Raw genomic sequence first — 72,089 nt, 5'->3', positions numbered from 1 at the left:
ATCACGCACAACGATTCTGCTACTAATCTTGATGGATATCAGTCAGTCAGATAAATCGGCTAACGTCGATGACATGATCTCGGATGCTAAGGCTCACAGCAATAGCTACGCCATTACAAATAGGTGATTTCCTGTGGTAGAACAACTTGTATCCTTCACCAATATCTTTAGCCTTGGAAGCAGTCCACTTCGTTCCTTGGATGCACGTAGTGTCTATGTGCCGGTTACTCAGTACATCAGCAAGTTCGCGACTTCGACTCTTCAGAGTACCAATGTTGATGGATGCCATCCTGATTTGTTGGACTTGCTTCTTTAGTCCATCCCGTCTTTGAGCGGGTAGCCCTTGCCTGTTTCTCACACCATTCGTGTGATAATGAGCGCGTCACCTAGAGCAGTGTATGTGCTAGCATTTTGTACCTCAGTATTTCGTTAAGCCAGTGCATTTAGATGTAACAGATGTTTTTATCAACCGGCTTGTTGCTGTAAGCCTGACGTTGAACCCTACTACTTGGGTAGATCTTGATAGGTGGGGCTATCTTGTGATATGGCATGGGAATGTTGTGTGTTGAATGTCCTGCCATATTGTTGGACGTATCATGATGCTACATATTTCTTTCGATTTATCGGAACTCTTTATCTCCCCTGTGGATGGAGTGAAAGGCTACAGTCATAATCTGTATTCCCTGCATGTCGTAAGATTATGCTACTTAGAGGGGAATAACCAAAGAATATGTACTCGCTCCCTCGTCTTCTAAGCTCCATAACAAATCCATGATTCTATGTTTTTCCATGCAGCGGAGCTGTTTCGAAGTTCTAGAAGTAACCACATTGAGCGCTTCCAGTTCGGATACTTGATTCTAGCTAATGCAGGTCTCACTTCTCTGTAAATCTTTGATTGGCACAGTTATCAATCGTTCGTGAGCAAGAGTAATTGGAGGATACGTTTCAAACAAAATGAAACTTTCTGGTCGAGCAACGCGTTCGTCCTACCAGGTAAAGATGATAAAAATATTGATAACTATTACCAGCACTGCTTAGCATGTTCATATTGAGCCAATGACACGGTTATTTTGCTTGAAAAATCGCTGTTGAATGCGATTATGTTTCTGTATTAGGTTATGAACGTTTCGTCCAACAATGTCCGAATAACATATAATATTCCTACCTTAAATTAAATTCATTGACTTCGGATGGGGTACAGTGGAGCACAATATTAAACCAAGCCAATCGGGCAATGGTAGAATACATCCACAGATCCCCTACCTTTCGTACGAGGTGTGTAGAAGTTTGGGGTTGGGGGTGAGCTCTCAATTTGGGAGCATGGTTTGGCGACCACGGTTCTTCTAGCTGAGTCTGGCTTTACATATCCTCACTTGTACCAGGCTCTTCTGAATTCTGAATTTCAGGAAAGCCTTGTAACTGGCGCTGTTTTCGTCGACTTGACTGCTGCTTACGATACGATCACTCAGCGACTTCTGATACACAAGCTGTTTAAAATGAGGGAAGACTTCAAACTTACAAGATTTATTCAACGCTTAGTACTGAACAGGAGATTCAAAGTGATATTTCAAGGTAAAGAAAATTGGTTGGCGGAACCAGAAAAATGGTTTCACACAGAGTAGTGTCATTGCACGAATTGTCTTCATGATGTACACTAATGATCAGCTTATTGGACTGAATACCAGGCATTCCCTATTTGCTGACGTTCTTAGTGTTGGAACTCAGTCCAGATCAATTTGGGAAGTAGAATCCAGGCTGCAACAACGGCAAGTAGATGCTGAAACTGAGAAACTCAAAAAAGAGGTGTACAACTGTCCTCTTCTCTATGGTCAGGAAGTATTAAAACAGCGTCCCAAATCACGGAGGAGTTTCATTAACAACACAGGCCAGCACCAGCCACACTGGCAGCGTCAGTCCACATTATCAGACTGGAATCGGCCAACAGAAGGAACTCCAGCACATATTTCGCAACCTGGGCCTGTCTGGGAGTCCCTGAATAGGATAAGAACATGAATGCCTAAACCTAAGGCTTCACTTAAAAGAATGAAGAAAGATCTTCAGCATCTATTTTACTGTCCAAACTCCCATATGAAAACCTGTGTGTATGTTGGGTATTCAGCCCGAAGGCTGATATGATCCTCCACAGCTCCGCCACCAGCTGCCATAGATGGCCTAGGCATCACTGAAGAGGCGTACTAGGGAAATAAGGAGTGAGGGTGTTCTCTGTTGCTTTCCTCACTGGGCTAGGAGTTGTTATTACATAACAGTCTACCAAGCCCACTGAAATGCCTGCACCAACCGACCCTATGGGCGATATTTTCACACCATTCATAACAGGGACTGGCTGTAGAACAAATGGCATTACCAGCATCACTCATACCTCAGTCACTTTCATATTGTCAAAGCCAAGGATGAGACTGAGACAGGTCAACGAAAGTAACAAATTTATTCTAGCCTATACCAGAAGACATAGTACACTGTAAACACTACATCTCGCCAGCAAAGAGCTTGAAGAATTCATTACAGCCAGTGATAAAGTTGTTGTGGCTGCTTCATACTGGAGTGCTTTCAACATTCAAGGATACTTGGATACGATCATCATCATCATCATCATCATCATCATCATCATCATTCAATTACTTCCCAACTCTTATTATAATCTTATCACTTTTATAATCATTTCACCCCTGTGGGTGGGGGACGCATATGATGAATACACCCACGGTATCCCCTGCCTGTCGTATGAGGCGACTAAAAGGTAAAATAAAACATTACTAAAGTAAACTAAACTAAAAGGGGCCCCAGGGACTCTGGCCCCAAGGGCTCTGAACTATGGAGCGTGGGTTGGCGACCACGGGGCCCTCAGCTGAGTCCTGGCATTGCTTCCACTTACTTGTGCCAGGCTCCTCACTTTTATCTATCCTATCCGACCTCCCTTGGTCAACTCTTGTTCTTTTCCGACCCCGACGCTATTAGGTTTGCGAGGGCTAGGGAGTCTTTCATTTTCACGCCCTTCGTGGCCCTTGTCTTCCTTTGGCCGATACCTTCATTTTTCGAAGTGTCGGACCCCTTCCATTTTTCTCTCTGATTAGTGTTATATAGAGGATGGTTGCCTAGTTGTACTTCCTCTTAAAACAATAATCACCACCACCCTAGGGACTCCCAGTTTGGGAGCGTGGTTTGGCGACCACGTGGCCCTTAGCTGAGTCCTGGCATTGCTTCCACTTACTTGTGCCAGGCTCCTCACTTTCATCTATCCTGTCCGACCTCCCTTGGTCAATTCTTGTCCTTTTCTGACCTCGACGGTATTGGATTATTCGAGGCCTAGGTAGTCTTTCATTCTCACGCCCTTCGTGGCCCTTGTCTTTCTTTGTCCGGTACTTCATTTTTCGAAGTGCCAGATCTTTTTTCACGCCTGTGGGTGGGGGAACGCAGACGAAAAATACACCTACGGTATCTCCTGTCTGCTGTAAGAGGCGACTAAAAGGGGCGAGCAAGGGATGATGGAAATGGAACCATGAGATTGCTTGTGATTAATGCCATTAAATGAGGAACGCCATGGGTCGACATTGCCTGCGATTACAGTAGTACCATTATGTGAGGAACACCATGGGTATGGGCGTTGCCTGTGATTAGTACCATCGTGTTCATTCCACCGAGGCGGGGGAGCGGGCGCACGGCATCACGGACCGGCGTCCGCGCGGGAGGCACCGCTGAATTGCGTTGGTTGTTGGTTCCGCTGTATTGAGAACGAGTCTGCGTACGTTGCCTGTGATTGGTACCATTATGTGTGAACCTCCACCCCCTGTGGGTGGGGGCGATAAAATAACACCCACGGTGTCCCCTGCATGTCGTAAGAAGCGACTAAAAGGGGCCCTAAGGGCTCTGAAATTGGGAGAGTGGGTTGGTAACCATGGGGGCACTTAGCTGAGTCCTGGCATTGCTTGCACTTACTTGTACCAGGCTCCTCACTTTCATCCTTCCTATCCGACCTCTTGGTCAACTCCTGTTCTTTTCGGACCCGACGGTATTGCGTATGGAGGCCTAAGGAGTCTTTCATATTCACGCCCTTCGCGGCCCTTGTCTTTCTTTGGCCGATATCTTCATTTTTCGAAGTGTCGTGTTTCTTCCATGTTTTCACTCTGATTAGTGTTATATAGAGGATCGTTGCCTAGTTGTACTTCCTTTTAAAACAACAATCACCACCACCACCTTTGTTAACCTGTCTGTGGTACCATAATATGTGCCCCAGGGGCTCTGAACTTTGGAGCGTGGGTTGGCGACCGCGGGGCCCTTAGCTGAGTCCTGGCATTGCTTCCACTTACTTGTGCCAGGCTCCTCACTTTCATCCATTCTATCCGACCTCCCTTGGTCAACTCTTGTTTTTTCCGACCCCGACGCTTTCATTTTCACGCCCTTCGTGGCCCTTATCTTTGGCCGATATCTTCATTTTTCGAAGTGTCGGATCCCTTCTATTTTTCTCTCTGATTAGTGTTATATATAGGATGGTTGCCTAGTTGTACTTCCTCTTAAAACAATAATCACCACCACCACCACCACCACGATCTGAAATTTGGCCCCCTGTGGGTGGGGGCGGTAAAATAACACCCACGGTATCCCCTGCCTGTCGTAAGAGACGACTAAAAGGGGCTCCAGGGGCTCTGAACTTTGGAGCGTGGGTTGACGACCACGGGGACCTTAGCTATGTCCTGGCATTGCTTACACTTACTTGTGCCAGGCTCCTCACTTTCATCCATCCTATCCGACTTCCCTTCGTCAACTCTTGTTCTTTTCTGACCCGGACGCTATTAGATTTGCGAGGGCTAGGGAGTCTTTCATTTTCACGCCCTTCGCAGCCCTTGTCTTTCTTTGGCCGATATCTTCATTTTTCGAAGTGTCGAATCCCTTTCATTTTTTCCCTCTGATTGTGTTATATAGAGTAATGTTGCCTAGTTGTACTTCCTTTTAAAACAGTAATCATCACCACCACCACCACCGGGATCCCTTTGGACAACAAACATCATCCCAGAATATGAGGCATTGTGGATTGGGTCCACTGATTGTTTCGCATTCATGGTCATTTTTTTCATCATCATTCGTTTTAGGTTTTAGTCAGTGGATGCATCTTGAAGTTTGAATTATCGTTTCATTTCGTTGCAACTCATACCATTAGGGGCCGACGACCTAGCTCATCATCATCATCATCATCATCATCATCATCATCATCATCATCATTATAATCATTTCTTTGGTTATTCGCGAAATAGTCCAGATAAATACAACTCTGACTTCAGATTATCTCAAGATAATATAATAATATCGTATGGCGATTTCTAGCCGGCTTCAGCCCTTGTAAGGCAGACCCTCCGATGAGGGTGGACGGCATCTGCCATGTGTGGGTAACTGCGTATTATTGTGATGGAGGATAGTGTTATGTATGGTGTGTGAGTTTCAGGGATGTTTGGTACAGCACAAACATCCAGCCCCCGAGCCATTGGAATTAACCAATGAATGTTAAAATCCCCGACCCGGTCGGGAATCGAACCCGCGACCCTCTGAACCGAAGGCCAGTGCGCTGACCATTCAGCCAACGAGTCAGACATCTCTAGATAATTTAATTTATCTCTAGGCAAATTCTGGAAATCGTTAGACTACACAGAAACAATAGAAATTCTGCTGTAATTATGACCATCTTATTACTATTGTTCTTGAACAATTAAACATTTCTTGCCTGCTGTAGATAATTCCTCGAATTTATTCTGAGCAAGAAGTGAGCTATATCTCGTTAATTGCTTCCAGTGAAATGAGAGTAAATTACAAACGGAATGAGAGGAAATGGGACTTCGTCCTCGAGGATTTACATAGGTATTTCACTTTCAAGGCTGTTAGGTACGAACCGCAGTACCTCTGTTTCTAATGTATTTAGTATAACAATAATTGAAGAAATGGATTTCAAAACATGCTAAATCAATTGTTGGCGAATGTTAGTTATGCCGCTCGCTAGGGAAGTATTTATGTTCGAATACTCCGAAGTGCTTGGACATTGTTAGGAAAGCTCAAATATGGTAGCTCTTAAAATCTGTATGGTTATTTTCCGTGCAAAATTACGCATTTGATGATTTGGTAGTTAAAAATAAATGCGATAGAAAGGAAGGTCTTAAAAGTAGGACTGTTAGGCAGTACCATATGGCTGATAAAGCAGGTATGAGGCAGTTTCTAAAAAGTAACTATGATCGGTGGAAAACGGTAAATAAAAATGTAAACAGACTCTGGGATGGGTTTAAAGAAATTGTTGAGGAATGCGAAAACAGGTTTGTACCATTAAGGGTGGTAAGGAATGGTAAAGACCCAACTTATTATAATAGAGAAATAAAGAGACTAAGAAGGAGGTGCAGACTGAAAAGAAATAGATTTAGAAATGGCTGTGGAAGTAAGGAGAAATTGAAGGAACTTACTAGAAAATTGAATCTAGCAAAGAAGGCAGCTAAGGATAACATGATGGCAAGCATAATTGGCAGTCATAAAAATTTTAGTGAAAAATGGAAGGGTATGTATAGGTATTTTAAGGCAGAAACAGGTTTCAAGAAGGACATTCCAGGAATAATTAATGAACAAGGGGAGTGTGTATGTGAGGATCTTCAAAAGGCAGAAGTATTCAGTCAGCAGTATGTAAATATTGTTGGTTACAAGGATAATGTCGAGATAGAGGAAGAGACTAAGGCCAAAGAAGTAATAAAATTTACATATGATAACAATGACATTTACAATAAGATACAAAAGTTGAAAACTAGAAAAGCGGCTGGAATTGATCAAATTTCTGGGGATATACTAAAGACAATGGGTTGGAATATAGTACCATATCTGAAGTACTTATTTGATTATTGTTTGGTCGAAGGAGCTATACCAGATGAATGGAGAGTTGCTATAGTAGCCCCTGTGTATAAAGGAAAGGATGATAGACATAAAGCTGAAAATTACAGGCCAGTAAGTTTGACATGCATTGTATGTAAGCTTTGGGAAGGCATTCTTTCTGATTATATTAGACATGTTTGTGAAATTAATAACTGGTTCGATAGAAGGCAATTCGGTTTTAGGAAAGGTTATTCCACTGAAGCTCAACTTGTAGGATTCCAGCAAGATATAGCAGATATCTTGGATTCTGGAGGTCAAATGGACTGTATCGCGATTGACATGTCTAAAGCATTTGATAGGGTGGATCATGGGAGACTACTGGCAAAAATGAGTGCAATTGGACTAGACAAAAGAGTGACTGACTGGGTTGCTATATTTCTAGAAAATAGATCTCAGAGAGTTAGAGTAGGTGAAGCTTTGTCTGACCCTGTAATAGTTGAGAGGGGAGTTCCTCAGGGCAGTGTTATCGGACCTTTATGTTTTCTTATATATATCAGTGATATGTGTAAAGAAGTGGAATCAGAGATAAGGCTGTTTGCAGATGATGTTATTCTGTACAGAACAATAAATAAGTTACAAGATAGTGAGCAACTGCAAAATGATCTCGATAATGTTGTGAGATGGACAGCAGGCAATGGTATGTTGATAAACGGGGCTAAAAGTCAGGTTGTGAGTTTCACAAATAGGAAAAGTCCTCTCACTTTTAATTACTGCGTTGATGGGGTGAAAGTTCCTTTTGGGGATCATTGTAAGTATCTAGGTGTTAATATAAGGAAAGATCTTCACTGGGGTAATCACATAAATGGGATTGTAAATAAAGGGTACCGATCTCTGCACATGGTTATGAGGGTGTTTAGGGGTTGTAGTAAGGATGTAAAGGAGAGTGCATATAAGTCTCTGGTAAGATCCCAACTAGAGTATGGTTCCAGTGTATGGGACCCTCACCAGGATTACCTGATTTAAGAACTGGAAAAAATCCAAAGAAAAGCAGCTCGATTTGTTCTGGGTGATTTCCGACAAAAGAGTAGCGTTACAAAAATGTTGCAATGTTTGGGTTGGGAAGAATTGAGAGAAAGAAGAAGAGCTGCTCGACTAAGTGGTATGTTCCGAGCTGTCAGCGGAGAGATGGCGTGGAATGACATTAGTAGACGAATAGGTTTGAATGGCGTTTATAAAAGTAGGAAAGATCACAATATGAAGATAAAGTTGGAATTCAAGAGGACAAACTGGGGCAAATATTCATTTATAGGAAGGGGAGTTAGGGATTGGAATAACTTACCAAGGGAGATGTTCAATGAATTTCCAATTTCTTTGAAATCATTTCGGAAAAGGCTAGGATAGCAACAGATAGGGAATCTGCCACCTGGGCGACTGCCCTAAATGCAGATCAGTATTGATTGATTGATTGAAAGAGGAACTTCATGTAATTTTGCCTTTTGGTTGGCGGTGGTGGAATAACACCCACGGTATCCCCTGCCTGTCGTAAGAGGCGAATAATAGGGGCCACAGGGGCTTTTAACTTGGGAGCGTGGATTGGCGATCACGAGGCCCTCAGCTGAGTCCTGACATTGGTTGCACTTACTTGTGCCAGGCTCCTCACTTTAATCTATCCTATCGGACCTCCCTTGGTCAACTGTTTTTCTTTTCCGACCCCGACGGTATTAGAGCACTCGAGGTCTAGGGATTCTTACATTTTCACGCCCTTCTTGGCCTTTGTCTTTCTTTGGCGGATACCTTCATTTTTCGAAGTGTCGGTTCCCTTTCATATTTTCTCTTTGATTAGTGTTAAAAAGAGAGGATGGTTGTCTAGCGGTACTTCCTCTTAAAACAACAATTATCACCACCACCACAACCCCGGCATTTGCAGGAGTTAAAATGCGAAACCACGGAAAACCATCTTCAGGGCTGCCGACAGTAGGATTCGAACCCACTATCTCCCGTATACAGGATACTGGCCGCACTTCGACTGCAGCTATCGAGCTCGGTGGATTGGGTGAAGAAGCTACTAAAAGACATAGGAATGGTGTCCTACAGGGAAAGAAATACGGTAGTCCAAAGAGTGAAAGACAGAAAGACAACCCGTCTGTGGGTGTGAACGGAAGAATAACTCCCACGCTATCCCCTGCCTGTCGTAAGAGGCGACTCAAAGGGGTCCCAGGGGTTCTGAACTTTGGAGCGTGGGTTGTCGACCACGGGATTCTTAGCTGAGTCCTGACATTGCTTCCATTTACTTGTGCCATGCTCCTCACTTTCATCTATTCTATCCGACCTCCCTTGGCCAACTCCTGTTCTTTTCCTAACCCGACGCTATTAGGTATGCGAGGCCTATGGAGTCTTTCATTTTCACGCCGTTCGTGGCCCTTGCCTTTCTTTGGCCGATACCTTCATTTTCGAAGTGTCAGATCCCTTCCATTTTTTCACTCTGATTAATGTTATATAGAGGATGGTTGCCCAGTTGTACTTCCTCTTAAAACAGGGTTTTTTTTTTTTTTTTTGTTGCTAGTTGCTTTACGTCGCACCGACACAGATAGGTCTTATGGCGACAATGGGACAGGAAAGGCCTAGGAATGGGAAGGAAGCGGCCGTGGGCTTAATTAAGGCACAGCACCAGCATTTGTCTGGTGTGAAAATGGGAAACCACGGAAAACCATCTTCAGGGCTGTCGACACTGGTGTTCGAACCCACTATCTTTCGGATGCGAGCTTACAGCTGCGCGCTCCTAACTGCATGGCCAACTCGCCCGGTCTCTTAAAACAGTAATCACCATCAACACAACCTATCTGATTAGTGTTATATAAAGGATGGTTGCCTAGTTGTACCACCTCTTAAAACGATAATCACCGAGCTCGATAGCTGCAGTCGCTTAAGTGCGGCCAGTATCCAGTAATCGGGAGATAGTGGGTTCGAGCCCCACTGTCGGCAGCCCTGAAGATGGTTTTCCGTGGTTTCCCATTTTCACACCAGGCAAATGCCGGGGCTATGCCTTAATTAAGGCCACGGCCGCTTCCTTCCACTTCCTAGGCCTTTCCTATCCCATCGTCGCCATAAGACCTATCTGTGTCGGTGCGACGTAAAGCTAAAATAAAAAAAAACGATAATCACCACCATCACCTCCACGGTCGTGCGGAAGCTCGCTTCGGGAGCAGGTAGCGCGAGAAAGCGCTGAGAATTTTGCATAGAATAGAAGAAGATATTTCGAGTTATCAATTTAAATATAGACCGACCTTCGACACTGCACTGCGACAAGACCAGCTACAAAAAAGCCGCAGTCAGTTCCCAGTTCTAACCTTTTCCTATTCCATCGTTACGGTAAGGCGTGTCTTTATCGGTGTGATGTAAAACAAAACGAAACGAAACGAAACGAACAAACCAAACCAAACCAAACCAAACCAAACCAAACCAAACCAAACCAAACCAAACCAAACCAAACCAAACCACTGCAGATTACGAGGTATCGTGTGGTTAGCCAAGGCCAAGGGTTAGCCCGACGATCCTCTCGGCCGTTAATCTTCCCTTTATAGACCGGGGCAGCTATTTCATCTTCAGTTAGTTTCTCAGTTGTAATCACGAGGCTGAGTGGACCTCGAACCAGTCCTCCTATCCAGGAAAAGTCTCTGATCTGGCCGGGAATCGATGCGGGGCCTCTGAGTAGGAGGCAGGCAAAATGAAAAACAAAGGGGGGGGGGGAAATCCATAGAAGTTACTTGTTTGCTTTTTCCGCTATGAACACTAATGTTAGTAACATTTGTGTAGTTCATGACTTTATTTAATGAAAGCTAGTAAATCTCTCGTTTTCCGCCCGTTGAACATGTTTGACCGGACGTTACTAATTTTGAAATTAAACCTGAACTGTCCGTTCCAAAACACCACTAAAGAAATGCTCAATATTTCGCCCCGCAGGAGTCATTGAAAGATCACATAAACTACGGACAATCGATTAATTAATTAATTTATTTATTTATTCAGGATCAGATTTTCAGTATGCGCCAGGTAATTGAAAAATGCTACGAGAGGAATAGGCAGTTGTGTTTATGTTTCGTAGATCTAGAGAAAGTATATGACAGGGTACCGAGGGAAAATATGTTCACTATACTGGGGGAACTATGGAATATTAAAGGTAGATTATTAAAATCAATCAAAGGCATTTATGTTGACAATTAGGCTTCAGTGAGAATTGATGGTAGAATGAGTTCTTGGTTCAGGGTACTTACAGGGGTTAGACAAGGCTGTAATCTTTCACCTTTGCTGTTCGTAGTTTACATGGATCGTCTGCTGAAAGGTATAAAATGGCAGGGAGGGATTCTGTTAGGTGGAAATGTGGTAAGCAGTTTGGCCTATGCTGACGACTTGGTCATGGCAGACTGTGCCGAAAGCCTGCAGTCTAATATCTTGGAACTTGAAAATAGGTGCAATGAGTATGGTATGAAAATTAGCCTCTCGAAGACTAAATTGATGTCAGTAGATAAGAAATTCAACAGAATTGAATGTCAGATTGGTGATACAAAGCTAGAACAGGTCGATAATTTCAAGTATTTAGGTTGTGTGTTCTATCAGGATGGTAATATAATAAGTGAGATTGAATCAAGGTGTAGTAAAGCTAATGCAGTGAGCTCGCAGTTGCGATCAGCAGTATTCTGTAAGAAGGAAGTCAGCTCCCAGACGAAACTATCTTTACATCGGTCTGTTTTCAGACCAACTTTGCTTCACGGGAGCGAAAGCTGGGTGGACTAAGGATATCTTATTCATAAGTTAGAAGTAACAGACATGAAAGTAGCAAGAATGATTGTTGGTACAAACAGGTGGGAACAATGGCAGGAGGGTACTCGGAATGAGGAGATAAAGGCTAATTTAGGAATGAACTCGATGGATGACGCTGTACGCATAAACCGGCTTTGGTGGTGGGGTCATGTGAGGCGAATGGAGGAGGATATGTTATCTAGGAGAATAATGGACTCAGCTATGGAGGGTAAGAGAAGTAGAGGGAGACCAAGACGACGATGGTTAGACTCGGTTTCTAACGATTTAAAGATAAGAGGTATAGAACTAAATGAGGCCACAACACTAGTTGCAAATCGAGGATTGTGGCGACGTTTGGTAAATTCTCAGAGGCTTGCAGACTGAACGCTGAAAGGCATAACAGTCTATAATGATAATGTAAGTATGTATGTATTCAGGATCAGCAACAGCATAACGCCGAGTTGAAAAGATCCGTAATGTTTCACCCCGTAGGAGTCATTGAAAGAAGCTACGGACATTCGGTTCATCTACTTGCGTGAGGGGAAGCTTGTTAAGACTGTGGATGCAATCAGTAGGTTACCACCCACGCATATGCTAATAGAGCTTGTAGTACGTATAATTCCAGTTGATGGCTTTTCGAATTGTTTCCCTCTTTAAACATAATTATCTGATAAGATCCTGAAATGTCTTCGTGCCATCTGTGTGATTGATTTTGTGCTAAGGGGGTCCACAGGTACAAGAGTTAGGCCATCAGTCCCACATTAATTAGCTGAGAGTTAAACTGCGGCTGTCTTAGTGAGACGCCAGTGGCAATATTATTCAACCATTACGTCCGTAAGTCATAGATCACCAACTGTATTCTATAGGACAATGAAAGTAAATATAATTGACCTAGCCCATATCAGAAGACAAAGTGCACTGCAAATGGGTTTACCCTCCAGGGTTGGTTTTTCCGTCGGACTCTGCGAGGGATCCCATCTCTACTGTCTCAAGGGCAGTGTCCTAGAGCGTCAGACTTTGGGTTGGGGGATACAACTGTAAAGGAGGACCAGTACCTCAACCAGGCGTCCTCACCTGCTATGCTGAACAGGGGCGTCATGGGGGATGGGAAGTTTGGAAGGTTTTGTTTGGAGGAGTCGTGGAAAAACACGGAAAATCCCTCCGAGGATGGCTGAGGAAGGGTTAGAACCCTCCTCCCCTTTACTCAGTTGACCTCCGAGGCTGAGTGGACCCTGTTCCAACCCTCTTATCACTTTTCAAATTTCATGGCAGAACCGGGAATCGAATGCTTGTATAATTGTAGTAAAAATGGTGTGAATATAATAGATTTAAAGGAAGTATGAAAACCGAGCTCGATAGCTGCAGTCGCTTAAGTGCGGCCAGTATCCAGTATTCGGGAGATAGTAGGTTCGAGCCCCACTGTCGGCAGCCCTGAAAATGGTTTTCCGTGGTTTCCCATTTTCACACCAGGCAAATGCTGGGGCTGTACCTTAATTAAGGCCACGGCCGCTTCCTTCCCACTCCTAGCCCTTTCCTCTCCCATCGTCGCCATAAGACCTATCCGTGTCGGTGCGACGTAAAGCAAAAAAAAAAAAAAAAGTATGAAAATTCAGTCTTGATATTATTATTATTATTATTATTATTATTATTATTATTTATTTTCCACTAATTGTAGTTACAATTTAGGGATGGTGAATGGAGAAAGGGCATAGCCCCATATACACAAAAGTGCCTCCATCACCACTTAAAAATTATAATATACAAATATACAATTACATTCTACATGATGTTCTTATATACAGTTAAAATAATTACATAGGCATATTTACATACAGTAATACTCACAAGACCTGTTCAACATTCAAGTCATGACGACTCTCACACACACACACACACACACACACTCTCTCTCTCTCTCTCTCTCTCTCTCTCTCTCTCTCTCTCTCTAGAAACCCCACATATATTTTAGCTAGGCCGGCTCACTCATACACATTTACCGTCTCAATCACTCGGGACCCCATGACTTTCATCCATCCTCCCACTCATGCTGAACATTCTCACAGTAGATAAATTATGTTTTGTACAGAGGGTTTCGTTATATATACATCCGTTTTACGTCTTTACAGAAATTTTCTGCAGGTAGTTCTTTTATCTGCGGTGGGAGTTCATTCCACAACCGAGCAGAACGACTAAAGAAGCCACTTTGATATGATGCTGTTCTTGCAAATGGAGGGAAAAGGGACACACCTCGACCTCTTTGAGCGGAACGATAGTTCAGCTGTAAGCGGTTGAAAGGGTTTATATGAATGTTACCTGCGAGGGATTTTCTCAGGAAAGTAATATCTATTTGTTTACAGAGGGATGTTATGGAGGGCAGTGACCTGGCTGTATTTAAATGACCGTGTTGAGTAATTAGTCGTTCTGCTCGGCGTTGAACTCTCTCTAGTTTCGTCATGTTCTCCACTGTAGTAGGGTGCCAGGAAGGAAGCCCGTACAACAGTATTGGCCGTACTAATGACAGATAGGCTGTCTGAACGGCTTTCTTCCTGGCTCCCAGTAGAGATCTGCGGATGAAACCCAGGACTCTGTATGCTTTACACCTTATTTCCTCAACATGTTTATTCCATTTTAAATTGCTGCAGATGTGAATGCCAAGCAATTTTATTGAGGTACAAGGCATCAGGTTTTTACCACACAGTGAAATTTCGTGTTGTAACTGTGATCTTGCTCTAGTAAAGCGGATATATTTACATTTCTGTACATTTATACACATTCTATTTATTTTGCACCACAGCACCACGTTATCGAGATCTGACTGTAACTTATTTACGTCGTTCTCATTGCGAATGGCTCTGTAAATGATGGTGTCATCAGCGTACTGTGCCATAGAAGACGATACACAACCTGGCAGATCCAGCGTAAATATTGTGTATAGCAGCGGCCCTATCACACTACCTTGAATCACACCCGAGGTGACTGAGGTTTGTTTTGACCTGGCCCCACTGAACACAACGCTCTGCGTCCGACCTACCAGGAATGATCGAAACCATGCCTGCAGGTTGCCTTGAATGCCATACTTGTTAAGTTTTAACAGCAGTCGTTGATGAGGTACCTGATCAAAGGCCTTACTCCAGTCGAGAGTTACGCAGTCCACTTGGGATATATTAGACTGGTCCAGGGAATGTTGCCACTCATCAATTACTGTTGTTAAAAGTGTAGTACAGGATTTTCCAGGGAGGAATCCATGTTGGTTGTTATTCAACAGGTTTCTCTCATTCAGAAAATCCAGCACATGTTTAACAATTAGGCGTTCCATGCATTTACATAAGCCAGATGTAATAGAGACTGGGCGATAGTTGTCTACATTTTCCCTGTCACCATCTTTGAATACGGGAACGACATTTGCTTTCTTCCATTCTTCTGGAACAGTCCCACTGTTCATTGAAATGTTAAATATTGCACAGAGAGAAGGTGCTAATGCTTCTGCACAGCGATGGAGAATTCTGGCCGGCACGTTGTCTGGGCCGTTCGCAGCATGAGGTCTAGTTCTCCGAAGACTTGTTGCGACCTCGTTAGCAGTGAAGTACAAGCTAGTTAGGGGCAGAAAGGGAGGGGTTGACCTTGGAGTGAACATGTCTTCATCCTTGTCAGCAGTGGAGAAGTTATTTTTAAATTTACTATTGAATGTGTCTGCTATTTCTTGGGGAGAGGAAACTGATAGTCCGTTGTACTTGAAGACGGATGGAGCACTTTTGCCACTTTTGTTTCTAATGAAAGCCCATAGCTCTTTACTATTAGAACTAAGGCTGTGGATATATGAACTGTAGGCATCACGGATTAGTGATTTGAGTTTGTTCCTAGCCAGTCTGTACTTCTCCCACCTACTGTCACTTGGGTTTTCCTTCCATTTCCTGTATAAACAATTTCTCTTTCGAATACCTGATGTTATCTCTTTATTGATCCATGGCGTTTTTCGCTTATTAGAGATAGAAACTTTCGGTACAACTTGATCGACACATTCAAAAAATACTTTTTTCCAGTTTTCCCAGATCTCGTTGATATTTATATCGCCGGTGAAGGACGCGAGGGGAATAGGAAGACTTTTTGATAGAAGAGAGGAAAGATCGTTCCAGTTGGTGCGGGAAAAATTATATATTGTTCTGGAGTGGAGTTTTGGGGAGGGTTTTCTGTAGCTCAAAGTTGTAATTATGGCTTGGTGATCACAAAATCCAGGTATTACGTCCAGAAACTGGACGGATGATGGAGAGTTAGTAAGGAACAGGTCTAGTGTGGAGCGGGAATTTTGAGTAATACGAGTTGCCTCGAACACTAACTGATGGAGGAAAATGTCGTAGAAGGTGGAGAGAAAACTATTAGCAAGAGGATTGTTTGGTACTGGGGCGGCATTTCTAGACCAAGTAATTTCAAGATTGAAGTCACCAGCAATATAAATTGCGTCATAATTATTCTGTACTTGTTGCACACGATCCAGAGAGGAGAGCAAGGCATCGTTCATTGTTTGTGAGGACTTCGGTGAACGATATACAGATCCGATGAGGAATTTATTACTACCGCACGTAATTTCTACCCACACGGCTTCAGCTGTCGTCTCCAACTCGGGACGTCTAGTTGGATTACACTCTGGTTTTGTGGCAATAAGAACTCCGCCTCCTGTGGTTAGAGTGCGGTCCTTACGGAACAGGATGAAAGAATCTGGTAACACTTCTGAGTCATTAATTGTGTCTGAAAGCCATGTTTCACTGATACACACAACAGAGGGATCTAGGCTTGAGAGCGAAGCGAGAATATATTCTTTTCTACCTGGACGTAAAATGCTGCGTGCGTTAAACGCAAAGAGAGTTAGATTATTATTTACATATTTACAGTTGTAGCTATTTACAGAGTCACTGGTAACGTCACTGGTATTGGTAAAGAAAGAGTTCGTTAGTGGCGGCATTTCGCATTGCCAGCAAGTCCACGTTCTTCCTCCCTTCTTTAATTTCCTGTATTCTGAAGTAGAAATTTGTGCACATGTCCTGTGACTGCTTGACGAACAATTATTGCAGTTTACAAATAGTTGATTACGACGCCCGCTGCTTTCACATATTGTACAATGCTGAGGTCCGGGGTTCAATTCAATGTCTCCAATTAGCGCGAGAGTTAGGCACCACAGTGGCCGCCCAGCAATCGGAAGTCTGACAACTCTGCCTTCCCCATTACGACGCGGCCGCCCTACCGCCAGCAGTCCAAGGCTTTCACTGCCACACCAAGTGAGACACTTAAGAGAACATTTCTCACTTACCAACAGTTTTTCCAGTAGATGAATCTTCTTCAAATCACCACAAGACTTATCCGAATGCACTGTTACACTTTTCGCGTACGTCACGGCACTTTTTATCAACAAAACTATGATTAATGCACGGAGAACACTTGTAACGACCAGCATGCACGCCGCCATCTTGGACAACCATAGCTGTGGGAAACCACTCTGGTACAGTAGATCTATTTTCCTAATGTGATTTGGTTAAAATCTGAACTCTGTTCAGACACTGATTCCTTGAAGCTGTTTCTAAGGGGCTGGCAACCACTACACCATAGAGGAGGACCATATTAAATACTGATTAAAATTTTAGCAACCCCTTAATTTAATAATAATAATAATAATAATAATAATAATAATAATAATTTATCTGAAAAGTCTAATAATTGTTGCATCGGCCCGCAATCGAGCCAGCGCGTAGCAATGAGTTTGAGAGTAAATTAGGCCTACACATTGCTTACCTTTTTAAAGAAAATCTTAGACGTTCACCGTTCACTTTGAGGTATGAGTTGAAGCGTCTGTAATAAATGTTTAACAAGTAACTCTGCTTCCGAAATGGTGGGTGTTTCTTATGTTATTCTGAAGTTCTCCAGTTTTCACGGATTTGATTTGTATATTTCGTATATTTTTCTACCATTGCTGATTTTCGGCGGGTGTACGCATAACATCGGTTGGGAAACTCTCAGTTACAGAATAAAATATCCCCTGGGTGTTTCGTTTCGGCAAAATCTCAACCTTGTGCTTCTCCAGAACTTATGGAATAGGTTACTTTTTAACGGTGAGTGAATTTGCCTACTACCCTTGTTTGAAATAAATTCTTGCCGAATCCTAAATGGTACAGGTGTTATAATTATTTCGTAATTTCATGTATAACCAAATTGATAACTAACATACATCAGCTGTAGCAATATGTACTATACAGTATATACACAAATCTCCCGCCTGTATGTAGTTGCGGAGGTCGCTACTAGAGGGCGTCAGAGTCCAGACCTCGTGCAGACACTCTGAGGCCAACAGGAAACAAACGCCGCTCGCAAAGGAATTGGCTTGGCACAGCTGGAGTTCAAAAATGTTTTGGTTGTTGACAGCTGACCATTTGCGAAGTTTGTGGTGATTCGTAGCAGTTTTGTGTGTAATTTATCTACGGAGTAGTCCACTAAGATTTCAGGTATCCCTTTTGTAGTAAAATGTACTGTATGCCCTGTAGGGATGTGAAATATTTTTAAAGATAATTATAATAATTCATTTTATTGAGGTAGGCCTAATACCGATTATTTTTATAAGCTTACTGTATGCCTTAAAATTTCAATTACTTTTATGCTTGTATAATTGTAGTAAGATGATGTGAATCTAATACTGATTTAAAAGAAGTACCGTAGGGAAATTTAGTCTTGTTAGCTGTGGGGAACTACTCTGGTACAGTAGATCTGTTTTCCTAATGTGAATGGGTTAAAATCTGAACTCGGTACAAACACTGATTTCTTGAAGCAGTTTCTAAGGGGCTAACAACTTATATGAGTACCATGGTGACCACGGGAACTCCAGCTGAGTATAGCATTGCTTCCACTTGTGCCACATGCCTCCTTTCAATCTTTTCTATCCGACCTCCCTTGGCCAACTCTTGTTCTTTTCCGACCACGACGGTATTAGAGCACTCGAGCCCCAGGGAGCCTTTCATTTTCACGGCATTCATGGCCCTCGTCTTTCTTTGGCTGATACCTTAATTTTTCGAAGTGTTAGGTCCCGTCCATTTTTTCTCTCTGATTAATGTTATATAGAGGATGGTTTCCTAGTTGTACTTCCTCTTAAAACAATAATCACCACCAATACCACCACCACCTCTTTCCTATCGGACTTCTTGCAGTCAACTATTTTTCCCTTCTGACTTTTGTGAGGCCTGGAAGTATTTCATTTTCCCCCCTCTTTCAATTTCTTTAGCCAGTTTCTTCTTTCTTAGAAGGGTCAAATCTCTACCACTCATCCCCGGATACTTAGTGTTAAGAGAATTTTATATTTCCTTGTTGTCACTCCTTGAAGCCAGATCTTGAACCTCTCATACCAGGGAGGGATAAGGGGTTGGAAAACCTGTCACCATTCTTCACCTGTCTTCAGCATACTGGTATATACTGAACAAAGCGGGACGTGATACTAAAAAATTTATTGCTATGAGTTTGAGTTTTTGTTGTGCTGTAGATGGTAATGACATCTATCTAAGTACCGGTATCTATATTGAATAATGAATATATTATTACTGTATTGAATAATATGGGTCAGTAGTAGCATTAAGAAAAGTTGTATGTTTTAATACAAGAAATTGGTGTTGTGATCTTGAAGAAATGTTTTTTACTGAAATGTGCTTCTTCTTTGCAAAGAAGAACGGCAATTTCTTGTGTTAAAACAGAAGTGATTTTATTAAGTCTTCGGGACTTAAAATGATACCAAAGACATTTTAGTTCATAAGATAGTAGTTTTTAATTTATTTTAAATTTAACCTCCTTGTAACAACCGTCCCTCCCGTCGCACACTACCCCTCCCCCCGCCTCCAACCCATACGTCTTTTAATAACATGCGTTTTTAAAGTCAACAAAGATTTAACTTTGTGCTTGCTTTATGCTTTTTATCTAAGCTTTTGTGTATGCAGCTGATTATGATCGCAAAGCGATCGAAACAAGTCCTGTCATTTTTAATGATATAATAAATTGCCAAAGGAAAAGTAAAAGAAGGTATCGATTAGGTGGAAAATATTTTGCTTATGAAACCATTAGATTATATTATCGATACGGCTATGAAGTGGATAGTTTGTAATGTGACCTGTCACAGGCGTTTAATAGGGTAGATCGCAGGAGGCTACTGAGAAAAATGAGTCCTTTGGACTAGACAAAAGAGTGCCATTGGGTGGCTAGATTTCTAGAAAATAGAACTCAGAGAATTAGAGTAGGTGTAGCATTATCTAATTCTGTAATCATTAAGAAGGGAGTGTTATTGGACCTTTATGTTTTTGTATATACGATAAATGGTATGAATAAAGAACTGGAATCAGAGATGAGGCCTTTTGCGGATAATGTTATTCTGTATAGAGTAATAAATAAGTTCCAAGATTGTGAGCAACTGCAAACAGACCTAGACATTGTTGTGAGATGGACAGCAGACAATGGTATGATGATAAAAAGGTGACGAGTTTTACAAAGAGGAAAGATCCTCTCAGTTTTAATTACTGCATTGATGGGAGGAAAGTTCCTTATGGGGATCACTGTATTATTAGTAATATTATTATCTTCAAGGGATAATAAACATCGGCATTGCAACAATGATTGATCTACTTGTTAAAGACTCAAAACCATTGATCATTTCTGTTACCATGATTTTGTTATCTTTGGAATATTGTCTCACATCTTCTATTGTAAGCCATATAATATTACGTTATATTATTTTCTTCTTTCTGTGTACAGGACGCACGTTCATACAGCAGAATGTCCCGGCCAGTGAGTGCTGGTTCGCTCTCTCGTCGCTACCGTCAGGAGGCAGCATTGGTGCGCCGCCGCAATGCTGAACAAGATCACATGGAGCTGTGGAACAATGTGAGCCGGTACTTCCACAGCAGCGAAGTGCAGTGCTCGAAACATGAAGTGTGGACATCTCCAAGGCTCTTGTCCAGTGCGTGAGTATTTTATGCTCATCTTAGAACTCTGATCAGTAGTAAAATATATTTTCATCACTAAATTTAGAAGAGGAATTTGAAAATAGTTTTAAGTAAATAGAAAATTCTTGGATATCATATGTAGGAATACAGTAAAATGAAAATGTTGAGGGTCCACCTTTTCAATACAATGAATATTTATTGATGTGAGCTTGCATCCAGGAGATGTGGGTTCTTGTGTATCAAGACTCAACAACTGGGATTCCTGCTTAAATTTTATATTTTATGGTCAGATGCACCTCATCATATTAACTTGTTATAATCTAACAGTGACATTATAGGTGCTGTCATGTGTTTTAGATGGTCATACGCACCATACTCTCGTCAATTTAACATTACATTTAAAATTTGTCTTAGTAGGTGCAGTCAAGTGTTTTATAAGATACACCTTATGTTCTATACACCTCAGGCTGGATCCCCCTGTGGGTGGGGGTGGCAGAATAACACCCACGGTATCCCCTGCCTGTCGTAAGAGGTGACTAAGAGGGGCCTCATGGGCTCTGAACTTTGGAGTGTGGGTTAGCGACCACGGGGCCCTTAGCTGAGTCCTGACATTGCTTCCACTTACTTGCGCCAGGCTCCTCACTTTCATCTATCCTATCCGACCTCTCTGGGTCAACTCTTGTTCTTTTCCGACCCCGACGCTATTAGGTTTGCGAGGGCTAGGGAGTCTTTCATTTTCATGCCCTTCGTGGCCCTTGTCTTCCTTTGGCCAACATCTTCATTTTTTGAAGTGTCGGATCCCTTCTATATTTTCTCTCTGATTAGTGTTATATAGAGGATGGTTGCCTAGTTGTACTTCCTCTTAAAACAATAATCACCATCACCACCATCTCAGGCTGGACTATTTTCTCGTTTATCATACCTTAACAACTGGGTTACCTTCTCTGATTTACTTTCAAAGTTTTAACTTGTTACAATTTAACTTTTAACATTTGTCATTGTATTTGCTGCCATGTGTTTTATATTTTAACAAGTCATAATTAACATTTGTCTTGTAGGTGCTATCATGTGTTTTATATTGTTGTTTGTCCGGCTCCATGGCTAAATGGTTATGGTCACAGGGGTCCCGGGTTCGATTCCCGGCAGGGTCGGGAATTTTAACCTTAATTGGTTAATTTCTCTGTTACGGGGACTGGGTGTGTGTGTCGTCTTCATAATTGTTTCATCACGGCGCTGGCTTTGAACAGTTCTCCGCTATTTGTAATCATTGTGCGACTTTGCCTAGCGCTACGTGTGCCTTGCTGCCGCTAAGAGAATTGCGTACTGTTTTTCTTTTAAATGACTTGTATTTTACTTCTTCTAAGTTTTACAGTGTCTGCCCCCGTTCATTTCCTTTTCATATTGCCTCTTCTACTGATCCTATGCATTGTTTTCCATTTCTTAATCTACAGTTTAATATCTTGGAACTAGAAAATAGGTGCAATGAGTCTGGTATGAAAATTAGCCTCTCGAAGACTAAATTGATGTCAGTAGGTAAGAAATTCAACAGAATTGAATGTCAGATCGGTGATACAAAGCTAGAACAGGTCGATAATTTCAAGTATTTAGGTTTATGTTCTCCCAGGATGGTAATATATTAAGTGAGATTGAATCAAGGTGTCGTAAAGCTAATTCAGTGAGCTCCCAGCTGCGATCAACAGTATTCTGTAAGAAGGAAGTCAGCTCCCAGACGAAACTATCTTTACATCGGTCTGTTTTCAGACCTACTTTGCTTTACGGCAGCGAAAGCTGGGTGGACTCAAGATACCTTATTCATAAGTTAGAAGTAACAGACATGAAAGTAGCAAGAATGATTGCTGGTACAAACAGGTGGGAACAATGGCAGGAGGGTACTCGGAATGAGGAGATAAAGGCTAATTTAGGAATGAACTCGATGGATGAAGCTGTACGCATAAACCGGCTTCGGTGGTGGGGTCATGTGAGGCGAATGGGAAAGGATAGGTTACCTAGGAGAATAATGGACTCTGCTATGGAGGGTAGAAGAAGTAGAGGTAGACCAAGACGACGATGGTTAGACTCGGTTTCTAACGATTTAAAGATAAGAGGTATAGAACTAAATGAGGTCACAACACTAGTTGCAAATCGAGGATTGTGTCGACGTTTAGTAAATTCACAGAGGCTTGCAGACTGAACGCTGAAATGCATAACAGTCTATACGGTAATGATAATGTATGTATGTATGTATGTATGTATTAAATGAGAATGTAATTCACTACATTTCTTATTCTTTGGTATTGAATAGGTGGAATCTCCTATCAATTATTTCAATTTTAATCATGACGCGCAGGTCGCCTATGGGAGTCAAATCAAAAGACCTGCACCTGGCGAGCCGAACATGTCCTCGGACACTCCCGGCATTAAAAGCCATAAGCCATTTCATTTAGTTATTGTTGTTTGATAAGTTGTGTTTTGCTCAATTGATTCATTGGCTGATGATGACGTGCAATGAGCATCTAAACTAGTACCAATCTTCTTTAAACGACATGTGATATATACTCACATCAATAAATGTTCATTGTATTCAAAAGGTGGACCGTTAACATTTTCTTTTTACTGTAATCCCAGTTCAGTACAGAACAGAATGAAGTTTCTAACTTTCAAAGTGTGTAGGAAGTTATTGCTCCTTCTTGGACTTCTATTAGGACACAAAATGAAGCATTCAGATTTGAAACTTGGGTGAGAGGTCTTAAAAATGATGGACCGTAAACTTTTCAAACATGATAAAACCTTGTTTTTTGCAAGAAAATAAGGTTTATCTAAATTATTTCTTATTTTATTTATCTTCTTCTTTTAGTACCTTTTCCATTATTGACGGTTTGCCACAATCATAGTGAAGTCTACAACGTTCAGCTGTCTTCATCAGCCTACTCGAATCTAGTCCTGTACAGTCCCGTAAGTTCCTCAGCCAAGAGTGTGTCCTTCGACCGCGACCCCTACGTTCATCAATTTTACCCTGCATGATAGGTTTTGGTAGGTTGTACTTTTTATTCCTCATAATTTTTTCTTAATTGTACACATTAACATCCGCTCCCTCCTCGTGCATCTGAGTACGGCAGCATTGGAGACATGGTCAGTCCATGATATCCGTAACACCCACATTTCGAAGGTATTTATTCTCTTAATGGTCTTACACTTCAGAGTCCATGTTTCAGCGCCGTACAGAAGCGCTGAATAAACATAGCATCTGACAAAGTTGTAACGTGTCTCCAAGCTGAGGCTTCTGTCATAAAGTTGATTCCTCATCTGTAGAAAGCTAGTACGGGCCATTTCTATTCATACACAGATCTGTAAATCTGGATCTAAGTCATACGTAATCCAGCTGCCAAGGTACTTAAATTTCTGCATTTGTTCAACTGGTTCCTCATAAATGATCACTAAAATGTGCGTGTTACATGTTCTAGAAATGGCCATCACCTTGGTCTTGTCTGTATTAATTTTGAGACCAAGTTTATCCCCTTCTGCTACAATTCTGTCTACTAGATACTGAAAAACTTTTATATATAGCTAGTACATTTAGGGTTACATAACCTTCCATTGATTTTAAAGGTAGGCTTCATATTAGAGATTTTTAAAAAAATGTTTTACAAGTGTATCATTTTTGGCATTCTTTCACATTTTTAAGACCTAAAGTTGCTAACTTTTAGGACAAACTACTCTATATCATTTTTAGAATTTTCAGTTCAGAATATGATGCATAATTTTTTAAGACTAAATTGATTATTGTGATTAATGAAGTACAAACCAGTTGGTAAGTATGTTATTTTAACTAATTGAAACTTCCTTTTGGCTTCAGAATTACATCAAATTTTGTGTTTTTTGTATCATATTAAAGGCAACTTGTCCAGTGTACCTCCTGATAAACTTTGCACGTGCATGACGAGCCGATTCATATTTTATAACAACATTTAAGTACAAAAATACAAGTGATGACTCTCATACTTGGTTTTGTATTGACTTAATTTTTAATACAATAAACAATCATTCAACCATCAACACCACTTGAGGAGCCAGAGGAGAAAAAATCACATTTTACCTTTCATAGAAGAGGAATACAGACTTCATCCTCACTTTCCATATTGACACCCACATTTTACTATTCTTTATGTTATGGCAAAAGATCCAGCAGGTGGATTTTTATAATTAGCATTGAACTGTAGCTCCTAAGATAGGCCATAAGGGTCATCACCACTGCTCTGTTATCGCTTTAGAATTTTATCAGGTCTATGAAACGCAGTACATGATGTTTTAGAACATTTGTAATGTGTCAGTACTAAACTTTTCCACCAATCATCTTTCTTTGTTCACATATTTCACATAGGAAATTTTAACACATTCACTCCCATACACGCCTTAAGGTGTTTAAAAGCTGCCTATGTGCGGGACCGTATCCGAGTTAAGGCGTTTAAGGCCGCGCGATGTAAACGTCGTTTGAATTTAGTGCAAAATTCGCATGAAGTCGTAGTTTGTGGTGAAAACCATAAATGGCATATAAATGACCAGTCCCTCACCCTTACTATCTGACCAGAGGGTACATTCCAATGCTTTTTTTCTTTGAGTAAACACAGACCCAAGCCAGTCGTGATATTCTTGTGAGGGTTTGTAGTTGAAGTGAGTTTTTGTGTCGCGACAAGATGACGAGTTACAAAGACGGTATTCGAAGTGAGGAAATTGAAGACATACTACTGAACGATGATTCCGGTGATGAACTCATCCCTGATTTCAGTGATAGCGATAGCAATTCCGATGATGACATACCAGACTATGGGCAAAGTGAAATTCAGCACATTCAAATAACCGATACATATCCGTCTTATTGCCCGCCTCCAATCAATTTCACTGGCTGGATAGAATTAAATGTTGAGATCAAAGATAGCGATGGAATTATGTCTTTTGCCATTTATTTGAATTTCCTTTAATATATATGCGATCAGACAAACCTTTACGCGGAACAAGTTGTTAGTGCAGCGCCACGTCCTTTCACTAAACATTCTATATTTCAGACGTGGAAAACGGTCGACGTAAATGAGATGAAAAGTTTTAAGGACTAATGTTTGTAACGGGAATAATTTAAAAACCAGATTTCAAAATGTACTGGACAGAGGATACTATTTTTAGGTCACCGATTTTTTCGAAAACAACGGCACGAACCCAGTTCGAAAACATTTTGTAGTTTTTGCACTTTAGCGACAGCAGTCATTATGAGGGGAAGCACTACAAGTTATCATCCTAAAGGTATGTTGAAAATTTCAATATTGTACTTACGATAGTTTTCCTACAGTAACATTTAATGTAACATAGTGCGCTATAGAGCTGAGGGGATTTAAAAAGGCTGGGCTGGAAGTTTAAAGCACCCGCTGACGAGCCGGTAGTGAACGTGTTAAGATGTCTTTATTTCATGTATACTAGCTGAAGATTATCCATAAAAGGTTCAAACATGTCCTAGTTTTACTAGTTTCATGAGTGTACTTACCATTTAGTTTTAAGTGGCTTGTTCTGTCTTGAACAGATGAACCAATAAAAATATATTCTTCTAAAGATTAAAAAAAATAAAATACTTTGCTCTAAAGGTCTTTCCATTTTTGCAAACGAACACGGTCTACTGACTGCAACGTGGGAAGTAAAAAACAGACAGTGTAGTGGGCCACAAGTATGGGGGAAGCCAGCCTTGGGTCAACCGTGCTCAAGCAGTCGGGTTATATATGGAAAATCGTGTACGAATAATTATTGCTGTACCAAACAGGCATGTAATAGTGAGTACATAACTTAAGATAGGGTTGGCGTCAGAAAGGGCATCGGGCTGTAAAACTGGGCGAAGAAATTGGAAAGAATGCCAGGAAGAAGATTTCAAGTGCACAGGCAAAATTATAATTTAAATGATATAGTTTAAATTAGAAATCTAAATACAAGCACAACAAAAAGGAAAAACGATGACAGAATATTCATTTTCACATAATAATGTCTTCAGAGTATGTCTTCCCTCCTCCCCCTATGGGTCGGGGCGGTAGAATAACACCCACGGTATCCCCTGCCTGTTGTAAGAGGTGACTAAAAGGGGCCCCAGGGGTTCTGAACTTTGGAGCGTGGGTTGGCGACCACGGGGCCCTCAGCTGAGTCCTTCCCCCTGTGGGTGGGCGCGGTAGAATAACACCCACGGTATCCCCTGCCTGCCGTAAGAGGTGACTAAAAGAGGCCCCAGGGGTTCTGAACTTTAGAGCGTGGGTTGGCGATCACAGGGCCCTCAGCTGAGTCCTGGCATGGTTCCACTTACTTGTGCCAGGCTCCTCACTTTCATCTATCATATCTGACCTCTCTGGGTCAACTCTTGTTCTTTTCAGACCCCGACGCTATTAGGTTTCCGAGGACTAGGGAGTCTTTCATTTTTCGAAGTGTCGGATCCCTTCCATCTTTTCTCTCTGATTAGTGTTATATAGAGGATGGTTGCCTAGTTGTACTTCCTCTTAAAACAATAATCACCACCACCATCTGTCTTCCCTCTATCATTCTCAGTGTACAGGGTGCACTATCATACATTAGTAAGTCTTGGGGCAGTAGAATAACATTCCACAGTATCCCCTGCCCGTCATAAGAGGGAGCTAAAAGGGGCCCAATGGGCTCTCAACTTGGGAGTGTAGTATGGCAACCATGGTGCCCTTGGCTGAGTCCTGGCATTGCTTCCAGTTACTTTTGCCAGGCTCCTCACTTTCATCTGTTCTGTCTGACCTGTTGTTCTTTTCTGACCCCGGCAGTATTAGGTTTCTGAGGCCGAGCGAGTCTTTCATTTTCACGCCTTTCGTGTCGGCCCTTGTTTTCCTTTGGCCGATAGCTTCATTTTTCAAAGTGTCGGATCCCTTCCATTTTTCCCTCTGATTAGTGTTGTATAGATGATGGTTGCCTAGTTGTACTTCCTTTTAAAACAATAATCAGCACCACCATGTCTTGGCCAGTGAACCCCAATTTGCTGTGTTCTCACTAGTGTCAGGAGGCAGCACGGTTGTTATGCCACATTGCCACACAAGATCATATGGAATTGAAACTGTCTTCCTATCGTATGCTTCCCCCAACCCATGCTAACCTCTCATTGTCCAATGGTTCCTACACCAATATTTCTGTAACAGGGAAGAAGCTCGTGTGAAAGCTGCTGAGGCAAGGCAACGTGCCCACAGCTTGCAGTGTCGGCGTGAGAAACTGGCCAAGCTGTTGCTGGAAGAGGCAATGCATATTGAGGTAGCTCTGAAGCAGCTTGGACGGCAACGTGTGGTGGTACCACAAGTGGAGCTTCCCTTGGAGAAACTAAGGGAAGTGAACTTAGAACTGAAGTTTCGAGAAGAGGAAAGGCGCAGGCAGCAAGCGGAACTCATGCTCTACCATCGGTGGCGACAGCAGCAACCTTCCATTACTGAGGTGACTGGTCATCATTTTTATTGTGGTGTTTAACTCTTCTACTGTTATAAAGATTGAATTAATGAGGTTGTTTTTAAGGGCTAACCCCTCAACCAGTTCCATTAATTCTTTCATTTCTTCCATATTTTCATAGACCATAATTTTGCTAGTTTATCTGTGGAGCAACCAGTTTGTAAAAAGTGAACAGTATCGACAAAAGTGTATATATCCAGAGTCCCAAAAAGTTAATACACTACCTGAATATTACATATACATCAAATTTTTGTTGTTATTTTCTTTTTTCCATTCTTAATTTGATAAAAAACAACAGATATTCAGCTCTTGGAGAAAATGTTTGCAATAACAACCATAATTTTCAGGGATTGAAAAAACATGAATTTAATTTCTTAACACATTGCTGTCCGGCCCATCTGACGTATAACTGGCCCCTGTGGCCGGAAGGTTTCGGCAGAGACATGGAGTTATTGCACGGTATCATAATTTAATAATTTTAGGTTCATTCACAGTTATATCTGTCCACTGTAAAGTTTTTGGTGAGATTTTATATTTCGGTTCATTCTGGTATTGATATCTGTTTGATTCCTCCACCATATACGCCAACAAATCATTACAAATGAACAACTTGACATCACAACCTATATTTTCAGGTTTACTCGGCGAAATTTTAACGCTAGGCGTCCACGAGAAAGACTCCAAAAACAGTATATCATCCTGATCGGCCACTCACTGCCAGAAATAGGGAGAATATTATCAACAGTACTTACATCTAGACCATCTTTGCTATCTGAAGCATCAGGTCATTGCTCACATGGTGCAATAAACGTGTCATTCAACGCATCACTTCCACATAAATGCATGACACTAGCACTAGAATTATCATTAGACAATTCATCTTCACTCTCCTCATAATCACGGGACACATAACAAATTATCAGCGTGTAATTCATGTATAATATCACCAGGAGTCAGTCCACTGTTTTTGTTTACCGGGGCTGCCATTTTTGTTTACTAGAATTGATGGATACACGGAAGATATTCGAAGGCAAAAATAAATGCAACTGACGCACTAAAACGGGCAAAACCAGTACTAAAAGAAGCGTAGTTTTTCTACCATTTAGGCACATCAACGATAATCTTCAAATAGTTCCTCAATAACCGTTAGATGGCATCAGAAGACAGACTTGCACAAACACGTATTTATACGTGATCGGCTGCAGAGCACCGTGCTTGGAAACACGTATTGATACGTGAGCGGACAGCATTGTGTTAAGGTAATATGGTTTAGAATTAAATATCTGTGAAAATGTTTCACAGAAAAAAAAGAACCTGACAAGATTTTGAATGAAAGTGATATTACTAATATATCATTTTCAACCTTGAGGTGATGGAATGTCACATGCTACTTGCACACTCCAGCTTGAAGCTGAATATCTGTTTAGTACCTGCCCAACAGCTTTGACATGCCCAGCCAGACCTTCTAGGTGTGTGTTAAATCATAGCATAAACATTTATTTTTTTTACAACTAGTTTTACGTTGCACCGACACAGATTGGTTTTACTGCGACGATGGGATAGGAAAGGACTAGGAGTGGGAGGGAAGCGGCCGTGGCCTTAATTAAGGTACTGCCCCGGCATTTGCCTGGTGTGAAAATGGGAAACCTTGGAAAAACCATCTTCAGGGATGTCGACAGTGGGGTTCGAACCCTCTTATCTCCCGGATGCCAGCTGATAGCTACGTGACCCAGATCACACAGCCAACTCACCTGGTAACTCCCTTTTTAAATTTTTTTTTAAAGGTCTAGTGTTGGGTTCCTGTTGTGTCTGTCATTACTTCTTTTTCCTTATTTATTTTACAATTTTTCATCTTGTTTGCATTTTATCTCAATAACACACCTATGTGGATTAGCATGTTTTAAATAATTTATAATCATTGCTGATAGATCTGAAAACTGGTTATGAACTAAAAAAATTGTGTGCAGGACTCTAATTTTGGTCACAATCCTTCACCGAAACATAAAACGAAAACAGCTCAAATGCTGGATATTTCATTGTTATAAAAAGCTCATCATTGGTTATTATTGTAACTATACTCCGCACAGCTTTGCTTCTAAATTGACTTTTCACAAAACAAATGAGCATTGCCTTACCTCTGTTGCCGCGAGAACAGCTGATGCAATAGGACCGCGGTAAACAGCCCCCGTAAAATGTAATACCATACTCAGAATTCAAATTGGAAACAAATTCACAAAAACTAAACTTACTAACAACATCTGACACAATACATTAGTAAGAATAAAAGAGAATGAGGAAATAACACATCAGTCACCGCTAATGCCTGGGAGGTTTGGCCTACAAAGGGAACACTCCACTGATCTCAGAGTCACATTCTTGCCACTTGTCTTTCCCGAACTGCACTAAGACATGCTAAACATGCACGAACTAAGTACACTAACCATTACACGGACGCAAATAAAACTAAAGCTATTTCTTTTTTTTATACCCTGAACTATTAAACCTGTATTGTACCAACTCATGCTAAGCCAAACTGTAAACTACGCTGTACTGTACTGTACTATACTAGAGAGATAAAGACTAATATGAAAAACACTAATTACTGAAGAAAAATGTAAAAGATCGCGAACCGTACCGAATACCGTACACGCTGAACGAGATAGGTTAACCACGTGGTGAATGTAAATCTTAAGAGTTGGCAACTAGATTTGGAGATCGCACTCTGCCGATATAAGTCGGTATGAATGGCAGCTTGGGATTGGTTGGATGTCTTATGTTTAAGGGCATAACCACCAGACAGAGCCAAAATTGGCCAAAACATCAATTTAGAAGTAAAGCAGTGCGGAGTATATGACGTATAGAATACCTAGCATGATCACTCTGCTCTCTCAACATTGTCATTGGTGGCCCTGCCGTAGTGTGGCGCTGCAGTCGCAACGCACCAGCTGCAACAATATGTGCGCCAAGTTATCGATGAAGATAATAGCGTGCGTGCAAGCGTTTGTGTGAAGTCATGGTAACAATTTTAATGCCTATTGAGGGGAATTTTTGTTTTGATATTTTCCCAAAGTCTGTATTAATATCAGTGCAGTGTTTTGTGTGAAATCAACTAGTTTCCTATTACTTCGGGAAAATGTCATACTGTTTCGTTCCTGGTTGCAAATCAGGTTACGGAAGGAAGCTCGATGGTGGATGATTTTTATACAGCCAAAACAAAATAATCTCTGCGAAGTGCATGAGACTTTTGCATTTTTCGGTAGAGTTAATTAACTTATAAAGGCGGACTGTTTCGTTGCGAATGGTAAAAACATTGATCTTCCTTGTGTAAAGTGGAAATTAAAACCACGAGCAGTGCCTCATATATTTTTCAAATTTACCAAATACCTATCCACTGAGGTTAAATCACGAAAGGCACCTACTAGGAAAAGGAATGAAGACAGTATCAAAAGTATAAGGAACAAGAATCACGATGTGAGTGAAGCAGTGATGGTAACAGTGTGGGGTAAGGTTCAAGATCAGCCGAGGTTTGGTCAAATTCATGGCCAGTCTTGTTCTCTTACCAATGCCCAAAAGCCAGTAGTGTCTCTCAAAAGGTGACTAGAGAACGCAACTTACAATTTAGTGCGAGTTCAATGTCTCCTTCTTCAGTCGAAGGTAGGATTAATTTCCTACAGGGGCAGATTAAGAACATGGAATGTTTAATGTTTTATGTACTCTGTTTAAAAAGTCTTTTTTTTTAAAGTATGTAAAGCACAATACTGCTTTCACTTTTTGTAATGTTCCTTTTTATCTTGTGTGGTCTCTTATTAAAGTCCATAGATATTTCATCGTAGGAACTGAGAATATTATTTTCAACTTTCTGACAATATTATTCATAGGTCTAAACAAGTGGGTGTTGTATTTGGTTATTTGCATATCGGAGTAACCTCCACTAAAACAGCTGACCGTGTAGCGTTATTGATTGGCTCTACTAGTGCCACTCTGCGGGAGCGCGCTTGAACTCTCTGAGTGATCTCGCTAGGTATTCTGATCTGTTGGACAGACTGGAAGGAGCTTTTCTGCAAGATACATGGAACACTGCAACGCCTTCAAACACAAGTACTCGGCCATGAGCCAGCACATGACTGAGACAGGACACCATTTCACAAGTATAGAGAAAGATCTTACTATTATTAAATGTATCAGCAAAGGAAAGTTAATGAATGAAATTGAAAATTTACACACTTTTTTGGACCAAACCTATAATAACAATCATAATTTAAAAGAGGTCACAGAAAATAAAAATCCTTTATACGAATTTATGCCCAAATTAATACATATTGTGAATTCACACCAGAATAAAATCCTGTATCTTTTTAAATCCCCTCACCCAAATGTTTCATCCACCAAACCAAATATCGGGTCTACCCACACTATCCCTGTTAACACTCCTCTAGTAATGACACAGGCACTTAAAGATCAACGTAACCCTTCTCCCCCCCTCCACACCCCACACCCCCTTTACCGCACAAGTATAACATCAGGAGTAGAAATGTTAGTCAGGCAGGAGATGCCGGAACAGTCAGTTCTACTTAGCACTACCTTGCCAAGTAAGTTATCTCTCAATTGACATATCAACTGCTGAAGTTTCTTATCATTGCTTCAAAATACTAACTTCTCTTTTATTTAATTACAGGCAACATACCTCCCAAAAACTAGTAATCAATTCTACAAGTAAGAATATTCACACACGACTGTTCGTAACGTCAGGACACAGTTCAACAATAATGCACCAGCCTGAACTTGGATTTACGACACTGCTTTACGCGACAAAAAACATACGATCAATTTTCAAAGGTTGCAGCGTTTTATTCTCATCACTCAACTTACCCAAATTATTCTCAATCTCCAGCTGTTGTTTATAACTATTGGACATTGTTTTTGTATCAAGTTGAGATACAGAATTCTTGGAATTTTTATACCCAAAGAGGATTACAATCTTTATCACGACTGTTACTAGCCCAAGACCTCCAAAGTTATCATTTTCGTTAAAAAAAATTTCTTTTAGTTTTCACTAGCTGATGTACCCGTGCTTCGCTACGGGATTCTCAGAAAGACTGACTTTGTGGTTTTCCTAACCTGAAATCAACATAGGTCATAAAAAAACGTAAGCATGAATGTAGCGATTAAAAGCAATGCTATCATATAAAATACTCGATCAAATGGAAAGCCGCACGTTTTATCACTTTTAACGAACAGTGCTGCGGTTAGATTGCGGTGCCAGTCTAATAGTCCAAAGTTTCAGAGCTGTGATGACCAGGCCGCAGATTGCCATGAACACTCATCTGCTATTATTCCGCTAAATATGCACACTGTTCATTCTAATCAGTGCCTCAGAGTAGGGATTGAATAGTCCGAATGCTATGATGATCCAGTGTGTTACGTACCAGTAGTATCAGAAAATGTATAAACCAGGGGAATAGCATGCTAAAGAAGAAACTCCCCAGCTACTTCCCATCAATATTCAGACAGACTGTTACACTCTGTACGACTGGGCGAGTTGACCGTGTGGTTAGCGGTGCGCAGCTGTGAGCTTGCATCCGAGAGATAGTGGATTCGAACCCCATTGTTGGCAGCGCAGTGGTTTCCCACTTTAACACCAGTCAAATGCTGGGCCAGTACCTTAATTAAGGCCTAAGGCACTCCTAGCCTTTTCCTATCCCATCGTCGCCATAAAACCTATCTATGTCGGTGCAACGTAAATCAAATAAAAAATGCTCTGTACGCAGCAGTAATCCTATCTTCCGGAGATGAGGGGCAACAGAAGACACAAAGCACATCACGACAAACAATGGTCAGTGTAATGTTATTGTTGATCAATGTTATGAGCTTTCTATATTGTAGGCCTTCACATTTAGTTTTCTTTCGACTCTGTGATTTGTAAAATATTTTATACCATAAACTGTAGTTTCTTATTCTCCGACTTTACATACCGATTTTAATTAAATACTGTTTACCCATTTTCTCGTTACTCGGCGCTGATATGGACTTAGTAACGAAGTCCATATTCATGAATATCTTTGTGATCATAACCAGTACGGTAACAATGTATAATACATGAATAATAGGAAATTTAATACTATATAACCTTAATTATGTAGCATTCATCGATTACACCTCTAATAAGAAATATATGAGAATTACATTTTAGGCCTTCCCCTAAACTACCATTTCACTCAGCGTGAATAAAATAATTTACAGCCTAGACTATACCAACTTATTTTCTGACTTTGCATACCGATTTTCATCTAGATAGGACTACTAATAACAACAATATTTGAGAATTAAATTTTAGGCCTTCCCCTAAACTACCATTTTTCTCAGCGTGAATACAATTATTGATAGCCTAGATTGTAGCAACTTATTCCCCAACTTTGCATACCCATTTTCTTTAAAATACGACCACTAATAACATAAATAGTTGAGAATTCAATTTTAGGCCTACCCCTAAACTACCATTTCACTCAGCGTGAGTAAAATGATTTATAGCCTAGATTGTAGAGACTAATCCCCCGACTTCACATACCGATTTTCATTAGACCACTAATAACATAAATAGTTGAGAATTCAATTTTAGGCCTTCCCCTAAACTACCATTTCACTCAGCGTGAGCAAAATGATTTATAGCCTAGATTGTAGAGGCTCATCCCCCTACTTCACATACCGATTTTCATTAAATTCTCTTTAACCGTTTTCTCGTGATGCGTGTACATACAGACAGACAGACAGACAGAAATTACGGAAAAGTAAATAATGCATTTTCTTGTTATTATGGACATGACCGATACAGAAATACCATTATTTTCAAATTCTGAGCAATGTACAGACAAAACTCTTATTTTATATATATAGATTTACATTCTTTTAAATTTATTTCCCATGAGTTCAGACACTATTTATTCTCAGTACTCTTAGTTTGTAATAGACATTTTTCTATATTATAATTGTAGCATGTTATCTTAAGATGTTTTTAAGTGTAACTTATTATTTTCAGTATATTCCTTGTATGATTGGTTAATAATAGGCATTTTTCTACGTTATAATTGTAGCATGTTAACTTAAGATGGTTTTAAAGTGTAACATATTTTCAGTGTATTCCTTGTATGATTGGTTAATGATTCGGAATTTTGACCTTAAGGTTACCTACAGGCTGATGTTACCCTTAACAAGGGGCAAGACATGTTCCTAAGAAGTGTACATAGTATTATGTAAATTTCACCCACGTAGCACATGGCGTGTATTGAATAGGTGGTACGATAGAATAAATTATTTTGTGACAATTTGTTTAAGGTATTCTGTTCGTCATGCTGTAACTATATACAGTAGTTATTGAAACAATCAACATTTAACAATAAGGTGCTCATATTTTCAACAACATCTGATTTGCCACAGAGAAGCAAATAACAATACGCCCATTAGTCAACCAATATTGTTAAAACATTGAAAAAAAGAAAATACATTGAAGGTACTATGGTAGCAAGATTCGATCCATGAATCACAAACTTGTGAAGCAGAGACCTCGCTTGTTGAGAAACGTATTGGTTAAGTTACTGGTCTTGTGAAGTCCTCGCAAAATATTCAAATTCTCGGAATTGGGCAGGAGTTGCACCTTGCAATTTGAACCAGTAGAAGTTCTTATCATGGCCTACATATATTTTGAAAATGGATAAGATAGGTAATATAATAATTGTATGGGAACAAATACACACGGCAAGCCAACCAATAGCTCTACAGATACTGTGAAAAAAATCACAGATGTGGCCAGGAAGAGACAGTTTGCATTTTACGGACACGTCTACAGGATACATCATGCCAGATTGACCAGCCAGCTTCTCGTTTACTGGAAAAAAGGAAGGCCAAGTCACCATGGTTGATGGAAGTAAACAAAGATCTGCATGAACTGGGAGTGGAACAGAAAGAGACTTTTAAAAGACCAAACATTCTCTGGAGGACGCTTAAACAAAATAGGTTCCAGAACAAACCAGGAAGGAAGACAGGTACCCTCTGGACAAAAGAAAGAAACAACACAGCCAGAGGATGCGCAATTACTGGGCAAACGTCAAAACCCACCCCAAACGCAATAGTTGAATATCTTGGTCCTTAGTGGGGCTATAAGAAATAAGAACTGTATGGTCTCAACTACCGTGTGCAAGCATTTTTAATTTGATGCCGTCTGGGTTCTTGCTTGTCAGTTTCGACGTTTCATTTCACTTAAGGCCTACTAGATGGCAGTATGTATGTTCAGTCCGTCAGCGCTAATGCTGGTGGGATCCTCGACAGCTCTGCCATCAGCTGTCATAGATGGCCTAGGCACCACTGAAGAGGCGTACTAGGGAAATGAGGAGTGAGGTAGTTTCCCGTTGCTTCCCTTCCTCACACTAGATGGTAGAGTAAACTGAATCTCTCTTGGGTATCTCTGTCTGAGTTTTTAATTAATTTTATTGGGCAAACACCAAATGTGTCACCAGAGATCTTTTACATGCCGACATTGTATGGCATGGAGTGCCGAATGGACTTTTTTCGCCCTTAAAAAATCCAACTACCTCTGCCGGGATTGAATTTTCTATCTTGGGACCCGGGAGCTGACACTATGAAAACGCATTGACTAGGTCTCCTTGTAAGAAGACACTGAGAAAAGGGTTACTTATTTTCTTAACATCCCTGTTCGTAAATTTTTGTCTGTAGTGTGAACTGTTGTTCCCTTTCCATTACATGTTATCTCAAATTGCGTTGATTGCCTCACTTCTCCAGTCAAATTAATTTATGTTGCTGCCTAGATTATCAGTAGAGCTAGAATTTTAGGTACTGCACCTTAATTCTTTTTCAATGTTAACCCCTTAGGTGAACATTAATTTTCCACGTGTTGCGAATTGTTTGCTTTTACTTCTATCATTTTTCGTCACTAAGAATATGTTCAAATATTGTCAGTGGTTCGGGATTATCCCCAAAGTTAGCATGAATCTCTCTGTTGCCGGTAAAATCAAGTCTGTTGCGCAGCCCTCCAAACATAACCCAGTCAGTTTGAACGTCTTCAATTTCTTCACATTCCTGTCTGCCTTCGTGATATTTACAACTTGATTCGGAAGAATAATTGTCACTTTCGTCTTCACTTTCATCGCAAAGCAAGAGCATTTGCTCAGTATCACTGTTTGCTAAATTACTTTGTTTAAATTCGGGAGTTTTGGCATAGAAGCCATATTCGTTTGACTGCTGTCCATACAGAAAACGTGTGCAGAGACACATAATTTCTGCGCGAAATACAATAGGTTCTTTCCAACACAGTCCCTGTACCAGTACATGGTCTCCTTGCGCATGCGCAATACGAAAAATCTTTTCCAACACAGTCAAAATTGCGTTCATGTATTCGTCCGTGTACTGCAGTCAGGCGTTCCAACTAACTCTTCGCATCGATCCCTGGCGGTCAGAACTAGTCCGCAGTCTAAAGCATGTACTGAGCCGTACATTTGTGACATGCGCAGGAACACTATATTGTTGCCTCCTGCTGTACGCTGATTTCTTTGGAGTTCCTTAATCAGCTGTTTTTATGCAGATTGCACGCTCTTCTCCCATTAATAAATTAATCAGCTGTTTGGTTACTGAGGTTAGGATGGATAGTGACGACGATTTTTTACACTCTTCATCCAGTTAAGAAGAGGAGGTACTATTTTTTGCACAAAGAAATGAAAATTATTTAGGTGATTGTAATTAAACATCTTTCTTTAGTTATTTATGTATTGTGTTACGTTACGTTAGGCCTATAGTTTATGAAGGCAACCAGGTGAAGCAAAATATAATTGAAATACGATGTATTTTTCAGAAGAAACTGTTCCTCAGTATAATGAAAATGAGTTTTTCGAGCATTTCCGCATTAGCCGAGGAGTTGCTCAAGATAATACAAATCGATATGAAAGAAGTGAACATCATAAAAGACATTACGGGCAATATGGGAAAATATCTGCATAACACCAGGTTAGTATAGTAATTGCGTTACTCCTATTCCTTGGAGTTCATGAGCGAGAATCCATTCCAACACAACCCAATCGTGTATCAATCCCGGAACTGATATGAAGTCAGCGCATGCGTATAGAGCAGTATATGGATGCATCCATGTACTGACAGTAAACTGCGTGTTGGAAAGGACCTAATGTTGCATGGAAATGAAATGTAGTACTTTGTTGCAAAATAAGGCCAATAGATGTCAGAAGTATCTATAAACTTCAATCAGTCAATCAATCTTCTCACGCTTCTAAGTTGTTGATGCAATCTGTAATCGACACACGAACTTGGATGACTCGTATAAACTGTTCGCACAACTTGCGAATAACTACCTTGATACTTATAAGCGGTTGATGCTGGGAAGGGGGTTAAAATGCCCAAATTAGCTTTACTTGCAAAGAAAACATAAAATGATCACCACTAACTATGTTTTAGTTGCACCTTTTCTTAATGTTAGCACCTTTTGTTAATGTCAGTGGATTTTCCACTTGTTTACTACTTTTTTTGGCTCCTTTGCTGCATTTTATTTCTAAAGAGATTAAAGAAGAGAAGCTGAACATTTTGTATGTAAAGCTTGGTTCTATGTAGTTCCTCAATTCGTTTTTAGAATCATGGGCTCCCTATACTGCACTAATTGGGAGCGTAAGTACGAACCTGGTGACTGTCGAACTATTAGCTTGCTGCCCTTCATCAGCTGCTTATCTGCCGACCTGATTTTTATTACGCAGGTAACGGTTCAGAATAGGCTTTGACTGTGTGTGGTGTCGGCCATTGTTCTGTTAGCAAATAGCTTAATATTACACTATTTGCTATTACTGTAGTATCAAGTATGCTGAAACAGCAAATGAACGCCGGAAAATACGTGATAGTGCTAGCAGTTCAGTGCTGATGGTATTGACAGCGATAGGTCAGTTCTGAAGTGCAATGTTTGTGATATATCAATAACAGTTGATAAAAGAAAGAAATCACCAGCATAATCATGTTATGCAGTATCGTCGCCAGTGGCCGATACTCGTATCCGAGTTTTCGTTTCTCGTCTCCAGTTCCGTAGCCCTGCGGCCACACGTGTTGCATCTGATGGAAGTTGGGGGACATGGCAGTGATTGACGTAGCTTCTTTTCTGGCGAGTTTCCTCTTCCTGTCTTCGGCGTTCCTGCTCACATTGTGTGACTGCAGCTGAGATGGTAGCATGCTGGTGAGGGCGACCCATGTATTTGGTATACCCTCTTGCATGCATTATATAGCTAGGGTGAAACAAGTGAAGAATAAGGAAGCTATACGACATTTCGTAAATGGACTCTTGTGATGAATGTGAAGGAAGCACTGGATAGTACTGCAAAGCAGATACTAGAACAGAGCGTAGCCAAAAACATTGATGTTGAGGATGTTGCAAGAAACGGCATTTAATATCAAATTCAAACAAAATATGCACCACTTGTATCTGTTGATGTTGAACATTCTTTTTGTTTGTATAACTATGTACTGTAAATAACATTGAAACTTTAAATATTATCTGTTTTGACAGTTTTCTGGACATGTGATTTTAAGAACATTGTGTTCTGGGACTTGTTTTAGGCAGATTTTTAATACATGATAACATGAGTGACTTTTGAGTCCTTTTATATGATATAAATTGGTTCTGGTAATGTTTGTGTGGATATTTACGTTTAAAATTTGCACATTTTTTGACTACATTAAAACACCTTCTTTGCACCCTTTTAACCAAAATTTTGCACCTGATATTCCCGGCTCCAGTTATTGGATACAGCTAACAATAATTTGAAATTCTCCCCATATTATTGATTCAGTTTGAACGTAGACTGCATGGGAAGTTCGTTCGTGAAGCGTGGGCTGAGCAGTGCCACAGACGACAGACTGAAGAAAAGGAACGTCAGCGGCAAGAATATGAGGAGGCCATGAAACAGAGGGAGGAGAGAGCAAGAGAAGAGGAGAGGCTGAAGCAGGAGGAGGCAGAAAAAAGACAGCGGAAGATCCGTGAACTGCAGGAACAACTACAGAAACAAATCCAAGAATTGAGGCAAGTGGCTTTTAGTTTTTGTAATAATAATGCACAATAAGGTATCTAATCTTAACATTTACTTCCAGAAGATAAGGAGATACCGTATTTTTTCGAATCCAAGACATTTTATTCTCAGAATCTAACCTAACCTAACCACTGGCAGTTACCACGGTAACCACGCTTCTTCCCTTAACGTGCGTGGCATAAAAGTCGGCCCTCAACATCCGCACCCTTATTAGTCCTATAGGCTACGTCGTTAGCCACGGCAACCAGTTGTACAATGCCTCTGTCTAACGTCACTAGTTTTTCGGAAATAGTGAAGAGAGAATGTGAGAGAGACAGGCTCGCAGTGCAGGTGAGCGACAATCCTCTGAATAGATCAAAAAATAATGTCCCTGTATTAGCCTCTGCAAAAACTTTTCTCAAATCCGTAGAATTGTGAACCTTTGAATTCTTAGGAAGGCCATGGCTGCTCAGTGGCAGAGTTATAAGGCATCTACTGTACCTGACGCTTAGTAAAATGAACAGTTTTATAGACAGCAGAATATTTTTGTGATGGATCATCGTATTGTAAAGACAAGGGGAGCCGGTATTGCCAGCAAAGTTTCAACGGGTTCTCGTTGGTATTATGATGCCAATTTTAAGTTAATGGTTATTAAGGCAATGCATCTGTGAAAATCCTAAAATCTACAGTTTTTATCCTATCACCTTAGAATTTTGATCATTTAATATCAGTATCAGCATGATACAACATACAAAGCTTCAAGTTTCTATCAATACCAGTTTTTGAGATATTCATAAATTTATCAATATTTTTAACAATTTTCGATGTATTTATAAAATGCTCCTCATGCCAAACGGCTCAACAGATCTGGCTTAAAATTTAATCTTGGTTTTAAAAGACCAATATAAAAGAAGTGATGTGTGGGTTTTGACAAATTTTAATTACACTGAAAGGAACAAATTATTTCACATAGGCTTAACTTTTTAAATATATTTTATGATGATCATGATGAGAAAAACCTAGATTGCCACTGAACTATTGCATGTATTTTAAAATTTGCACATCAGTTTGTTATTATGTTGTATCTGAAACTATCCTAAAAGTTTCAAGTAGATTGATTGAAAACTGTGGCATGAGGAGCATTTTGAATCTTGAAAAGTGCTGGAAAATAAATTCTGAGGAAAAAGAGATTGAAATTTTAGAGATGAACAGTAGTCCAGTACCTGAATCTAGTTGACTTAGAACTCCCCAGCACCATATATTGGACCCTCTGCTGCCTTCTTGCTGGCCTTACTAGCAGTTTTGAGAGTTTTAGTTTCCTTCGGGCTGTTTTGAACCCTTGTCGCCCAGACACTCCACTGTGGTCAATTCTACGCTTGTCCCTCATTACACTAATTTTCTGTCCTGAGCTGCTAACTTTAACACTCCTAACACTAGCTTTTAGTTTCTCACTTACATCACAACCCATGCTGAATTCAGCAATTGCTGATGTTACAGCATTCTCCAGTTCTTTATTTGACATAAACACTTCCTTCGGATACTTAGCCCAAATTACATTATGCATTCCCCGGGCACAATATTTGGTGTGGGGATCATAACTTCCCCTACTTGATCTTGTAAAATAGTACTTACATTCTTATTCCTGTTAGAAATGTTATTGTTTCACTTTATCCAACACTTTACTAGGTCGTTTCTTCCGGCGACGACAAGTCTCAGTTCTTCTGCCCATTATGTACACTGATAATAACACAACCTCACAAATCCCAACCTAAGAAACTAAGCTGCTTGCACTAAGTAGATACTATTATTGTTTATGGATCATTTATAACACACTTATTACAAATGTAACATTTAAGAAATTACAGAAAAGCAGAGTAGGCCTAAAACACGAATGATGAACACAAAACGTGAGATCACAACTCTTTGTTTACATTCAACACATGGACAAGCTCCATCCTTGAAATAAGCGCCAATCCCACTCGATATATCGATAGTCCATCAGAATAGCCAACATAAAGACCCACAGCAACAAAATTTCTTACATTCAACCCGCAAGCTCAATTCAAAATCTTCGAAAAACGAAAGATATTCATGAGAATAGTGTCGATGGGCGGCAACGCCCACTTGCACCGGGTCATTTAAATGGCCACTAAGGGCTTTAAATGGCTGATATTTAAATAAAACAAAGCTCAAAAATAAAGTACAAGGTATAAACATTATGAGAACGTAAAAACATAAAAATGGATTTTTTTCACAATTTTCACCAAATTTCACCGATACATTGCTTTAAACACACGGAAATGAAGAGTAATTGTGCACCCGCAAGAAAATATGGTATGTTTAAAGCCGATGTTGCACAGTAACGTGAAGACAAAGATAGTTTTAAAATGCGTGATGTACAAGAAGTGCATTCAATTGCCCACAACAAGAACGCTTTAAACAATTCGGAGATGAAATTGTGAGGTATGTGCGTGAAAAATGCAAGGGCAGAATGGCCATACCCTAGCACGACAAACTCGTTGAACTTCAGCGTCCACTTCTTCCTTGCACATCGCTAGCCACTGAAGTCGACCGAAGCCGGCAAGCAAGACGTGCATCTAGCAGCAGCTGGTTGTACCTGGCGCTTAGTAAAAGTGGATCGTTGTATTGTAGAGACGTGGAACAGGTATTATCGGCAAATTTCCAATGGGTTATCTTTGATATTATGATGCCAGTTTTAATTTAACGGTTATTAAATGCACGGAAATAAAGAATAATTGTGCAGCTGTAAGAAAATACTGCATTACTAAAGCCAATATTCGGCTTTGTCGTGAAGACAAAGATAGCCTGAAAATGCGTACTGTACAAGAAAAGCATTCATATGATTCCACGAAGTACTTTTTAAGCCTCCGTGCAGTATCACTATCATTGGAGTTATAATTTTTATGCTATACTTTTTTTTTTTTTTAGCTAGTTGCTTTATGTCACATTGACACAGATAGGTCTTACGGCGACGATGGGATAGGGAAGGGCTAGGACTGAGAAGGAAGCAGTCATGGCCTTAATTAAGGTACAGCCCCAGCATTTGCCTAGTGTGAAAATGGGAAACAACGGAAAAACATCTTCAGGGCTGCTGACAGTGGGGTTCGAACCCACTATCTCCTGGATGCAAGCTCACACCTGCGTGCCCCTAACTGCACGGCCTACTCGCCCGGTTTATGCTATACATAGGTAGAAGCTAGACTATACATACATACCCACCAACACTATCTCAAAAAGGGTTTTTTTGACTTGTATGACTCAATTAGATGAACTAGAAATTGCTAAAAAGAGAACTCATATGTATCTAAACATTAGTGTAGAAAGTTACACACTTTTTTCTTTATCCCTTAGTCTTTTCATGTTTGTCCTGGTCTTTCTATCCTTATTCCTAACTTTCATAAGTTACTTCTAACTCAGTTTTGTTGTGTACATATTTGTGGGTACTAAATAATAATAATAATAATTTTACAATTTACTACTATTTTATGGTTGCCTTCACAGAATGAATGACGACAGGCTAACTAGAAAGATTTTTTTATTATATTTCCAAATTAAAGCACACCACTGGTTGGCTGGAAGAGACACGATGGGATCTAGAAAGACTGAAGACCACAGATGACATCATAACTAACAGGGTGGACTCCTGTTGATAGATCACTCCTGCAGATTTTCTGCTTTTGCAAATTCAACGTTGACCTTAGAGATTGTTATCGTAGGAACAGAGGCAGGCGATCAGCCAACGTATGAAGAAGTTCTGGGAAGGAAAGAAAAAAGACTGTGTCATAGGTTCCAAGCATTCTATAATTGGTCAAATTCTTTGATAAAAAGAAGAATCATCGTGTGGCTTCAGCTATCTTCAATTGTGATCACCTTGATGAGAAACTAGCAATGATTACATTCTGCTGTCACGTCCTTATCATATACGTATGACTAGTTTGATCTCATACTCTGTAATTTTCTGCATTCACTTCTTATAACCGTGCTGGATTGATCAGTTAGTTATTAGCCTTCCTAAGATAGCAGGTTTGAATCTGGCTAGGGCCAGTGGTATTTGAGGATTTTAAAATGAAAGAACTCTCTGTCGTTCACTTCTATCACATCAAAGAATGCCAGCAAGACAGAATTTTGATACTTACGTGTAGTGAAGATCATAGGCAATGAGGATAGCTGCCACAGAAAGGACAGTACACTTCCACAAGTCATAGGCACTCCGCTCCTTGGGAAGGTTCTGAGAAATTGCCCTCATCACACAATACGACTCGGTGGACTGCTTATGGTACGTGAGGATGTTTCTTGTCTGGCTATCAAGCAACTTATAAATGTGATAGCCTTTCAACCTGGCAGAAATAAGGAATAATATTATACCTTACAATACGCTTAAAGACTCAGATTGGCCTACCAGAAGGAATAGTCTGAAAAGAGTATGATTTGCCAGCCAACCATATCATACTTTAAAACTACAGTAAGTACAATCTAGGAAGTATTGGTGTCCATGGTCTCAAGGTTCATAACGCTACCAAAGTTCTTTGTGCATTTTTGGGATAGTACAGAGCTGGGCACAAGTTTATGACATTGCTACCACCATGTTACGAAGCTCGCTGGCCATACTCCGTAACCGCTTGTCCCCTTGAGAAACTTGTATTTGAGAAGGTATTTTATGTATTACCATATTTACGTGAATAATACCCGCACATTTATTTATTTTTTTTAATTGAGGGACAGATTTGGGGTGCAGGTTTTATTTGCGTCAATGTTGGCATTTTTTTCAAAATCGGCCTTCCTAAAGTTAGGATGCGGGGATTATTTGTGTAAATACGGTATGTATATCTAACCATGAGATCTGAGATTTTAATATGTCACTATTATTGTGTACAGGGATCAAGAAGCGCAAGCAGAGGAACTTCAGAGAGAGGAGGCCAAGGTCATTCAGCGTCGTGTACAGTTGGAAGAGGCTATGGAACAGAGACGTCAAATAGAAGAGAGGCGACGCAAACAGGAGCTTGGGTAAGCACGCAGTGGATAGTTATTACTTAGTCGTGATTTTGGAACTTTTTTTTTTACAATTGACTTAACGTTGCACTGACACCTTAATGAAGCCCCATCATTTGCTTGTCATGAAAATGGGAAACCATCGAAAACCATCTTCAGGACTGCCGACAATGGGACTTGAAACACACGATCTCCTGAATTCAAGCTCTCAGCTGTGTTGCCCGTCACCTCTTGGCCAACTCTTGATGGAAGCATTTTATTGATGATGATAATGATGATAAACATAACCACCTGTTACTATTTTCTAGTGGATGCAGTGTTTCTTCATCTTTCTCTGTAACTTTCATTGAAGTCTCGGTCTCATTTATGGCTACCATCGGGTCTACATTACCTGTGATTAGTTCCACTATCTGAGAAACACCACGAGTCATTGCATTCCCTGTGATTACTACCACTGTAAGGAACACAATGGGTCATTACATTGACTGTGATTACTACCACTGTGTGAAGAACACAACGGGTAATTGCGGTGCCTGTGATTATTAGCGTTACCTGATGAACACTATGGGTCTGCATTACCTGTGATTAGTACTGCTATATGAGGAACAGCAGGGTTCTACTTTACCAGTGATTAATATTATTATGACGGGCCAGTGACCTGTATTTTGGTCCCCCTTAGACAACAAGCACCATCTGTACAGGATTTTGCCTTGGAAGCAGTCCTTTGTTCCGTTTATACCATTGTTTTAACTTATTTATGGGAAAATGGTGCATTGCAGGTCGGATCCACTGATTGTTTTAAGTTCATAATTATTTTTCATTGTTGTCTTTTTGAATTCTAGTCAGTGGATGGATTTTGGAATTTTGATAATCATGCGCTTCATCGCATACCATTAGAGGACGATGACCTAGATGTTAGGTTCCTTTAAACAACAAACATCATCTCATCATTTATGTCTGTGACAGTATGGAAGCTGCTGAATGTGTGTGTTATTGAAAAACAACATTCAGAGCGCAACTAGTGGGTGTGAGTTTTATGTAAGGTGTTACTCATAGAGTCAGTCGTGCTTCGATAGCAATTCCCAGGCCAGTGAAGAAAGCAATGGCAAACGATCTTGCTCCTCATGATGCCGCCATCGGTTTTTGCAGTTTCCCCTCTAACCTTTGGTGGTGTTATTAGAGCAGTGCTTCCCAAACTCTTGACAGACCACAGCCTGCTAAATTATTTTTCTAATAGTTGAGGTCTGGTCTCAACAAACTTACTTGTAAATATAAAAAAATAATTTAAAGTTCATAGATTTAACTTTAATAAGTACAGTCGAAACTGGTTAAGACGTCCCTCTCTAGCGTCTTTCCCTGGTTATTACAGTACGTCATTATTCCAAAGTCATAGGCCATGTCCTATTAAATACATACTAAAGAAACCTGGATAGAACATTTACGTCACTCGTTAGTATGTTCATAATATTCCCACCAAAAGAAATTTAAATTAGCACTTCCAGCCACATTCCGTGCACAATGCGCCAGCGACGACTGGCGTGTCGACCTACAGCTGCAAGGAGCGTTAGTCTCAAGCCAGTCTTTGATTTGTTTGGATCACGCAACAGTAGCTCGTGTGACATGTTGGTGCTTAATTTTACGTTTACTGTTTACTACTTTGTATAGTAGTTCCCTACTTCCTTGACAGTCTTCCTTTATCATTGTAGTAAAGTCATCCCAGCACGTTTCCTTTTCTTCCTGGATCAGTCTTTTATCGGTATTCCTGTGCTAGAAGTTCAATTTCTAATTCATTTCGTCTATCATCTGTTTTCTGGAAAAACCACATGAAATGGACAACAGACAAATTTAAAACATACAAAGAACTCTTTAAAATGTTATTTAAAGCATTTTTTGTCTCTGTTTTTTTTTTCTGTAATGTCTGTTTTCTTCTTCTAATCGAAGTTAAATGTTCTGGTTAATACTGTCATACGAAGTGGGGAGTAACCATGAAGAGAAATGCTTAGAAAGACTGTAAAACGGACCACAAACGGTACAGCTTTGAATGGTATCACACCCATACAGACTCCTAAGCAAGCTTAGTGAGTATATGTTCCAAGTTTGAGGGTGATGTCTTGAATACTTCTTGAGTTACGATAGTTTGAGTGCTGCAGTGTAATTTTTGTCTCGAAGGCTTGAACTATCTGGGCTATGTGGGGTAGCATCCCCTGTGCGGGGCCTGCGCTCAATGTGTTAAGAAAGACAAGTTCTGACTTTCAAGAATTAAACGTTATAAACAGAATTTAAACAATAAATATTTCTACATTCCTAAGTACTGTCATTTTCATCAATTAAATCAATTCATTACAGGTGTTTTAATTATTACTCGAGACACTGAAAAATTTTAAAATTACATAAACTACCCCAAAATTCGCCCCTGCCATTTACCAACATAGACCTGTCATTGTATTCATCCTTTGGGTTTACTCTTATCCTTGGTCATAGATTCTTGTTTTGAAGTTCATTTATTGTGAAATAACCGGGCTGAGTGGCAGGTTCGATCCTGGCTCAGTTCAGTGGTATTTGAAGATGCTCAAATACATCAGACTCATATTGGCACTAAAAGAACTCCTGCGGGACTAAATTCTGGCACCTCAGCACCTCTGAAAATCATAAAAGTAGTTAGTGGGACGTAAAGCCAATAACGTTATAATTATTGTGAAATATATGATCTTTCTGGATTGTGTGTATTCCTTTTGCAAATTTTTTAGTCGTTAACATTGTTTCAGAAACTTCTTACACCGCCAGTACCAGTTGAAGTTACGACGCCGTGCATTAGAGATTCAAGAGGCCCTAGCTGAAGATCTAGAGATGGTGACAACACTTATGGCAAGCTTAGCCGAGGACAAATTGCGGGAAGATGAGCAACGGAAGAAGGCGCGCATGGAAATGGAGGCTGTTCGACGTGAACTGGAAGAGCAAGCTCGTCTAGAAAAGGAACGTGAACGTCAGCTTGCATTCTTATTCTAGTAAGTGTGAAAGTTTTAGTTTCATGTCAGGTCTCTGGTCAACATTTTTTATAAAGTATATAGTTATTTAGTTATATAGTTTTTTTAACCATAACTTTAACATTGCCATAAATAAAAGAACGTGCTGAGCATCTAGCAGAAATTATACGAATTGGCTGATGATTTTTATGTCCCTGTGTGCTTTCTCAGTATACGAATACCAATGTTTGGTTTTTAAAGAAACACAACATTATTTTGGAAACATTGCACTTTCTTTGGATTCTATACACCTTGTAATGCTCGCCTACTAAGATCAAGAAAAAAACTCTACCTTGCCAGCATTTATGCTGTCTTCTCAGCTCCAGTATCGCTGCTCTCCTGTCAGCTATCTTCTGCCGCTATCATATGACTAACGGCCAACCTGATGATTTGGCCTGTCTGTACAACCCCCTAAATGTTGTACTTGGGTTTCCCTTTGCTTTATCCTGGTTCTTTTCTTCATTTATACTTACCACAGACACCCCCTAATTTCCCAGCAACTTCCAACCAAAATTCAATGATAGGATGATGATAGACAAGTTGCCTGATTTGATCATCATAACTGAAGTCTACTAACCCACTCTGTGAGTTTGGATTTTGTTCATACATACATACATTATCATTATAGACTGTTATGCCTTTCAGCGTTCAGTCTTCAAGCCTCTGTGAATTTACTAAACGTCGCCACAATCCTCGATTTGTAACTAGTGTTGTGGCCTCATTTAGTTCTATACCTCTTATCTTTAAATCGTTAGAAACCGAGTCTAACCATCGCCGTCTTGGTCTACCTCTACTTCTTTTACCCTCCATAGCAGAGTCCATTATTCTCGTAGGTAACCTATCCTCCTCCATTCGCCTCACATGACCCCACCACTGAAGCCGGTTTATGCGTACAGCTTCATCCATCGAGTTCATTCCTAAATTAGCCTTTATCTCCTCATTCCTAGTACTCTCCTGCCATTGTTCCCACCTGTTTGTCCCAGCAATCATTCTTGCTACTTTCATGTCTGTTACTTCTAACTTTTGAATAAGGTATCCTGAGTCCACCCAGCTTTCGCTCCCGTAAAGCAAAGTTGGTCTGAAAACAGACCGATGTAAAGATAGTTTCGTCTGGGAGCTGACTTCCTCCTTACAGAATACTGTTGATCGCAGCTGCGAGCTCACTGAATTAGCTTTACGACACCTTGATTCAATCTCACTTTACCATATTACCATCCTGGGAGAACATACAACCTAAATACTTGAAATTATCGACCTGTCCTAGCTTTGTATCACCAATCTGACATTCAATTCTGTTGAATTTCTTACCTACTGACATCAATTTAGTCGTCGAGAGGATAATTTTCATACCATACTCATTGCACCTATTTTCTAGTTCCAAGATATTAGACTGTAGGCTTTCGGCACAGTCTACCATTAAGACCAAATCGTCAGCATAGGCCAGACTGCTTACTACATTTCCACCTAACTGAATCCCTCCCTGCCACTTTATACCTTTCAGCAGATGATCCATGTAAACTATGAACAGCAAAGGTGAAAGATTACAGCCTTGTCTAACCCTTGTAAGTACCCTGAACCAAGAACTCATTCTACGATCAATTCTCACTGAAGCCCAATTGTCAACATAAATGCCTTTGATTGCTTTTAATAATCTGCCTTTAATTCCATAGTCCCCCAGTATGGCGAACATCTTTTCCCTCTGTACCCTGTCATATGATTTCTCTAGATCTACAAAACATAAACACAACTGCCTATTCCTCTCGTAGCATTTTTCAGTTACCTGGCGCACACTGAAAATCTGATCCTGACAGCCTCTCTGTGGTCTGAAACCACACTGGTTTTCATCCAGCTTCCTCTCAACGACTGATCGCACCCTCCCTTCCAAGATGCCAGTGAATACTTTGCCTGGTATACTAATCAATGAGATACCTCGATAGTTGTTGCAATCCTTCCTGTTCCCTTGCTTATAGATAGGTGCAATTACTGCTTTTGCCCAATCTGAAGGTACCTTACCAACACTCCATGCTAATTTTACTACTCTATGAAGCCATTCCATCCCTGCCTTCCCACTATACTTCACCATTTCAGGTCTAATTTCATCTATTCCTGCTGCCTTATGACAATGGAGTTTATTTACCATCCTTTCCACTTCCTCAAGCATAATTTCACCAACATCATTTTCCTCCTCCCCATGAGCTTGGCTGTTCACAACACCACCAGGATGATTTCCTTTTACATTGAGAAGATGTTCAAAATATTCCCTCCACCTCTCCAGTGATTCCCTGGGATCTATTATGAGTTCACCTGAATTACTCAAAACACTGTTCATTTCCTTTTTCCCTCCCTTCCTAAGATTCTTTATTACTGTCCAGAAAGGTTTCCCTGCTGCTTGACCTAGCCTTTCCAGGTTGTTACCAAAATCCTCCCAGGACTTCTTTTTGGAGTCAACAACTATTTGTTTCGCTCTGTTTCTTTCATCCACGTACAACTCCCTGTCCGCCTCGGCCCTTGTTTGGAGCCATTTCTGATAAGCCTTCTTTTTACGTTTACAAGCTGCTTTCACTTCATTATTCCACCAAGATGTTCGCTTTTTCCCACCTTTACACACAGTTGTTCCTAGGCATTCCCTTGCTGTTTCTACTACAGCATCCCTGTATGCCACCCATTCACGTTCTATATCCTGAACCTGCTTACTGTCTACTGTTCGAAACTTCTCACTGATCATATCCATGTACTTCCGTCTAATGTTTTCGTCCTGGAGATTTTCTACCCTTATTCGTTTGCAGACAGATTTCACTTCCTCTACCCCAGGCCTAGAGATACTTAGTTCACTACAGATCAGATAGTGGTCTGTATCATCGAAAAATCCGCAGAAAACTCGTACATTCCTAACAGATTTCCTGAATTCGAAGTCTGTTAAGATATAGTCTATTATGGATCTGGTACCCCTAGCCTCCCATGTGTAGCGGTGAATAGCCTTATGCTTGAAGAATGTATTCATAACAGCTAAACCCATACTAGCACAGAAGTCCAGCAAACGCTTCCCATTCTCATTAGCTTCCATATCTTCCCCACATTTACCAATCACCCTTTCGTATCCTTCAATTCTATTCCCAACTCTCGCATTGAAATCGCCCATTAGCACTATTCTATCCTTGCTGTTGACCCTGACTACGATGTCACTCAATGCTTCATAAAACTAGTCAACTTCATCCTCATCCGCAACCTCACATGGTGAATACACGGACACAATTCTAGTTCTAATTCCTCCAAATGACAAATCTACCCACATCATTCGTTCATTTACGTGCCTAACAGAAACTATGTTCCATGCAATGGTATTCCTGATAAAGAGCCCTACCCCAGACTCTGCCCTTCCCTTTCTAACACCCATCAAGTACACTTTATAATCTCCTATATCTTCCTCGTTATCTCCCCTTACCCGAATATCACTTACTCCTAGCACATCCAGATGCATCCTCTTTGCTGACTCAGCCAGTTCTACTTTCTTTCTTCCATAAGCCCCATTAATATTGATAGCTCCCCATCGAATTCCATTTCGTTCGCCAAGTTGTTTCCAAGGAGTCCCTCGCCTGTCAAATGGGAGTGGGACTCCATTACTCCCGTAGGTCCGAGGCTTGCTTAAAATGTTCTGAGCTCGGTATATTCATGAAGCAGGATGCTACCCTACTTACACATTGTCCAAGTGAGGATCTCTCCTCTAACGGGTTATGGACCACCGGTGAATTGTATAGTCCTAGCCGCCTGAGCACAAGGAGGGCCATGACTCAGAATATGTCCGAGATGCCCACTCCCATTCCATAGCAACTGGTATCCCGACTCTCAGGACCACTTACTAGGCCACTCAGCCGTTGCCCATGGTTCACGAACTAGGACGTGACTACAGTAACCCACAAACATGAACCATCACAAACATGAGCTAATTTATTTTGACTATTAACTTTTATAACACATACAGTTGAAACTCATTAGGACGTCCCTTTCTAGTGCATTTCCATGCTTATTACTTCATTACTCCTAAGTCCTAGTTCATGTCTTATTAAATACATGCTAAAGAAACATGGATAGCACATTTATGTCCCTCTTTAGTACATTCATAACTCTCACGATATGAGATTTAAATTAGCGTTACAGGCCAAGTTGCATGCATGACACTCCAGCCCCAGCTGGCATGGGTAAGGATCGTTTCTTACAGTACATGTAAGTGATATATAAGTTACTCTGTGTATTTTTAAACATGTCTTGGTTTATTCTGAATCAAATTCTTACCAGGCGAGTTGGCCATGCGGTTAAGGGCGTGCAGCTGTGAGCTTGCATCTGAGAGATAGTGGGTTCGAACCTCACTGTCGGTAGCCCGGAAGATGGTTTTCTGTGGTTTCCCATTTTCACACTAGGCAAATGCTGGGGCTGTACCTTAATTAAGGCCACGGCTGCTTCCTTCCCACTCCTAGCCCTAAATCAACTAGGTAAAAAAATCAAATTAGTGACAACTTTTGTACATTTTACATTTTTTTAATGCAAATATGGGTGTATAGTTCGCATTTCCAAGACCGCTTTTCCTTGATGGTTTACTCTGTTGGTATTCTTTAAATGTATTATTTCTTTATTCATTTCATTAATTATAATTGTAAACACATGTTTCTTTGTCTTCATCATAATTATTTTTATGTTCAAACCTAACTTTTAAGTTTAATAGTGTAATTTTTTTAGCGTGTTTCCTCTTTATGATTTTTTTTCTCTGTCCCCACAAAAACTTTCTAACCAGTTTTGACCGTATATTATCATCATTGTTGTTACTTTTACCTCAGTCATTGTTACAACCTTAAACTACTGCTTCTCTTCATAGTCATTACTATTATTAAGGCACTTGTCATAACAGGGTTCCAATTTTTGTATGCCTTGTCACAAAATGCTGCCACCCATGATCAAAGCCATGTTCATACTTCTTCTTTGAGATCATAATCATCGTCAAAATGCTTATCACCAAGGAACTTCTTAGGTGAAGGAAAAGATGCCACTTACTTGTGCCAGGCTCCTCACTTTTATCTATCCTATCCGACCTCCCTTGGTCAACTCTTGTTCTTTTCCGACCCCAACGCTATTAGGTTTGCGAGGGCTAGGGAGTCTTTCATTTTCACGCCCTTCGTGGCCCTTGTCTTCCTTTGGCCTATATGTTCCTTTTTTTGAAGTGTCGGACCCCTTCCATATTTTCTCCCTGATTAGTGTTATATAGAGGATGGTTGCCTAGTTGTACTTCCTCTTAAAACAATCACCACCACCAAGGAAAAGATGGCAGTCACTTGTCTCCAAATAAGGCACACTTTGGGTGTGTTTGCATACATGCATGGTCACACACCATTGTTCCTAACCACCAGGGAAAACTATAAGGTCCTGGGTTTGATTGACTGTGTGCGGTCTGTCATTGTCATGAAGCAAAATTATTCCTCAGGAAAGGATTCCACGCCTTTTGTTGCAAATCGCATGATATAGATTACTTAGAGTCACACAGTAGCCACCTGTATTGATTGTTGCATTCCCAGGCAAGAATTCATCAAGCAGAATGCCTTGTCTGTTCCAAAAAACCATGCGCATGATCTTCAGGGTTGAAATTGCGTGTTTGAATTTCTTCTTCGTTGGTGATGTCGAACACATCCACTCTAAGGATTGCTGCTTTGATTTATTTATTTATCTGTTATCCATGAAAAAGCCCTACTTTGTCTAGCATATTAGGGCTGTAGGTTATAACTAGTTACCTTAAATAGTAGGGTAGGTAAGGGTTATTCTGCCCGAAGGCAGGTCCGAACCTCTGCAGGGGTGTTCCTGAGCTGGAGTTTACATGCAGTAGGGTGGCCAGTTCCTTTCCGCTCCTCCATTCCCTTACCCCCACCAACAGCGCGTGGCAACCCATCCAACTCCTGACAACGCCCAATGTTGCTTAACTTCTTAAATAGTAGGAGTGATGTGGGAAACCCATATCTAATCTCCTGTAACAGTGTGGTTAACAAATCTTCACCTTCCTCAGCATATTGTGTGAAAAAGGTCATTGAACTGCTGGTGGCTGACCTACACAAGCTTCAACATTTTCTAAGGGAACCAGCATAGGGAAACTCCTTAATAACAACAAATCGCAACAGCTGACTAGTAAACTCTTCCATATTGCAGGGGAGTTTCCCCAGCTAGACATAAGAGTCCCCTTCTTATTGCTAACATCATAAAATACCACTAGACAATCCAAAGAAGATTTTAGATACAAACCACTAAATTATTGATAAAAAAAATACCACTAAATAGTGTTACTAGAACAGATAACGTCTAACTATAAGAAGAAAAAGAAGACAAATATGTTTAACATAGTGGCACAGAAATGTTTTTTAAAAACTTCAAAAATGTTCCTCATGCTCTTTAAAATAACTTGTCCATTGTCGTTTTTAGATATAAATTATTTCTATAGCTGAAGATGTTCCATATAGAGGAACAAAACCTGTACTAATAGATTGTAATTATAAATGTGTGTTCTTGATATAGACAAAACAATAATAAATGTATTGAAAAGGTGGGATATCTCTGTTACAATTGATTTAATGTCAATACGGATTCTTGACAATTAAATTTATTAATTGAAACCTAGGATTTGTTAGACCCAGAAAACAAAAAACAAAACAAAAAGAAAGCCTTGTGACACTACATGGGAATAACTAGATACATAGTCAAGGTTTACAAAAGTTATTGTGTGTTATTTTCTATTGGCACATTTTGGATTATACTCCTTGAATCTTCTAGCATTCCAATACTGCTTTGGCAAGTTGTAAAGCTGTTGACAAGTGCAATTTAATTTTGGGCTTATCAAGAGATGATCCTTGTCCTTTGTAGAATTGCCATGTTTTCATATTGTGCTGGATTACAATTTTTTTAGGCCGTTAATGCTTTGAATATTTGTACAAAACAACTGTCCAATGTTACAGTGAAGAAGCTCGTCGAATGTGGGATCAGCAGGAAGCTCGATGGCGTGCTGATCAGGAAGCTCGAAATCAGCTGATGGCACAAGTTCTAGCGACCCAGCAACAACAGGTTAGTTTCTGTCATCATGTAATTTACTTCTAAAAGAACGAAATACATTGTGCAATAGTATTTATAATTTGAAGTTCAACAAACATTTAAAAAACTGGAAGTTCGGAAGGTTAAAACTCTACTTAAGTCAGGTGTATTTAAGGGTGTTCAAATGCAATAATTTGTTGTTGGCTTCTACAATGACCCACCTTTTGATTGGTTGAAAAAAGCGATAGGCAGTTTTCACAAAAGTGAATAACATTAATAGACATATGAAAGATCATGCAATATGTGTCTGTGTTTTAATAAGTACCGAGGCAGTGATGTGAAGTCACATTACAAAAAAATGTAACTATTACCTATTTGTCTCACATACATAGTTTATCACAGACGGCCACATGCAACAATGCACCTTTTTTTCACAGTCAAACATGTAGCACTGCCAAAAGACTTATTGAACATTTAGATTGATGCTTACACGGCCCATAATTGTAGACATGATGATAAGCTTTTGGGCTTTTAGCATGTCAGAAAACAAGGTGAAATTCTTTACATTCTGGAGAGAACATCTTCAGAAGATGTGGAGCAAACTTCTCTGCGAAACGTAAAAATTTTCACCCTGTTTTCTGCCACATCAAAAGCCCAAAAGCTTATCATCATATCTAAACTTATTGAAGTTAGGATGTTTTCAATTGTGGTACCACCAGGTGAATCGGCAGTGCGGTTAGGGGTGCACAGCTATGAGCTTGCATCCGAGAGATAAAGGGTTTGAACCTCACTGTCAGCAGCCCTGAAGATGGTTTTCTGTGGTTTCCCATTTTCACACCTGGCAAATGCTGGGGCTGTACCTTAATTAAGGCCACGGCCACTTCCTTCCCACTCCTAGCCCTTTCCTATCCCATCGTCGCCATAAGACCTATGTGTATCGGTGCGACATAAAGCAGCTAGCATAAAAATATGTGGTACCGTCAGGAGCCATTACCCATAGGTCAAGAAGACTAGGGCTATATGCGACCAAATATTGTGTACCAGTACCGGACAATCACTTTGTTGAGCATGTGAATGACTCGCGACACGCTACGGAGCCAGGCTGAGTATCTTAGGCTGGAGCGCTGGCCTTCTGAGTGCAAATTGGCAGGTACAATCCCGTCTCAGTCCATCAGGTTTAATTGCGGCTCAGTCTGGTGTTCAAATATTACCCTTCTGTTGATAGATTTACCTACAAATAAACAACTCTGGCAGGAAAAAAAAATTCTGGCACCTTTTTATCTCCGGAAACTGTAAAAATAGTGAGATTTAAAACCATTCTTCCTCTTCCATTACCTTCCAGCTCATTGAGGTTGCAGGTGCTAACTGTGTCCCACGTGTGGATTTGGCCGTGTTTTATAGCCGCATAACTTCGTGACACGACAACCCTACGTGGAAGAATGTATTCATGTTTTTTTGGTAGTTGGTAATATGTTGCGGAAGATTATGAAGAGGAATGTATGGGAACAAACACAAACACCCTGTCCTCGAGTAAGAAGAATTAACCAGACACAGTTAAAATCCCTGAACCGTCCAGGAATGAAATTTGGGTCATTGAACTCAAGGCCTTGATGCTGACCATTCAGCCAAGGAGATTCATAATTAAAATTAAGTCTCACAATGTATTAAATGGGAGGAACATGCAATATCATGTGCTCTTTTTTTTTAGCAACTATACATACAGTGTTTTATATATTTTGTTTCATTTTTGGCAGGAACCCATTATTATGAGAGTTTCATAGTCAAAATTCTGTAGATTCCTGTTTTCAAAAGTGATCCTGTTCTATCATAAAATGTTAGTGTTCTGTTTAGGGCAGAAAACATCTCAGACATTGGTGTAAACATGATATTTATTGTACAGGTAGCAGAGAAACTTGAGCGCAACAGAGAGAGGCAGCGTGCTTTGCTGAGAAGTCGTGAGGAGCTTCTGCTACAAGTAGAGGCTGCAGACAAGGAGTTGGAAGAGGAGCAAGCAGCTGAGAAAATGTCCAAAGAAAGATGCAAGCTGGAAATTGGCAGGCAGGTTGTACAGAAGGAGAGAAGGCGGTTAGAAGAAACGCGCAAGGAGCAGGAGGAGGCCGAGAGGCAAAGAGAACAACTGCGACGAGAGGAGGAGAGGATCCAGGAGGAACTAAGACGCCTGGAGGAACGAGGATATCGTCCACAGGTACGTATCGATTGAAATGTATAAATATTAATCTTCATGCAGGGATCATCATCATCTTGCACTAGATCCAGTTTCTCAGGTATGGTGAATGAGCACTCTCCATTTACTTCTGTCCATGTAGATGTCTTCTTCCATAACCTGCTGCAAATCCAAACCGCATTCAGTTTGATCATTTCTAATCTGATCGATCCATATCTTCCTAGGCCAACCTCTTGATCTTTTGTCTTCAATTTCTTTCTGTAACCAAACTGTAGCTGTTCTTTGTGGGTCGATTCTTTTGAGATGACCAAACCATTTCAGCCTGGCTTCAATACAGGTAATAATAATAACAACGTAAACGTTTCCACCTTTTCAATACTAAAATATATTCACAAAATTATATATTACATGGTACTAGTTTCGACCCATCTAGGGTTCATCATCAGCCGTATTGGAGCAAAGATCACTTTTGGCGAAATCATAAGAAAATGTTATTTTAAAGAATAACAAGTGAAATGAGATGTTATTATGGTAATAGTTAATAATACAAGGAATATACATACTAAGAGGTTTTTAACAAAGAATAAAAAAAACCTACATCGGGCAAACCGGGAGAAACTTCATTATCAGATACCACAAGCACATTAACGCAATAAAATACAACAGGTTTTCAGCCATCGGCCAACACATGCAAGATTATAACCATAATTTCACCAATATTGAACAAGACATGGACATCCTCGTATTAGCAAACAAGGGCCCTTTACTCAACATAATGGAAAATTGCTATATACACCTAGACCAATACTTTAATGCCAGTCACAATCTCAATGAAATCTCAGAGAAACCCAACATACTCTTTGATCTATTTAACACTTTCCTCAGAAACAATAATGCAGCCAACCTAAACTCAATCCTAAATTTAATCAAAGGTACTTTTCCAAGACAATTACACTTTCTCCCGCACCCTTCAGCCCCACCTTAAGCCCTCTTCCTAAGCCATATATAATTATATATATGTCATTTCAATACAAGAACTTACTGATTTCCATGATTATAATTTTTACAACACCCCATTTATACTTTATTCTTTGTTAAAAACCTCTTAGTATGTATATTCCTTGTATTATTAACTATTACCATAATAACATCTCATTTCACTTGTTATTCTTTAAAATAACAATTTCTTATGATTTCGCCAAAAGTGATCTTTGCTCCAATACGGCTGATGATGACCCCTAGATGGGTCGAAACTAGTACCGTGTAATATATAATTTTGTGAATATATTTTAATATTGAAAAGGTGGAAACGTTTACGTTGTTGTTATTATTATTACTTATATATTATTCTCAGTTCAATACGGACCAAAAACATGAAATTCATAACCATTAATTCAATACAGGTCTCACTAAAGTGTTTTTTCACTGGGAAGAGCTGGCGACTCGTTTTTTATTTTGTTCCTCCTTGTTTCCTGAATCATAGTTCTTAAGAACTTAATTTCCACTGCTTGTAGTTTGCTGATATTTCTGTTGATTTGGATGCAGGTTTTTAGACTGTATGTGGTAAATGGTACAAAGAAGCTCCTGTAGAGTATTCATTTTGATCTTAATGGAACTTGCTTATCCCATGGGTTTGACACTGTGCAATTTTAAATCGTAAAATCTATAAGAAGTAGCAGGTCAGTCACTTAAAACTCAGGCAGGCTGGCTCACTTAACTGTTCACCTCATCTCGTAAACATTTTGAGACAGTGCCGAACTTTGCGTGTGTTGTGCTACTACAACTTTTATTATATTTGTGCTACTATTCAGAAGATTGCGCCTTACTTCATATAAGTGACTGAACTTCTATTTCTTCTAGATTTTACGATTTAAAATCGCACAGTGCCAATCCCCATTATCTTATATTGCCTCTTTAACTGTTTTTGTGAAAGACTCATTCTTTAATTTCTTATTTACCTATGCATTGTTTTTGCATTTTATTCGGCTGATGATGACCCAGATTGGGGTCGAAACCGGTACCGCTCCCGCTAATATTTAAATAGAAATGTAACACTACATTTCTTATTTATTTGTATTGAATAGGTTGAACTACGTTGCAGTAGAACCTCGATAATTCAAAATCGGTTAATTCAATATCTCGCGTAATTCGAAGCAGCTCTCGTTCCCGGAAACATGAAGTTCGGTTTTGCATGTTATTTAAATCGTTTAATTCGAAATACGGATAATTCATAATTTGAAGAATAATGTCGGTCCCGTTACTGAAATTCAGACTTTTAATTCGAAACTGCCTTTACATTTTGAGAAAAGTAGTAATTTACAGAGTAATTTAAATTCAAAATTTCGCCGCGTCATGAAAGAACGCGTCTTCCGGAACGTGAAGGGGTAACTTTACGCACTTTCACTTACTTCGTCGTGTCTACAGTGTGCTTCATATCTGCTATGTTCGAGCGGAATCATAATTATTTTGTATTGGGCGTTTTTAGGACGCAACAATATCACGTAGCAGGCAGTGTGGGGAGAAGTAGAATCCACGAACACTGGCGATCCCGACAGTTGGCGAAAAAGCGTGACTTATAGCATATAATCAATTCGTACGCACCAAACTATATTGTCAGTGCCGATGAAACTGCATTGTTTGTTTGTTTTATTTGTTTAAATGCTGATTCCAAACGGGTTTATGGTTTTAAAGGAGAGAATTGCCAGCCCGGATATGTACTGTGTTGCTATGCAGTGCACACTGCACACGGAAGCGAGACACTTCCTTCCCCTGTCATAGGAAAGTTCGAAAATCCACGATGTTTTAAGAGCGTCGGGCACTTTCCATGCCAGTATAGGGTATCTAAAAATGCAGATAGTACAGTCATCCAAAAGATACAAAGTAAAGCATTTGCACAGCGGAGCCAGCATAATTTTTTCTCGTCTTTGAATCGTGTTTTTCTTCCTTTCGTTGCGTGAGGTTATGTTTGTGATTGTTTTATACAAGAGCATTTTTTGAATAATGTAAATGCACCTTGTTGGATAAATTTCTGAAATTGTGTTTTCCATGGCATTTGAAAAGTTTAAACTGAGAATCAAGATGATTGCATACATTAATGGGCCTTAGAAGTACCATGGCGGGATATCGTACAAGTATAGTCACTGTACTGTTGTAATGTGAACGGAAGCGAGAAAGCCATAGGAAAGTTCGATGAGTCGCGATGTTTTAACGGCATCGGGTACATTCCGTGCAAGCAAAAGCATCTAAAATGCATACAGTACAGTAATCCAATAAATAAAGCACTTGCACAGGGGAGCCAGTATAGATTTCTCCTCGTCTTTGAATTTTTTTCTTTCTTTCAATTTCATTGCATGAGGTTATGTTTGCTGGTGAGTTATCCAAGTGCATTCTTTGAATATTGTACATGCACCTTGTTGGATACATTTTGGAAATAGTTTTTTCCATGGCATTTGAGAGCTTTAAACTGTGATTCAAGGTTAATTGCATGCAGTAACGGGTCTTAGAATATATTGTGACTCCGCAAGGGTTGGCACTTCCGAAGTACGCGTAGGCGGTTAATTCGAAGTCCAATTTTTGCGTCCCAACGACTTTGAATTAACGAGATTTTACTGTATTTGTTATTTCAATTTAATTTCGGTAGGTTAATGTCGGACGAACAAACTGACGTATGTGTCAAATTCGTATGCTGCATACTGTTCACTGGCGCATCTCTTAGTGAAGAGATATAAACTTCATGTTGAATGGTCCGTATTGAACTGTGATTACATATAAAATTAAAAGTTTAGTTTAACAGTTCCACCTTTTCAATACAAAATTTTTGTAATGCAGGTTACATTACAAATGAAACATTTATTTGGTACTAGTTTTGACCTGAGGGCAAGGTCATCATCAGACAACAACACGAAATGCACAACATATTAAATAGTCCATAAACAATGTACATATATCGCAGAAATATTGCGGTTTGAAGCTATAACGTTAAAAGTTGAAAATGAGACAGTCACAATGGAGATAAAAGTTTTAAATTATGCATAAATTGCATTAAAGTAAGGCACTTAGCTGCCGTTGAAGAATGATTCAATTTGATCAGTCTGGATGCCGAAGATCTTGAAAATTTGTGTATCCTTCTCTATAAAGTTCTGACAGCTGTAAGTCATCGTATGTTAGCAGTGGCATTTAGAAAACAGATTATGCATACGCAGTGAACAACGTGGAAACATGGTACATTGATGTCCAAAGAGCTCCTAGTTTAATGTTGTTAATAATAATAATCAGCTACCGTGTGCAGACATTTCAGTTTGACGCCATCTGGCTGTCTGCTCGTCAATTTCAACGTTCCGTTTTACTCTAGGCCTACTAGATGGCAGGCCGAGTAAGCTGAAACTCTCTTGGGCGTCTATGGCTGAGATTTAATGAATTTTGTCGGGTAAACACCAAATGTGTCACCAGAGATCTTTTACATGCCGACATCGTACGACATGGAGTGTCGAATGGACTTTTATCCGCCCTTCAAACATCCGACTACCTCTGCCGGGTTTGAACCCGTTATCTTGGGATCCGGAGGCCGACACTCTACCACTGATCCACAGAGGTAGCTGTTTAATGTCGTTAAACAAGATATTCAGAACATATTAATGCCCTAAGGTATAAAAAAATTCTCAGCAGTAGGTCAAGACATGCAAGATTACAATCATAATTTTACTAACATAGAGCAAGATATCAAACAAAAGCCCCCTACTTGATATAACAGAAAACTGTTTTACACATTTAGATCAGTATTTCAATTCAAACTACAACCTTAACGACATTTCAGAGAAATTTAACAAATCAAAAATTGATTTTCCATTCAATTCATGGTACCTTTCCACAGCATTTACTCCTATTCCCACACCCCTCAATCCCACCATAAAATAGCCCACCCTCACTTCCCCCTCCCTTCCCTGTTCTCTCCGATCTGCCCCACCCCGTTTTTTCCCCTCCTTTCCTGATCTTCCTTCCTTTCGTATCAGTTATGCAATACGTCCAACACATCGCAGCGCAAGGTGAGTCACATATTATATTTTTATTATGGATCAGTTCACTTGTTTCTACATTGAACTGCAGATCTTCTCCACCTACTTCACAGAAATAATTTGACTTTCAAGCGCAGCTTTCGCCCTCAGTTTTTTAAGAACATTAAACTTACAGCTGTCAAAACTTTATAGCGCAGGATTCACAAATTTTCAAGAATCTCCGGCATCCAGACTGATCAAATTGAATCATCCTTAAGTGGCAGCTAAGTGCCTTATTTTAATCCAATTTATGCATAATTTAAAACTTTTATCTCCATTGTGACTGTTTCATCTTCAACTTTTAACATTATAGCATCAAACCACAAAGTTTCTGCAATATATGTACAATGTTTATGGATTATTTAATATGTTATGCAATTCGTGTTGTTAGCTGATGATGACCTTTCCCTCAGGTCGAAACTAGTACCAAATAAATGTTTCATTTGTAATATAACCCGCATTACAAAAATTTTGTATCGAAAAGGTGGAACTGTTAAACTAAACTTTTTATTTGATATCTCTTAGTGAAACTGGAAAAGACTTATGCATGCGCCTGGTATCTGGTAGAATAAAATGCAACATACCAAGCGAGTGGCTGTGCGGATTGGGTCACGCAACTATCAGCTTTCATTCGGGAGATTGTGCCTTTGAACCCATCTGTTGGCACCGTTGAAGATGGTTTTTGTAGATTCTCATTTTCACGCCAGGCAAGTGTACCTTAATAAAGGCCACGGTCACTTCCTTCACATTCCTAGCCCTTTCCTATCCCACCGTTGTCATATGACGTACCTGTGTCGGTGCGACGCAAAGAAAATTGTAAAAAATGTAGCCAGTGTAGGCTGTGTTACGATGATCCAAGGTTCAATTTATGGGTTTTGAAACCTCTGACTTTTATGAAACTTTGAAGCAGACTGGTGATAATTGCAATGAGAATGGTTTTGAATAATGCTTAGGCATTGATGACGGTGACCCAATCTACCAAATTCGTAGCTAGGGGGAGATCGCTGAAGATTTCTATGCTGTGATCCAAAATATGATGCTGGTGATAACAAAGAAGCGGTTCCAGATGGTCTGAAACTATCATTGGTTGGAGAGCACAGGGACGACATTACCTCATTGATAGAAGCCCTGTCAGATCTAATGGTGACTGCTTATTATGAACATTTTTGGCAGTTTCAACCAATAATTAAACGGACCAATATATATAAGAAAAGCAACTGGATACTTTATCAAAGCAAAACCCCTGTAAAATAGCGTGTATATAAAGCTGTTCCCACTAAAATGAATACCCCTGAAAGTCTTTTATTGTCAATAATATTTCTAAGATTCATGATATTATGGGCAACCTGTAGCCCTAGTAGTCCATTAAATGTAGAGTTTACTGATTCATTATTAAAAAACTCTCAGGTAGGTCTGTGTGTTTGCACAGGCTAATTTTGAGAACTGTCTTACAGATTTTGATGCAGTTTTCATCATTGAGTACAGCATTTATTGAGGAAGGTTGAGGTGTATAAAACATTAATCTAACACAAAAGAGAGCTAAGCTATAGTGATTTTTGTAGGGGAAGTGAAAGAAAGAGCAGCTGTATGAGAGATTTCTTGCCTTGCCCTGCCTAAACTGTCAGTATGTTTAAAAATAATCATTGTTGAACATAAAAATCTCTACCAAAAATTCTACTACCTCAATAAGCTTTTTTTTTTTTTGCTATATTTTATACTGATAAAATCAACTTTGTGATTAGAAACAATATTTTGAGAATAATTATGTAATCTTTATCAACATGAATTGTTTAACCTTTACAGTTCATAATTTGCATGAATGGTTTAAGAATTATCATTGTTTTAGTGAAAGCAAAGGTGGCTTAATATCGCTATGGAGAAAGGTATGATCTAAAAGGCAGGCAGCTGGGTAAGCTTTGCACTTAGCTATGTATGTACATTTGGAGGAAAAGGACTGTAGTCAGTGTCAAATGGGAAGCTGTTTCCATTGCGGTCATTTTTATGAAGTAAATATATTTTGGCCTAGCACAAGTGATATTTAATGCAGAGCACAATGCATTGAGTGGGTGGGATAAATGTAATACAGAAATATTTAAAATCCTTATACAGTATTTGAATCAGCCTTGTCAATACACTTATTAATGAAAGAAAATTATTTATTCAACCAAACATGTTTCAGGAATTGAACAGTGGGTGGGATAACACAAAAACATAGCAGCCTCTTAGTTAGACTATCCTAAGTATCTTTTCATTGCCAAAACGCTTCTCATTCGACACAGACTATACTGCTGTCTGCGAGAAAATTTTGTAAGTCTTATCATCATAAATTCAGAATTGTTCCCGTATGAAGCTAGTCAATACTGTGTGTATTTTATTTTTATAAATAAACTTCTGCAAGACTGAGCTATGTATATCTGGATACGATATTTTAACAGATTTTCATAACCCAATCTTATAATTTTTCTTGTTTGGAATCCTCTTCTGATGCACTGTTTGATTTCTACATAATGTAATTTCTGTTTTTCTCCTCTAGAATGTTGGTCGAAGACGAATCTTGTGGTGAAGACAGCCTCAAGAATGGTCTCCTCAGTGAAGATGGAAAAATTATGTTAAGTAGGTCTGTAAGTTCCTTTGTTGCAAGCAATACGCAGCCAAATTGGGGCTGAAATTGCTACCACAAGTGCTTTAAGCTAGTGCTGTGATCACCTTTTAATTAAGTGCCTTAGAAAGTGCCATAATTTATTAACGTCAACTGCCGAGCATTTTTTCCCAGCTGAACGTCTTAAATAGAATTTAAGGCAAATGGGGAGAAGTAATGTTAGGAAATGGAAAGAAATATGTAAGACAATTTCTGAACAGAATAGTTCACTCATCTCAGAGAAAAACCTTTCATTCCTCTCTCTCTCTCTTAATAATTCTTCATGTCCTACAGGAAATTGTTTTTAACCCTTAACTATGGACATGCAATATAATTAATAAATAAATAAAATATTAATATCGTATGGACGTCCGGTCAGCATGACCGCGGTGGAAAAATAAACACGTGCCACCCCTCGCTTATCGCCCTCCCAGTTCATTTGCTTGCAGTACCTCTCTATTTTCAGAAGACCTCTCCACTGTACTTATCTGTCATAAGTAACCATGCAGCTGCGATAAGAAGCTGATGAGTTTCGTAGCGGCCTGGGTGACAACACGTCCATGGTTTGAAGCAGTCTTCAGTTGATGGTGCTGTGTGCAGCAATGAATCAGCGTGCAGGTACATCGGCGAATGTCCGAACATGTGATGTAAATTACGAAGGAACAATCGCTGAGTGGTTTGAAGAAGACATGAGTGATGTAGACGATGGTGACAGTGAAATAGAGAGTGATCACAATACCAAAACTGAGACAGAAGGAGAGGTAGAAGAAAATGAAAGGTCCGCGTTACTGCCTGTTGATTTACATTCTAAGGATTTTTATGGTAGAAATGGATACAAATGGTCCTCTATGGAACCTGCACAGAATGTGCGTACCCCTCATCACAATATCGTGATTCACCTTCCCGGTTTGCGACCTTCAGCTTGAGTTGGAAACAGTGTGAATCCTGTTACGGCATGGACACTAATATTCCATTCTTCTGTGTAGCCTGCGTTTTGACAACTCCAAAGACAGAATGCAGCGGAGAGAGCCATATTCTATTCCATCCATATCTGAGCTTCTGAATATGTTGATTCAGAACTTGCAGAGGTGTTACTCCATTGGCACAAATGCAACAGTAGACGAGATGCTAATTGGTTTCAGAGGTCAGTGTAAGTTCAGAGTGTATATTCCGAACAAGCCTGAGAAATATGGAGTGAAATTGATGTGCCTAACTGATGCGAAAAATAGTTATTTGTACAATGTATATATTTATGCAGAGGACACTGATGGAATAGATCTTTCAAGGGAAGGTAGGAAATTTTCGAAGCCAACTCAGGCAGTTCTTCGTTTATTGGAACCAGTACAGGGCACAAATAGGAATATAACAGCTGACAATTGGTTCACCTCAATAGAGCTTGGTCAGGAGTTGAGGAAAAGGGGACTCATGTATGTTGGGACAGTGAGGAAGAACAAGAAGGAAATTCCAACTAACTTCTTGCCCTCCAAGCAGAGAACGTCAGTTCCTCTGCGTATGGACTCACGAAAGACATAACTCTTCTCCCGCGTGTTCCAAAAAGAAACAAAGCTGCTTTGTTAGTATCCTCTGTTCACCATGGGAAAGCAACTGATGCGGACACTGGGAAGGAAGAGATGATTCAGTTTTATAATTCTACGAAGTCTGGAGTAGATACTTTGGATCAGATGTCAGACAACTACTGCACAGGTAGAACAAGAAGGTGGCCGATGGCAGTCTTCTTCCGTATTGTCGATATTGTAGCTGTGAATGTGAATATCTTGCATCAGTCCTATCACGAGAGCCCCCAAATGACCAGGCAACATTTTCTGAAAGAACTTGCTGCTCAATTCACTAGGCCACACATAAGAAAATAATCAAACCCCAGGATCCCAAGAGATATTCGAGGTGCTATCTCTAGAATTTTGAGCATCCCTGAGGAGCGCATCAACATTGCCGAGGATAAGCTTGAAAAATGGATAACTTGTCATCTGTGCCACCAGCAAAGAAGAGGAAAACATATTACAAGTGCTACAGGTGTGAAAAACCAGTATGCTCAGAGTGTACAAGAAAGATCTGCTTTGAATGGTTGTGTGAGAGTGACATTAAAGGCCAAGTTCAGTGCTTCCAATTTCCATCCCAACAAGAGATCAGTCTCATGTGTGGTTAATTTTCAGTGCAGTGGTTATCAAACATCATTAACTCTTAGAGTGCCGGGGAGCACGATCGCACTCCTCTGTAGGCTAGTGAAAAGTGCCTGGAGCGCGATTGCGCTCCTTGTTGCAGCTGTCTATGTAAGTCGTAATAGTTTGCTAATATCTGGTAGATGTCAGCTCCAGTCAGCATCACTCCGTAGTAGAAACTACGTAGTTTCTAAATCTACCACCAGAATCTCTGTGTGGCATGTTGTGTTGACGTTACGATTTTTTCTGTTTCAGCTGTTTGGCGTGTACCTGTAGACCATGTGTTTGTAATAATAGCGACATGCTCTCATGTTGTGTTTGAGAATGATGACGATTTGGTAGAATATATTAATTCATTGAGTGATGATTCTGATTATGTCGAATTAGGCGATGATTCAGATGATACTGAGAGTGATAATAATGCCGGTAATGTTTCAAACAATGACGATAGTGGTGATGTTATCCGACCTACTCGTGTGATAGTCGGGAATAATGATGGAGTTGACGGAGACAGTAATCACAATGATCAGATTCCCGATTTCCGTGAAATTCAGTCCGATCATGACATACAATTTCAACCCTCTCCTACATTCCTTGAGACGCCTGGCCCTAAACGTGCACCTCCTTCTGATGCTAAACCAAGTCAGTATTTTAATCTATTTTTCACCCCTCTCCCTGTGGGAATTGATGGTCAGGGAAACAAACCGGTATGCCTGCCAGTTTATGTCTCGTGTACAGCAGTTATCGCCTAATTCTAGAGCCAGGAAATGGCAACCTGTCACTGTTGCAGAAATTAAGGCATTTGTAGCAGTTATTCTTGAAATGGGAATAACTCGTAGGCCTACTATATTTTCATACTGGGCTAAAAATTCCAGGAACATTCCGTGGTTTGGGGAAATGTTTTCCAGAAACAGATTCCAGTTAGTTTTAAAATTCTTCCGTCTAATTGACAATAATCAGGAAAAATTAGATCTAATTTTTTATCTGATTTTTGCTATGTTCTGTTGGTGGAAAAATATCGAATTCCCTCCATGGGAATTTAGAATTTCCATTTATAATTGACAATAATACATTGTTTCTCCCAGGCCATCAGAACTATGATCCATGTGCCAGATTTGATCCCATTGTAGATCATGCAAACCATGTATTCCGTCAACATTATAGCCCTCACCAACATCTCAGTATAGATGAGTCACTCATTGGAACAAAGTGTCATTCTTCCCTCACACAGTACCTCCCTGATAAAAAAACATCATAGGTGGGGAATCAAATTTTGGATGTTATGTGACTCTGTTGCAAATTATTATTTGGGATTTTATTGCTACCGAGGAGCGAAGAGTGAAGTTGACAAAGCTCAAATCAAACAGCATGGCCTTGGTCACATGGTAGTCACTAAATTGTTAAAAGTATGAAATTATTTTCAGAAAGGTTACCATGTAGTAACACATAACTTTTTTTCAAGCATTCCTTTAGCTCGTTACCTATTTTCCAAGGACACTTATTTTACTGGTACCCTTAGACGAAACAGGAAGGAAATACCCCAAGGCCTAAAAGGTAGATTTGATGTAGAGCAAGTGAAATATTATAGGAGTAATGAAATTCTAGTTGCAGGGTACCGTGAAAAAAAAGTCTCAAAAATATCCAGTTTTGCTCTTGTCCACTAACGCTGTAGCTAAAAATAAAACAACAACAAAAATTAAGAATAATAAACAGAAGGATATTACAAAACCCTGTATAATTCACAAATACAATACCTACATGGGGGGAGTAGATGCTTCAGATATGATGTTGTACACCTATCTGGATGAGAGGCGGACAATGAAATTTTGGAAGAAGATGGTGTTTAGCATCATTGCTAGGATGGTTCTAATTGCCTATATGATCTATAAAGAAAATACCTCCAATAAGAAAATGACCAGACTGCAGTTTACTTCTAGCATTATTGGATTTAGAAATAGAATGGAGAGGTCACAGAAATCCATTCCCTGCTGCAAAAAGTCTTTCTGCAGGAGGGGCCTTGTTAGAAAAATTACGCGGTAGAAATTTAAAACGCTGTGTAGTATGTAGCAATAAGGATGGTGGACCAATAGAAAGGTCAAATATTGTGTGCGCCAAGTGCAAGAAAGGACTTCATGGTTTGTGTATAGGACTGCATAAGTGTTAAGAGGTGAAAGTTCGTGAAGTGTAAATATGTACATATAACGAGTATGAGTAGTGATACAGAAAATTATTTTTTAGAAGAACTATTATTATTAAAACATTGATATTTTACAGTCTAGTAAACAATGCATCAGTGTGCACTGGAATACCAAATTTAGTGAGTAAAATCAAACTACTAGGATGTACAGAGATCCAAATTTGAATTTTATTTTTTCAAAAATTGCATGAATTTTTTTTTACGGAGCACTATGAATTATTTTCGTGATGTTAATATAATGAGTGAGGAGAGGAATCACTTAGCTATAAGGAAATGAAAACTACAATGAGATATCTTGAAAAGTGAGGACAGGATATGTGTTTTTCTTCGGTGCTGCATAATAAGCATTTTCTCTCTGGCACTCTTAGCAAACACGGTAGTAAGGGAGCCGGCACTACGAGGGTTAATTCACAAGTTAGGGTCCATTTTTGTTGATAGTGTAAACGATATGTGTGTTTAAATGGAACAGTGCATTCTGAGTAACGAAAATTGCTGCGACTGTAATCTGAAGGTATGAGGGTTCTACAAATTAACAACTGGAAAATGTTGTTGTGGTTTTGGGTTGAATAAAGTGTAATTATTCAAGTGAAAACAGCTAGCAATTTCTCTGATTAACCGTCCCTTCCATAGTCACATTAATTATGATGCGGTCTCTGTGACCTCACGTCCATGTCGAGTCACTGAAAATGTATGTCCATAGTTAAGGGTTAATACTGTATACAAATATTCGTGATCAGTTGAGCAGTACTGCCAATCATGTGCTTGTCTTCTCTGCTCAAGACTGTAGGTTTGAATCCCATTGATTGACATTTATGAGTACGTTGGATGCCTTCTTGACTGGCCTGCTCAGCACCGGATCTTGGTCAGATAACAAAATGGCCGGTTAAACTGAACAATGTTTAAAAAAAGAGGACCTATACAGCATATTATATTACTGTCCTATACATTAATTTTCCACATATTGCTGTTTCTTGATAGTTGCAGTATTTTTGTTTTTCAGTCTATCGAACACTAATTACTATGTATATAACATCTATAACACGATGACATATCTGTAAAAAAAAAAAAAAAAAAAAAACCTGGCATGTTTCGTTCTTGAAAGAACATCATCAGAATCTATCAAATCACACTTTTTGTTTTATTTTCATTGATGAAAATTATTTAGAAATGTTGAAACATTTGTTTAAATTTTCTTTAATCTCTGAATACCGAGAGTCCCTAAAGTATGATAACTCTTTTATTAATTTATTACACAAAAACTACGAATGTGATAACAGCTTTCATATACAGTATATACAGTGAAACCTCATTATTGCATTCCTCATTAACACATTTTCCCGCTTAGAATGTCATAAATTTGAAGTCCCTACTCTCATCGTATTAAAGTCTATACCTCACTTATCGCGTCACGAATTTTCACTATTACTGCGTAGTACGATCACATTTTTCCTTACCCTGAAAATTTATTTATCCTCCCTTGTGAAAGAAACGTTATTTCCGACTCGGGTAAGAGCCGTCGTCACAGTTCCATGATTCCGGGAAAAGGCCTTGAACTCCTGAACTTCACAGGATAAGTTGCACCTTCGGGGAACAAGCTGGTAGTCTCAGAAATGTTCAGTTTTGCTTGCCGGTTAGCAGCGAGTTTGCGAGCGAATATTTGACGCGTAATAGCAAATATCTGGAACAGAAACGTAATTGTATGAAGTTGAGTAGTGTCGTGCATATTTGTCTTGTGGTAGCCTAGTTATGCATATGGAAAGTTGTGAAATTCCTTACTAATGAAGACAAAATTAAAATCTGTCAGAAAGTGGACTGGCAGCTGCATCTGTTGAAACTCACACCATAACTTGGTCGAAGATTTGTCGAATTCAAAATGACAGCCGAAGTCATTCATCAGAGTTGCACATGGTAGAGTGTAACCTCCAATTCATTGTCTAAGAGAATGACCAGAAAATAATGTTTAATAACCCACTGGTCCGAAATAAAAGGCTTCTACTAACATTCGTTTTTGAAAGTGTGTGATCTGTAATAATACTTCGATATATTTATAGGCCCCCATGCAAGTGTTTTCATATTTGTTGTTTGGTGCCTTTGGCACCTTTCAGTGCACTGTTGTTTTCTTATAAGCTCCATTGGAAAAGGTTTTCATATTTGTCCTCTCGTGTTTTTCACACCTTTTAATACTTTCCTCTTGTCTTTAGAAATGGAAGCTATAGTTTTCACTCCGTCCGTGGATACAGGACGTAAAATACCCCTATATCAGAAAAAACATATAATATTAAAGAGGAACTCAAAAGGTTTTCTTTTCAGTGTTGGATTTCACTGTGTCTCGATATGGGTACCATGTGTAACTCGGCATGTGTCTACGCGGTAATCAAACTCTTGCCATACTCTTTCGAGCATAATTGCTGGTACAGTGGTTGAAACTTCTTCTTCTTCTATGCTTCAGTTCTTCGGCATTTTGTGGTAAAGGTGGCACATACACACAATCTTTAATGTATCCCCTTCGGAATAATTTGCAGGGAGTTACAGTAGATCTGGGGATGTGGGAGGCCAATGGCCATAACAGTTATTATCATTCCCTGCTTGACCAATCCAGGGATGGGGTAGC

At 39.9% G+C, this 72,089-nt stretch overlaps 1 protein-coding gene across 2 annotated transcripts; it reads left to right on the top strand.

The window, feature by feature from the left end:
- The first annotated feature begins 18,007 nt into the window (after positions 1-18,007).
- On the top strand, positions 18,008-65,401 carry LOC136886093 (trichoplein keratin filament-binding protein). Of its 2 annotated transcripts, XM_067158817.2 has the most exons (9): positions 18,008-18,137; positions 20,419-20,627; positions 27,785-28,070; positions 39,926-40,155; positions 45,038-45,166; positions 47,917-48,156; positions 55,158-55,263; positions 57,131-57,436; positions 65,000-65,401. In XM_067158817.2, exons 2-9 carry the CDS (start codon positions 20,440-20,442, stop codon positions 65,027-65,029), a joined length of 1,515 nt encoding a protein of 504 aa, XP_067014918.2. In that variant the 5' UTR covers positions 18,008-18,137; positions 20,419-20,439; the 3' UTR covers positions 65,030-65,401. The 2 variants fall into 2 exon arrangements, with proteins under 2 accessions (XP_067014918.2, XP_067014919.2); XM_067158818.2 differs by lacking the exon at positions 47,917-48,156.
- The last annotated feature ends 6,688 nt before the right edge of the window (positions 65,402-72,089 follow it).

The sequence above is a fragment of the Anabrus simplex genome, chromosome X (genome assembly GCF_040414725.1).
Source record: "Anabrus simplex isolate iqAnaSimp1 chromosome X, ASM4041472v1, whole genome shotgun sequence".
Taxonomy (NCBI): Eukaryota; Metazoa; Arthropoda; class Insecta; order Orthoptera; family Tettigoniidae; genus Anabrus; species Anabrus simplex.
The sequence above is the reverse complement of the archived record's forward strand: the minus strand, read 5'-3'. Positions and strand labels throughout refer to the sequence as shown.

Bases quoted from the DNA above. Each gene is read 5' to 3' on its own strand.
- LOC136886093 (XM_067158817.2), top strand. From the start codon at position 20,440: ATGTCCCGGCCAGTGAGTGCTGGTTCGCTCTCTCGTCGCTACCGTCAG. The intron at 45,167-47,916 runs GTAAGCACGCAG...ACATTGTTTCAG, and splicing joins CGACGCAAACAGGAGCTTGG to AAACTTCTTACACCGCCAGT. The intron at 48,157-55,157 runs GTAAGTGTGAAA...CCAATGTTACAG, and splicing joins CAGCTTGCATTCTTATTCTA to TGAAGAAGCTCGTCGAATGT.